The sequence below is a fragment of the Ambystoma mexicanum genome, chromosome 6p (genome assembly GCF_040938575.1).
Source record: "Ambystoma mexicanum isolate Mex_15411 chromosome 6p, UKY_AmexF1_1, whole genome shotgun sequence".
NCBI lineage: Eukaryota > Metazoa > Chordata > Amphibia > Caudata > Ambystomatidae > Ambystoma > Ambystoma mexicanum.
The window spans coordinates 1,146,264,216-1,146,336,304 of record NC_090935.1 but is presented as its reverse complement, the minus strand read 5'-3'; positions in this window follow the sequence as shown (position 1 = coordinate 1,146,336,304).

Below are 72,089 nucleotides of genomic sequence, written 5' to 3'. Positions count from 1 at the left end.
GGGACCGGCAAAGGGACCTTGGTGCTAATTACGGTGCCGCAATTTGCGGCACCGTACCTAGCGCCTTCCCCATTCCCATTGAGCCCTATGGGGCAAAAATGGGAATGTTGAAGGGCCATGGAGGAAGGGGGAATTACTGCCCCGCCAATCTTGTAATGGGGTGGTAATTCCCCCTTTCTCCATGGCAGAGTCGGTAACTTACCGGCATGGACCATGGTGCTAATAGCACCATGGTCTTCCGCCAGGGTCGTAATGAGGCCCATTGTATACATTACAATTGGTGTTGCATAGAAATCATGACTGGACATTGCTTTTTTCAGTGTAAGTGAGTGATTTATTTACTGTGCAGTGCCCAGTGTGTTAGCTGGCCTATGGCACGTGTGTGTGTGAAGTGATCAGAAATAGTGGTAAATCAGTTCCTTGCATGCAACACGGCCATCCATGTCATCACGAAGATGTGCAAATGGCAATTCATCATCGCTCTCATCCTCCTGCGCCTCCGCTGGGTGCATGTTCATGTCGAGGGGCAGTGGGTTGTTGCGCTTGATACACATGTTGTGCAACATGGCAGAGTTCAGGACTATCTTTCCCACCTTCACAGGGCTGTACATAAGTGCGCCCGCCGATCTGCTCAGGCAGCGGAATCTTGCCTTTAACAGGCCAAATGTACGAGTATGGATATGGGCACAGTTGCTCACGGGGGGGTCATCAGCCATGGCATTAGGGGATATACAGCATCACCTGCACGGGAGCGACAGAAAGGGTAGAGTGTCATAGTTGTGCCCGTATCATGTTGGTACAGTCTGTATAGTGTATACTAAACAATGCAAAATTACACATGCTAATTGCTGGTGACGTGGTATCTGTCATATTTTGGCATGTTCAAACGCGCATTGTTAGTGTGAATAGATGTCGATGCATTGTGTGGATAATTTTGAGAAGGATCAGTGTGATCTTAGGGATATATGTCTGCAGTCATCAATGTCAATGTAATAGTGCTAAATGCTACTGTGGCTTGTCCGGGTGTAAGTGTGCGGGTGCCATCACCAGGTGGCAATGTTTACCGGCTTGCAAAATAGTCTTTGGCCTGACACAGCCAGTGTGCACGACACAGCAGATCCTGCCGGGGGCCGCAGACCAGGTACGCATGGCTGACACAGGTAATGACGTTAATCTGCGTTGATGTGAGATTTGAAATATTTATAGGAATCAGTACATGCCTGAAGGCATACTTGCATTCCGGGGCACATGACGTGCTGAATAGGAGTGGTTGAACAGCATCAATGATTATGCAAAAATGATGGATGTGGACATATTCACAAAGAGTTGCCATACGAGGAATTGGATGGATGGGGAAGGCAATGACAGCCTAAGGATTGCCAACAAGCCAATACGCCTTGTCAATATGCGTGGTGTGTGTGTGGTGTGCTGTCGCTTTAACATGGCCCATTCACACCCCCCATGACCTCTGACCCTTTCACTACAACACACACAAATAAGACAGGTGTGTGTTCTTATTGTGTTCAAATTCAATATGCCTATGATGGGCATGTCATACAATCATAGATATGTGTGGCTAAAATGTTGCTCTTCAGGTCAAATGCATATGTGTATGTGTACTTCAAACAGGTAGGGGACCTGGCTATTTGGTGTGCGGGACACTACTGGTATGGAGGTGGGGTGTTCTGGTGCATAAGTATTATCAGTCTGCGCAGCAGGTGGTGGGGATTGTGCCGATTGTGTTTGTGCTGGGTTTCGGGACATTGGTGTGATGCATTCTGTACATGCAGTGCTTTTGATGTTGCTGTTCCGATTTGATGTTGTTATGCATGCGCATGATCAGTTTGGTCAATTGAGACACGCCAGACAAGGCCTTGTACTCAGGCATGCTATTACTGCGTTGCACATTGCATTGCACACATGCACTGCTGATAGGTGTTGTACATACCTCCATTGAACAGTGTGTATGCTTTGGTAGATAAACTCACACAACAGCCAGGTAGGCTATGATGTTTTCTGCCCCCCTCCCGCTGAACAGTGGACATGTTTTGGTAGATACACTCACCCAACAGCCACGTATGCTCTCAGCTGTGACGTGCCATGTACCCTGGCTGCGTGGAGTTCCACAGCACCATGCAGTCGTGAGTTGAACCGGGGAATATGGCACAGCAGTGGGTGATGAGGTGGCGGGCATCACACACGATTTGCACATTGAGTGAGTGGTACAGTTTTCGGTCTCCGTACACTGCCTCAATGGCATACCTGGCCACCAGCTCCACATGTGTGCAGTCCAATGCACCTATCACATTGGGCATGCCGGCAAGAGCATGAAAAGCGATTTTTGTGGCACTGACCTGGTCAGCTGTTCTAGGTAGGCCTATGGGATCTGCAACATGACACAAGAGTGCATCAATGGCTTCAAACAGAACATGCGAGAAACAGGGTTGAGATAGCCCATGCAGTTCACCCACAGTGTGTTGGTAGGTTCCTGTGGCTAGGAAGTGTAGCACCGACACTACCTTGAGCAAGGGGGTATGGCTGTACGGATCTGTATGGGGCTGACCAGGTCATAATGTATCAGGTCCACTATGGATGTGATGGTCTCCCTGTCTAGCTGGTACAGGGTGTGTATCTGGCTTTGTTTCAGGTTGAAGGGTGTGGCCCTTATGCGGGGTATAGGTGGCTGCCTGCAGGCTGCAACCTGCTGGCCAATGTAGTTTTGCTGCACCATGATGCTCTCCTTCTCCTCCTGCGCCTCTGCCGCATCCTCTAACTCTTCAAGTAGTAGGCCTGCATATAGGGTCTCCAGCTCCAGGACTGCTACTGCTAGCATAGAAGTGTTGGAAGGGGTGTGAGGTGTGGGAGTGGTCCTTTTGTACTTTTGCAGCAGTGCTCATTGGGGCCACCTGGGCTGATTTTGGTCACTTGTGGCCTGTTTCTGCACATCTGACTCTAGTTAACGCATGGTCCGTGATGCCAGTTTTTCCAGCGCGGGATTCACGGTGCTACCAGCATGTTCAAGCTAGTGTTTCCATGTACGTAGTACTCGGAATGTGCATGTACTAACGCCATGCCAGTGTCTCCGGCACGGCTGACGTGTTTTGCCGCAGATTCCGGTCCGGTTGTTTACGGGTACAGTAGGTCACTTGCAGTACCTGTGCTAGCGGCATCACTACTCAGGGCATGCTGGACCGCAAAAAGGTGCCCATACGGAGATACTGACACCGCTATTTCCGAACCGGCATACTTGTAATGAGGCCCCGTGACTTTTGCTGAAGACTCAAACTATTGAAACCAAAACCAAAAATAATTAGAATATATTTCTTCTATCTATTCATGGTGCTTTACAATGCCAGACATGGAGGTTTGACCATGTTTGTTGCAGTCCGGATTCTATATAGTCTGTGCCAACCTCTACCCCATGAATGCTCATGCTTCTGGCCACCTCAGCAGCTTTCAACAACACTTACGGAGGGTTGAGGGTGTTTCTTCATTGCAAAGCTGTTAAAATCATATCTGCTACCACAAACAAGGTGCTATTAAAATGCTCTCCCTGCATCACAGTGAGGCCAGATTTTATGTTGAAGGGCACTAATGGGACCCCCGGTATCTGTGTGCTGCTTGCTATTGACCTACTGCAGCATCCACCCACCTCATTGGTACATCTTCAAAGGGGCCTACACCCAAACCTTTCCGCTGGCTATTTGGCCTGAATCCACATGGATTGGAGGACGCCAAAATCTTCCTCTTACCACCGATCATGTAGGACACCAGGGATCAAGAGAGATGCTACGAGCAAGCACTCATGGTTTATTTGGAGATTATTTACAAGTTAGGGGCCAATAAAAAATGAAACTGGCATATAATAAAAATTACCAGGAAGGTTTGCTCCAAATAAGTGTCTCTCCAGCTGGGTTCAAGTAGTCTGGCTCAAGGCCTCTGTAGCCTATGTTCAAAGCTTTAGAGTTCACTGTAGGCTGCCTCAAGTCCCCTTCTTCTGGCATTTCAGCCCCACACACTTTTCTTTTGGCCAATCTAAATGTGGGCTTTTGTTGCAAAATAGAGATTGGGCCGCCACTTTTCCTTGCAAATCTTTAAGGGTCAAGTAAAACCATATCCAATAGGAAAAGACAAGTCTAATACAGGCCACAAAAGGTGTGAAGGATCAAATAGCCCCTTTACAATCCCCTGGGAGCTTCAAAAGAAACATTGGGCCTCATTACGACCCTGGCGTCAAGGGTTTAACGGCGCCATAAAAGGTGTCGGCGCCATTAAACCCTTAATGCCTGATTACGAGGTCCCTTTGCGGGACCCGACCTTAACGGCTGGTTTTTCCAGCAGTTAAAGTAGGGTGCCGCAAAGGGACCTTGGTGCTAAGCACGGTGCCGCAATTTGCGGCACCGTACCTAGCGCCTTCCCCATTCCCATTGAGCCCTATGGGGCAAAAATGGGAATGGGGAAGGGCCCATGGTGAATGGGGAATTACCGCCCCGCCAACCTTGGAATGGGGCGGTAATTCCGCCATTCACCATGGCGGACTCCGGCATGGACCATGGTGCTAGTAGCACCATGGTTTAGCGCCGGGGTCGTAATGAGGCCCATTCAATTAGAAATTGCATAAGGTATCCAATACATACATAGGCTTGTAACTATACCTTTGTGTCTGGACACAACATATAGAAGACACCAGCAGATGCAGGGAGTCATAAGTATCCAGAGATCTCAAAGGAAAAAGATACCTTGTATCTTGCAGGTCCTTGCTTTCTGAAGGTCACAACACCATCCAGATTGCAGAGACCTTTCCTGTGGAAACAATCCTTTGGGAAAGAAGGCTGGAGGTCCATTGAAAACACAGGAGTTCATCCAAATAGGGAAGTCCATATCACAAAACAAAACAAAGACCATAATTCCCAAAACACGAAGAATGTAGAAAAGCAATTGGCGTAGCTGCTGCAGGCGATTTGAACCTCACGTGGTCAGAGACAGGGTTGGCACCCGGTCGAGGAACGTGGCTCTGAGTTCCTCTCCCCGGATATGCAGCGCCTACATAATGTGATGACCCCCAGTATGCTGCATGATGTGCCCGCCGAGAACCTTGGGAAATGTAGTTTTGGCTAGGGCCTAGATAGCTCACACTCTTCCTCAGCACTTTCTCCACTCAACATTCTTAGAACAGTCACATCGGATTCCATAAGGGGTAAGCCGTATCTGTGGACTCTTTCATGACTTTCTGAAAGCTTTCTGGGGTCTCATAGCCCTCAACTAACTCAGATATCAAGTCTTGGAGACAGATAGATTGTCTGTTGCAGCCAGCAGGGAGAGCAAGAGAAAGGTCCCTGTGGTGGGCTGGGTGAACCCTGGACATCGTCCCTTTCCCCTCTCTTAAGTGAATATCTGAATATAATCTTCTTGACCCCCTTGCATTCCCCAATCCACCATCTGGTCCTGCGTAGGGTGAACCTTGCCCACTGGATCCCTGCTACACTGGCTGCCTAAGCACTGGGCTTCCTCGTATTCTTTTTCACCACTTGACCATCTTCTTTTCTTCCCAGCTCCTGCATTCTGCTCTCTCCCACTGTTACGGCTGCTTCTGTGTCACTCCTGGACTCTGATATCTGTGCCTCTTCTTCAGTCTGGGGGATTCTACCTCCTCCTCCTACTCCTTCTGTTCAACCACCCTGGACAGTCCCCCTTCTGACCTCGCCACCTTCTCTGATCATGCCTTGGTTGTTTCAACCATCTTCTTCGACTTCCTTTTTCCCTTCCATCACCCTCTCCTGACAAATCTCTTGGACATATGATCCAAGTGGGATGGGGGTGCAGGGGCAAAGTATAATGAGCAAACAAGCTGTGTTTGTGTGCCAGCCTCGCGAAAGGAATCCTTAAATATGGTGGTTCTTCCTCCTTCAATCACCCAGGAAATCCAAACTCAGGTCAAGTACCAATGGGGAAAGCAGACACCCGTTTGGAAACCCTGTTTTACACAAACCTTTCTGAGCACTGAATGTTAACTAAAATCCTCACTGTTGGATTAACATAGCTAGCACGGTATCATACTAAAACATCGAAGCCCATTGGTGCGAATCCCATAACATCAGATTTCTGGTACCGCATTTCACCGAAAACATAGATGGGGGTTGGGATCTTAATTAAGGTGGGGCATTTGGGGCTGTGGGGTGAGGGGTCTCCCCCTGCAATCATTTATGGTGAAATGGACTAAAAGAAAAAAAACAATGTTATGGGATTCGCAGTAATTTTTTCATTGTTTTCACGTAGATCCGCTAGCACAGACCATTTTCGAGAATTCATCACTGATTTCTATTTGCCGCAACAAGACAAAGAGGAAAGATCAGTTGATCTGATTGAACACTTGCTCTGTGTCTAGGGATACCAATATGTCTGGGATAGATATCTTTGAGGCCTTTTCAATGAGGCAGCTGATCTTTCTATTGCAGTCAAAGGTTCGGCAGTCTTGTATGAAGCCGGACTGGTCAGAAGGTATTACTAATGACAGTAAAATTTCCAGCTGAGAGGCCAGGGTCTTTGCAAAAATAGTTGCATCTCAATTGATTAGAACCCCCGTAGGATCTTTCCCTTTTGTAGGTAGAATCATGATCTTGAGCTCAGCTATGGTGTTCGTGAATGTGCCCATAATTTTGAAGGAATTGTGCAACCTAGTTAAAATGGAGGTCAGCTTATATACAAACTCCTTGTAGAAATGGCCATTGTAGCCATGTGGTCCTGGGTCCCCTTTCCCTTTTAAGGACAAGATTGCACTCTTGACCTCTTCATCCTTCAGCAATGCACTTTCTTCCAGAGACAAGCATTGGCACTTCAGTTCCTGGAAGAAAAGGGCCTGTTGCAGCTCAAAGTATTGTCAGTTGCATATTGGTTCTTGTAAAATGCTCTAAAGAAACAGGCCTTTTATCTGCAATAAATCTACTTTCTCAATCTCAAATTGCATTTATATGTTTATTGGTAGCAAACACTCAGAATTTGGATGCTTATAATTTATCTTTCATATTTGATTTTTTACAGTACTTTTGCTTTGTTCTGAGCGAGCCATCTCTGTTTTGTTTTGTGCAATAATCTGGATGTAGCCAATGGTTACCTTGACTCAGGAAAGAGATGCCTGAAAGCTGGCCTTCTTATGGCTAGTTCAAGGTCCCTTAGCTCCTCTTGCAGTTAAGTTGCTGAAGGAAAAGCAACAAAACATATAATTTCTTGCCATTGCCAAAGAGACAACTAGTCCATTATGGGCGTTTGCAAATGTGTCCCAGTTATAGGCTTCGGATATCGCCTCCACCTGATTAGGTTGACAGACGGAAGCACTATTGGGCCAATTCCTAGATAAACACTGGGTCTCTCAGAATGTCCTCTCGCAAAGACCAAGAGCCCCTTTGTGTGTGATGAGGTAAAGGGTCAAATGGATTGTCTCCTGAGTGTGATGGACTGTGACAAAGGCCACTGCCCGACCCTCAGACTGGATGGCAAGTGTCAAGGGGGCCGATTGACACCACCTGCTGTGCGATACTGGGCCCATGGTGGTATGTGAAGTATCCCCAATACGCCATGAGTGGGAGGAAGTGTCATGACACCCGCTGCACGTTTACCATCACACTATCGGTTACCATCAACTGCCTGCCTGTGTCTTAGTTCATCTAGATCTGGGCACTGGAGACATCCAGTGTTTGATCATGGAAAACAACCTGAAGGTTGCCATGGTCACGTTGGGCTTCTGATTCTATCACAATTCAGGTAAAACATGAGTAAATGGAATGGATCTGGGTACTCACCCAGAAGGACCCTCTGGGACACTGCGACAAGGATACGTCTTGCACCAGAATCTGTTCCGACCCCCTTTACCTCACCAAGAGGAAGACCTCCCCTATGATACACCGTACTGCCCTATAGTACATATGGGACAGATGAGTAAATCACATGAAACGGCGAGAATGAATAAACCCCAGACAAGGACACCAGGCTGGAACATGAAAAGGGTGAAAATCAGGAGCGTGTTCCACCAACAGACAAAAACATATGCACTGAGCTGAACGTACAACAGCTCACAAACCTGATCAAAAGCCCCCGCAAGCCTTGAAGAGGAATGGAGGAAGGTCCCTGTCTTGAAAACTGGGTCTCTCAGAATGTCCTCTCGCAAAGACGCAAAGACACCTTTGTGTGTGATGAGGTAAAGGGTCAAATGGATTGTCTCCTGAGTGTGATGGACTGTGACAAAGGCCACTGCCCGACCCTCAGACTGGATGGCAAGTGTCAAGGGGGCCGATTGACACCACCTGCTGTGCGATACTGGGCCCATGGTGGTATGTGAAGTATCCCCAATACGCCATGAGTGGGAGGAAGTGTCATGACACCCGCTGCACGTTTACCATCACACTATCGGTTACCATCAACTGCCTGCCTGTGTCTTAGTTCATCTAGATCTGGGCACTGGAGACGTCCACTGTTTGATCATGGAAATCAACCTCACGTTGGGCTTCTGATTCTATCACAATTCAGGTAAAACATGAGTAAATGGAATGGATCTGGGTACTCACCCAGAAGGACCCTCTGGGACACTGCGACAAGGATACGTCTTGCACCAGAATCTGTTCCGACCCCCTTTACCTCACCAAGAGGAAGACCTCCCCTATGATACACCGTACTGCCCTATAGTACATATGGGACAGATGAGTAAATCACATGAAACGGCGAGAATGAATAAACCCCAGACAAGGACACCAGGCTGGAACATGAAAAGGGTGAAAATCAGGAGCGTGTTCCACCAACAGACAAAAACATATGCACTGAGCTGAACGTACAACAGCTCACAAACCTGATCAAAAGCCCCCGCAAGCCTTGAAGAGGAATGGAGGAAGGTCCCTGTCTTGAAAACTGCCACTGAAAGGTAAAGAGATGCCCACTCCTAAGTAAGACTGGACAAAGAGCGTATAGGAACCTTATCTAGTACAAAAAGAGTTGGAATGGGTTTTACCATTGATGTGATGAGGATGGCATCTAAGAAGTCTGTGGTCCAAGGGAAGTGGCTGGAGAAGGAGATAAGGAAAACGAGGGAAGGAAGGTTAGTAAAGGTAAATAGCACGGGCGGCACGAGGTTGCGCTAGTGTCGGGTTTCAGCACTTGATAACTGCATAGCATCCAAAGTTATAGTGCCGAGGATCCCAGGAGGAGTACCAGTAGAGATCAAGGGAGGGAAAACCAAAAGGGGGGGGTGGGTTGGGAGGGAGGAGTACCAGGATGAAGGTGTCAGAGTCAGACCAGAACACAGACTGATGACCAAATCAGGCCGAGTTTGTCACGGAGCAGGAAGCGTGAAATGACAAAATCAGCAAGCAGGAGAATGGTCAGGGCAGGCCGAGGTCGTCACAGAGCAGGCAGCATAAGCATGTGATGTAAGCATGGCATGGCCCTGACCCCGGAAGCATCCCATGCGACTAAGGCAGGACCACAGGTGTCCTCACCGTTGCCCCCTGCCCCTGCAGACATTCCAGGGACCCCAGACGCTGATGCGCCCACCCGCACCACCGGGGATAGAGTCTCCAAGAACCAGCAGGTGCATGGTGCGGGCAGCGCAGTTGGCAGTAGCAGCTGCATGTAACACTCTGCCCCCTCCCAGGGGGCAATAGAACAGCAGGCTTCCAGGGGTACTGAAGATGAAACAGTCGAACCAGATGCAGGGCTCGACCCTGAGAGGCTGGTTACCAAGTGCGATCCGGAGGACCATAACCTTCCCAGTCAATCAGATAGTATAGGCGTCCCCTGCGGAAACGAGAGTTACAAATGAAGTGAACCACATACTCAGGGCAACCATCAACATCCACCGGGGCAGGCGGACAGGTAGACCCTCATAAGGATCAGGCATGAAAGGTTTCAACATTGAAACACAGAATGTTTCCGCCATGCAACTGGTAGCTAGAGTTTGTAGGCCACTGATGAAATCTTCGTCGAAACCAGAAAAGGACCCAGATACCTAGGAGCCAACTTGATGGGTAGATTGTGCAAGGGCAAATTCCTTGATGATAACCATACCCGGTCTCCTCTCTGGTATGGGGTTCCAGGCGACAGTGTTTATCCACTTGCTGTTTGGCGCAGGCCTTAGTGTCCTGCAGAATAGACTCTGTAAGCAGGTGGATCTGCTAGACGTGTCTGTCATGCCCTCAGGGAGGTGGCGTGTTTGGAACAGATGGAGAAGGTGCTTCCATTGAATCACCCATCACATTTTCACTAGCGTCTGTTCCTGGTCTAGTTGTTGTATTTTTTTTCTGCTACGCGACTGCCGCCGGAAGTATTTCTCCAGTTCCTTCCCGACGGTGGACGCGTTGCAACGTCCTGGATTTCCTCCTGTGTTGTGTACACTCCTTGGTAATTTCTCTTTGGCGGTGCTCCGCTCGCTTTCCCTCTCCGTTTTCCCTCTTTGTTTACTTGCTCCTGTTCTTCCTCTCACGCTAGCTTTTCCTTCGGTCTGCCCGCAGCTCTCAGTTATAGCTCCTCCCTCGTTTGCTCGCTCCTCCTGTCTGTTCTCTCCTGTCTGTTTCCAGCCTCCTACCCTTTTGCTGACATTTTCGGCCAGCTTACTTGGGTCTGAGACCTTCCCTCTCCCGGCTATACTCCAGTTGGTGCACTCTCCTCTGGAAGTGTTGCCGATCCATTAGATGACTCTTCCTGCTACTCATCCGTTTTTGGGGTTTTTTGTGCCTAAGGCTTTTTTCCCATTTCCTAGGCAGTCCCGGGAGAGGAGTCACAGATCCACTGCTTGCAAGTAGTCACTGTGGCTTCCTGCCGGGGCAGGCCATATCTTCATTAAAAAAAAGGAGCGACTGGTACAAAGAAGAAAGAAGAAGCCAGACCCCAAGTGGAAATCATCAGGTGAGGAGGAAGGGGAGGAAAAGGAGACAGAGTCCTCAGAGGAAGAGAAGGTCATATCTGACCCGATTGACAGTTTGCAACGTCAGAAGTCAGTATGGCAACACCTCAGAAGGTACAATAATTGGTGGCGGCAGTTCAGAACTTGAATTTAGGGGTACAAAACCTTAAAAACGCTAATGCTGCCCTCCAACAACGAATGACTGCGAGATATCAACCCACTACGGATCTTCCTCCTTTACAGTTAGTATCTGGCAAATGTGATGGTTCACCCAAGAGGGTCAAGGAATTTTTGGAGGTTTGTAATATTCACTTTGCATTTCGAGCAGGTACTTTCGCCTCAGACCATGCTAAAATGGGATTCATGATTACTCACATGACTGGCAATGCCCGGGGATGGGCCACTCCCTTGGTATCCCAGTCGGACCCTGTTCTTCAGGACTACGGTGCCTTCAAGACTCTTCTGCAACAGACCTTCCTGAGAACCGAAAGCACCTATCTAGCATCCGAAAATCTTTTGGATATCCACCAAGGGAACTCAGATTTACTATCATATATAACATCATTCAAGCAATTGGCTGCAGAAGCAGGTTGGCAGGAACAGGCTCAATACATAATCTTTTGCAGAGGATGAAGAGAAGATTTGAAGGATGAGCTAACCCGTATAGCCCGACCTCCATCTTTCGCAGATCTTTTAACTGCAGTACTCCGGATTGATTTCCAGATGGCGGAACGTAGAACAGAAAGAAGGAAGATACTGCTCAATATCTTCTGTCCTGTACAGGTCTTCGGGGCAAGTATCAGACGCAAAAACCTCTGGGATTACTGGAACCTAGTTCTGTACCATCTGGTCCATGGAACCATATCTCCACAGACTTTATCATTGACTTGCCAATGTCTCAAGGTTGTTTTTGTATAATAGTGACTAATAGATTCCTTTTCGAAGTTAGCCCACTTTTCCCCCTTACCCGGGATTCCCACCGCCGCCGAAATGGCAGAAGTTTTTCACAAAGATGTGTTTCGCCTCCACAGAATCTCTACCAAGATAGTATCAGACTGTGGGAGCCAATATACTTCTCGCTTTTGGAGGGAGTTCTGTGAAGGTCTGGGTATCGAGAGGGCCCTATCATCAGGTTTCCATCCCCAGGCAAATGGACAGACAGAGCGCCTCAATGGCACTCTAGAACAATACCTCTGTTGTTTTATAAACCAACAACAGGACAACTGAGTGGCATTATTACCAACTGCAGAGTTTTCTTATAATAATTCAGTTCATACTGCTTTGGGATCAGTCCGTTTTTCTGCACCTATGGTTATCACCAGCCTTCTATCTTACCGTCCTTTAGGGGCCGGTTCCAAGATCCCATCTGTTGAAGCCTCTTTGGCTCTCATTCAGGAAGCCCATGGTAGGGCCAGAATAGGCCTCCAGGATGCGTGTAACCGGAATAAATCCCAGGCCGACAAGCACCGCAGGCCGGTACCAGATTGGAGGGCTGGGTCTAAGGTTATGCTCTCCACCAAATAGTTACCCCGGTGGGTACACCCATCCAAGCTGTCACCCAGATATATAGGACCCTATGAAATAACACATAAGGTCAACCCTGTGTCTTTTCGGCTCAAGCTTCCAAAATGACTACAGCGTATTCATCCTGTATTTCACTCCTCTCAGCTACACACATTTCAACCTGATTTGTGGGGCCGCACCATTAAGAAGGTAAGGGTACCTCCTGGTCCTTCTGGTGATGAGTACGAGGTCGCCCGGATTTGCGATTCCAGGTATCATCAAGGGAGGTTGGAATACTTAGTCAACTGGAAAGGTTACCCCTGGTCAGAAAACACTTGGGAGCCAAAATCGAATGTGCACGCCTCTCTCTTGGTGCAGAGGTTTCACCGATGTCATCCAGGCAAGCCAGGGGGGTGAGCCTTAGGAGGGGGCATACTGTCATGCCCTCAGGGAGGTGGTGTGTTTGGAACAGATGGAGAAGGTGCTTCCATTGAATCACCCATCACGTTTTCACTAGCGTCTGTTCCCGGTCTAGTTGTTATATTTCTTTTCTGCTATGCGACCGCCGCCGGAAGTATTTTTCCATTTCCTACCCGACGGCAGACGTGTTGTAACGTCCTGGATTTCTTCCTGTGTTGTGTATGCTCCTTGGTAATTTCTCTTTGCCGGTGCTCTGCTCGCTTTCCCTCTCCGTTTTCCCTCTTTGTTTACTTGCTCCTGTTCGTCCTCTCATGCTACCTTTTCCTTTGGTCTACCAGCGGCTCTCAGTTACAGCTCCTCCCTCGTTTGCTCGCTCCTCCTGTCTGCTCTCTCCTGTCTGTTTCCAGCCTCCTACCCTTTCCCTGACATTTTCGGCCAGCTTACTTACCTCTGGACGCTCCGTATCATTTACCCCTTGCCTCAGTTTGTCCATTGCTGTTTCTGCCATTTTTTGAGTCAGAGTCCTTGGGTCCGAGTCCTTCCCTCTCCCGGCTATACTCCAGTTGGTGCACTCTCCTCCGGAAGTGTTGCCGATCCATTAGACGACTCTTCCTGCTACTCATCCGTTTTTGGGGGGTTTTGTGACTAAGGCTTTTTCCCCATTTCCCAGGCAGTCCCAGGAGAGGAGTCACAGATCCACTGCTTGCAAGTGGTCACTGTGGCTTCCTTCCGGGGAATAAATATCTTCATAATAAAAGGAGAGACCGGTACAAATAAGAAAGAAGAAGCCAGACCCCAAGTGGAAATCATCAGGTGAGGAGGAAGGGGAGGAAAGGGAGACGGAGTCCTCAGAGGAAGGGAAGGACCTATCCGACCCGATTTACAGTGTCGCACCAAGGCATCTGCCGAGGGTACAGGGCTGTCTGTGACATGCTCCATTGGGGACAGATGGGGTGCTGGCCGTAGGTGACAAAAAGGGTGGTTTCTAGAGGAATGCCATGAATTGTTATAGGTGAATCCTGCCATATCCAAATAAGAAGACCAGTTATCCTGTGTGGCGGTGGCACAGCAACTGAGATACTGCTCAAGTGTCTGGTTAGTTCTTTCAATCTCGCCGTTTGTTTGGGGATGGTAACCGGAACGAAGTCCCCTTTGTATTTTTAGATGTTTACACAGAGTCCAGAAACGAGCAATGAACTATGATCCACGGTCTGATATGATCTTGGAGGGGAAACCATGTAAGTGGTAGACCTCATGGAGAAAAACATTAGCCATGTGTGTTGTTGTAAGCAAACCTATCATGGGTACTAAGTGGGCCAATTTAGAAAAACAATCGACTAGCACCATTATGCAGGTATTATTATTGGACTATCCACGATGAAGTCCACGTCAATGGTATGCCATCGTCTGGGTGGTATCTTGATGGGTTGTAGCAAACCGACGGCTTTTTGATGGGGCACACACTGCAAAGATTTTACATGTGATGCAATCTGCTTGTTCAGTACGGGCCACCAAAATGTACAGGAGGCCAATTCAAAGGTGGTCTTTAAACCTCTGTGTCCAGCCTGGGGTGTGCTGTGATAACCAAAAAGGTACTGTTTCTGTAGTTCAGAAGTGGGTACATACAACCGCTTTGAGTAAAACACCAAACTGTCCTTAGTGTGGAGTCCCTGCCGGTCCAAAAGATCACATACAGTGGGATCCACTGAAGTGGCTGAACAGACAAGGTCGAAGAAGGATTGAATGATGCCCACAAAATGCTTATGATGCAGAATGGCTGCGTGGTACTGTTCCAGAATTGCATTCAGATCCAAGGACCTTGACAAAGCATCAGCGTGTACGTTGGAGGTGCCGGAGATGTGTGTAAGGACAAAGTCATATTGGGGAAAAAAGAAAGCCCACAGGGCTTGTCGGCTGTTATAGCATTTCAAGGAATGCAGATGTTGGAGATTCCGATGATCGGTGCAGACGGTTATGGTATGCTGTGCTCGCTGTATGCGATGTCTCCATTGTTCGAAGGCACCTTTGATAGCCAAGAGTTCCTACTCGATCATCGAATAATTTACTTCACTGGGGGTTAACTTGCGAGAGTAGTATGCTAAGACCGATCCTCATACCACCAAGGTATGAGGATCGGTCTGTAATAATACTGCCCCAATGGCTCTATCAGAAGCGTCGGCTTCAATTAAGAAGGGAGCAGAATCATCAGGATGACAGAAAATAGGCGCAGACATGAAGGTCCTCTTTAATTTCTGAAAGGCAAATTCGGCTGGTGGACCCCACTGAAAGTGTAGGTTGGCACTTAACACCTGGGTTATATCCAAAGATAACTGAGCGAAGTCAGCGAGGAAATTCTGGTAGTAGTTTGCAAAACCCAAGAAGCGTTGTGCTGCCTTTCGGTTGTTGGGACTCTGCCAATCCTTTATGGCTTGGACTTGCTATCTTCCATCTGTATACCCAGGTTACTGAAGGTATGTCCTAGGAAGTCAATTTTCTGATGATGGAACGTGCATTTGGTGGATTTGGTGTACAGATGATTGTACTCCAGGCGTCATACGACTTGCGATACGGGCACCTGATGTTCTTCGAGAGTGGGAGAAAAGATTAGAATGTTGTCAACATATGCCCCATTTAATCCGATGAGATCCAAGAAGACGGTATGCATAAATCTTTGGAAGACTGATGGTGCATTACAGAGCGAGAAGGGCATGTAGTGTGTGTGCGAAAATGAGCTAAACAACATGGCGCCAATACATTTTGGTGCTCTGAGCAGGGCCTTTGTGCTGATATTGATGCCAAAGAAGCCCTGACAATTCACTAAATTTGAAGTGTTGGACTCCGAAAGGCCATATTGGTGTTGTGTATATTTGAAAGAAAAGGTTGGTGGTATTGGTGGTAGGAACTTGACACATGTATTTGATCTCATAAGTTAACTATTTAGGAAAAAAGGAAGTTCCGCAGGTGGAGACTGTTCTGAGGTGACCATCCCAAGGTACACCAAAAGGCGGTATAATAAAAAGGCACAGACCTGGGCGTGTGGTACAGGTCTGAGTGAGACCTGGGATAATGGCATAGGAGAGGCGAGTCCGGCGGAAGTAATGGGCTGCTTGCAACAGGTGCCTGTGGAGAAGGGAAAAGAGTGCTAGGTTTTAGGCAGAAGAGGCTGGATTCTGTTGCATGCGTTCCAAAAGGTACATCAACAAAATGTGGAATTGCAAAAACGTGTGTTGAGACTGGAAAAGGAGCTGGCGGCTGAGAAACAGATTGCGTCCATGCAGCAGCTTCAAATGAAGTTATATCATGATAAGGCAGATAAACATCAAGCGGTAGCCGAGCGCGCTGCTGTAAGAGTTGCTCGATACAAATATCGAAAGCAGAGAGGGAGGGTGAACTCTATAAGATAGAGACTGTGATTGCCTCCGCAGGGGTTGATTGGGACCACGACCAATGGGATGGGGATGTATTTGATAGTACAAGTACCGAAAGTGGTTTGGAGCAGGAGGTATCGTCCAGGCCAGGGTCTTGTCGGAAGGAGGTAACAGCCAAACCAGTGATGCGCAGGCGAGCTGGTCCAAATCACAATAATCCCAGAGGGGGGTTGGTGGATTTGACGACGCTAGAGGATTATTCCCAGCAAGAGGTTGGGGAAATCATTAGCCGATTGAAACAAAGGGCTGGTGAGTCTTTGTTACTTGGATGGTTAGATTATTTGATGGAGGGGCGGCGGGTCTCCGGGTAGATGCCACGGACGCTGCCATGTTTTGGCCGTTGTTGCAGGAAACACATGTTCAGGAGATGTTCCGTGTAGGTCCTCCTTGTGAGGACGATGGGGGAGAGTTGCAAGTGTCTTTATTACAGTTAGCGGCCCAAGGGTGTAACCGCAAATACCCGATCACATCAGACTGCCCTAACGAGGAGAGAAAGTGGTACTCCTTGGGAGAGGCCATACAAAGAGTGAGGGAACATGCCATGAAAGAAGAGATTTATTTAGATACCCCCCAGCATATGGGGGTGGTAGCGTTATCGGTCTCAGCGAGAAATACCATCATTCGAACCACTCGTCCCGCATAGAAGAATGTCATTATGACCCTGTTGGTAGGAATGACTGGTAGAATGATGGATGCAATCAGGCAATTGGCCGACCTACGGGAATGGGAAAAGGCTGAGGAAAGACCCCGAGAACGGGAGAGAAAGGAAAGAAGTGAAAGACAGACCCCCGGGAAGAGGTTTGACAGCCGAGACTCTCGGGTATCCCAGAAGGATATGTTTTTGGCACTATTAAAAGATGGGGTGCAAAGATGGGACATTGACGGGATTGAGACACAGGGTGTGTATCAGGTATACAAGAAGCGAGGGCTGGAAGGCAAGAAGAGGTACAAGCAAGTGAAACGGCAGGAGGTACATAAATAAAGTAGGGCTTTGGTACCTTCCGCGCCACCCGCAGAAGAAGTGAACGAAGAGTCCCCGGGTACATCGCCACAATACCAGCCGACTTATGCGGATTTGAGGAAAATTATGAGTGCAATGGTGGAAATTGAGTCCAAATATGCACATTCCAAGTACGAATAGGATTGTGGTAAAACCCCGGTGACAACTGCACAAATTAAGGTAGACAGACGGCCTCATGTGAATGTGAAATTATTTTGCCAATCAGGAATCATCCAAGAGGTCCACGCCTTAATTGATCCCGGGGCGCAGGCCTCATTGATACATGGGAATCCTTCAAGGTTTAATGGATGGCATTTTACGATCACAGGGTTGGGGGGGAGAGACCCTTGCTGTACAGACCCAAATCAATATGAAAATCGACAATTTAAAAAAGGGATACTTATCAAGTGTTAGTTGTTCCGATACCTGAATATATTATTGGATTTGACATTTTGGAGGACTCTCGGATTGGGACGTAAACTCTATCAGTTTGGGGTGAGTGCTTTAAACTGTACCCCTGTTGTTGCAGGGAAATTGAAGATACCCCCAGTGCAGGTTCTGCTAGCCACAAAAAGATTGTCTATGAAACAATATTGAATTCCAGGGGACAGAAATAGATTGCAGACATGATCCCGTAACCACGGCTTGGACAGTCTGGCCTGTTAAAAAACCGTATGGAAGTTACTGTATCATTGGAGATTACCGCAAGTTAAATAAATACACTCCTCCATTAATACCTGCAGTCCCGGATGCGGTTACTTTGATTGAAAATGTGCAGAGGTTTGAGGAAACTTGGTATGTGGTGTTAGATTTGGCTAATGCCTTCTTCACCGTACCGACTGCCGAAGAATGTCAGGAATGGTTTGCATTTTCCTGGAATGGGAGGCAGTATACGTTCCAACGTCTGCAAATGGGATGCATGCATAGACCGACCATCTGTCACCGGCTGCTGACAGAACATTTAGACAAAATTCTGTGCAAGCCTGATGTGCAAATTGTTCATTACATTGATGACATATTGATACAGGGAAGAGAGGAGCATAGCGTGTGAACGCACCTAGAAGCAAAGACCCAGGGTCCAGCAGAGACCGTGATTTTTCTGGGAATTCAGTGGCATAACGGGCATAACGGGCATCGCAAAATGGTGCCAAAAGCTAAGCAAAAGATCCTTGAGTTTTCCACTCTGATGAAAAGAAACAAGCCCAGCAGTTCATCGGGTCTTTTGGGTTTTGGAGACTGCATATAACACATTTGGGGCAGATTTTAGCACCCTTTTACAGAGTGACCGCAAGAAATTCAATTTTGAATGGGGTGAAGAGCAAGAGAAAGCGTTCCAGTTAGCGAAGGATACCGTACAGAGAGTGCTTGATTTATGGCCCTTAAGAGAAGGTGACGTGGAGCTGAATGTGTCAGTACAGGATAGTTATGTCAACTGGAGTTTGTGGCAAAAACAGGACAGGGAGTCATAAGTTGCCAGAGGACGGCGACAGATACACTCCCTTTGAAAAATGGCTACTAGCCTCCTATTGGGCACTCGTGGACACTGAACAAATGACAGTGGAACATGATGTATTGATCCGACCGGAAATTCCGATTATGCAGTGGGTACTGATCTCCCCTAAGACATGTCGGATAGGGCATACACAAGAGGCCAGTATCATCAAATGAAAATGGTACATTCAGGATCGTACCAAAACAAGAAAGGCGGGATTTGAAAGATTGCATGAGCAAGTGGCAGTGTTTTCATTAGTAGATCTGGAATCCAGGGAGAAGATGGAAATCAGTGAGTCTCCGGTAAAAAGGGCAATCATTTATATGGAATTAACAAATGAGCAGGTTGAACATGCCTGGTTTACTGATGGTTCAGCCAAATATGTGGGGACTAAGCAACACTGGAAAGTAGTGGCGCATAACCCCAAATCAAAGAAAGTGTTAACCACCTCCGGAAAAGGTAAAAGTAGCCAATTTGCAGAATGATATGCTGTGTATCAGGCTTTGAAGCAAGAGGCGCCTGGTTGTTGCTATATCTATACAGACTCTTGGTCAGTTGCAAATGGGCTGGCTGTTTGACTGCCTCCATGGCAGAAGAATGGATTTAAGATTCATGCCAAAGAAGTGTGGGGAAAGGAACTGTGGCAAGATATTGCTGAGATGCTGATGCATACCGCAGTACCTGTGTATCATGTAGACACTCATTGCGCGACAGATTAATTGGAACAATGGTTCAATTCTGTTGCAGATGAACATTCCCAGATTTCGGTCATGGACACGAGGTCTGAGGAAGATGATCTGGAGGGGATTGCTAAGTGGGCCCACCAGAAAAGTGGGCATCTCAGAGAAAAGCCTACTATCAGGTGGGCACAAGGCAGGGGCATTAGCATTTCATTAGAAGTCGTGAAAACAGTGATTTTACAATGCCCCGTGTGTCAGCAACAGAAGCAGAGATCTATTCTGCATGTAATTTGAGGCACATTGAAGCGGGTTACATTGCCCAGACAGATTTGGCAGATCGATTATATCGGTCCCCTACCCATTAGTCGAGGATGCGTGCACCATTGTGGATACGTATTCTGGCTACCTGATGGTGTTGCCATGCAAAAGAGCCAGGCAATTTAACACAATTAAATTGTTGGATCAAGTGGCTATGTACTATGGAGTACCCTTGCAGATTCAGAGTGACAATGGGTCACACTTCAAGGGAAAACTGGTTCTAGATTATTGTCAGGAGAAAGGCATTGAATGGATCTTTCATGTCCCATATCACCCTAAGGTTTCGAGGTTACTTGAGAGAATGAATGGATAATTGAAACCGCCCCATTGCGAATGGTGAGACTCCTTTAATGCACATGATAACGCCAGCCTTGCAAATGAAATGAAACAGAGCGATGGAAACTATATTGTACTGGGTAATGTCTCTTGGAGTGGCAGCTCCTTATCAAGTCAACCCTGAGTCTGCTGGTGTGGACTTGTATGTGCAGGAAGAAATTTGTCTTGAGCCCAGAGGTATTGTTGTGATTGATACGGGAATCGGGGTACAAATTCCATCTGACCATATGGGATTAATTGCCCCAGATATGGATTAGCCTTAAAGGGTATTCAGGTATTGGGCGGGATTGTAGATGCGGGCTATTAAGGAGCGATAAACGTAATTCTTATGAACAGTGGAGAGAATATGTTGCCAATCCATAAGGGCGAATACAGTGGCAAAGTTAATTCTTGTACCTGTGAGATGGTCCATGGTGAAGAAAGCAGAGCCCCCTACTGTAGTAACAACTCGTGGGGATAAGACGTTTGGCTCATCAGGTACAATGGTCCCTGGAGCTAAGGTGTGGGTGGAATAGCCTAATGGTCAGCCTGTCCCGGCGGATGTAATTGCGGCAGGAGAGGATCAGGTGGTTCTTGTGATGGAACCCAGGAAGAGGAATTGGACTCATGTTCCCTCTGACAAATGTTATTTGCGTGAGTAATGTACTCCACTGATATCTTGCTTTTCAATTCTGAATTTTTAGATCCTGAGTGTGCTGATTTTCTTTGCAGAGAGGTGTGGAGTCCTTTAGGGAAGGTCCGGGGACATGCCAGAGGAAGTGGCAAATGTCTCTATCCTGCAGATGGAATCGGGGATCTGGATGATGACCAATAAGTTTGCAATGACCACTGCACCAAGTGATGCATCAATCGCGGCGTATCGTGGTGTTTCAAGAAAACAATGCTGGTATAAGCATGATACCTTACCCCCTTCTGCATTGTCTATGTCTTTTGTGCAGCATGGCTATTCGGCCCTTGTGGAGCAACCCGAGAATATACCTTATATAAGGACTTAATGTGACTTCTCAAGCTTTGACAGAGTTATTGTTAGATAGTAAGAATTTTAGAAAAGCTATTTTACATAATAGAGCTGCTATTGATTATTTGTTTTTGAAGCATAATTAAGTCTGTAATGCCTTGGAAGTGATGTGTTGTTTTAGTTTGGATGATCGGTCCAGTTCCATTGAAAAACATATTGGTGGGTTGAAGGATCTAATTTCTCAAGTCACTCACGACCCGGGTGCGGGCTTGAGGTATCAGGTGTTTGCGTGGATTCCAGAGGCCTTGCGTTCTATTTTTACTTGGGTTGTTGTTGTTATTTTGATTTGTTGTTATTGTTGTATTTCGTGTGTTCCGAATTTATGGGGGATGTTGCATAAATTCAGGGAACCTTCTTTTCGCCCATTGGGTTATGGTAGTTGATTGTCCAAGAGGTGTAGTGTAGTGCGTGTGCCAAAATGAGCTAAACAACATGCCGCCGATGCGCGGCCATTTTGGACATTCACTTCCATTACCGCAAAGAAAGCCTACATTTTCATGGGTTCAGTAAGCTAATGAGAATTCTCCAACGGTTGCAAGGTCATTTAATGATGTCAGATGAACTAATTGCAGAGAATAGTTGTATTGTCCGCTGAAGGACAAGCTAGAAAGGGAGTCGGAGCGCTCTGCAGGTGCAGTGATAAGGGATGCTGGGAATGAAGGCAAGGGAGAGAAGCTGGGTTTTTCCACTTCTAACTGGACTTTTCCACTGTTTGCTCCTCATGCTTATTGCCTGCTCTTCGGCCGAGGGCAGTCTGGTAACCACTGAGTGGCGAGGAATCCCCCCATAAAGAGAAGAGGTAATCCTCTTGGGAAGACAGAGAGAATTGAACCCCGGGTGATGGAGTCTCGCTGAGAGGGAGGACGCTCCTCTCCAGATCCCGTTAGAACGAGTGATCTCTCTGCCTACCTGCTCTGGGACCAAGCAGTGTTGTGGTGGCCGAGATGAAGGTGTCTTCTGCAGCTATACTAACGGTGATGCTCTTTTTCTATGTTTATGTATAATTGATTATATGTTGTGTCTAATTATGTATATGTATATTGGGTGTGAATAAAGGGCCTATAACGAGCCTTTTGTGTTCTTCTAAACCAGTACTCTAAATGCAAATCATTGCCTCCCTGAGTCCAAGTACTTGCTTTTGGCCTGTGTAAGAGGGTGCAGGATTCTAAGGCCCCGGTGTGTGACCAGAAAAGCAAAACAGGGCATCACCCTATATTCGAAGTGGCCCTGAGGAGTCTTGAATTTCGTCTTCCATTCGTCTCCTCTCTTTATCCGGAACAGGTGGTAGGCACCACACAAATCCAATTTTGTGAAGTAGTGGGCACATTTCAGTGATTTCAGAATGTCATGGATAAGAGGCAGGGAATACCGGTCCTTCACTGTACTACTGTTCAGCTCTCGATAATCAACACAAGGCCTCAGGGTGCCCTCCTTTTGGGCACAAAGAACAAGGGTGCACTTGCAGTTGACTGAGATGGCACAATATACCCTTTCGGAAGACATTCCTTCAGGAATTGCTGGAGTTCATGCCATTCACGTGGTGACAAGAAGCAGGTAAAAGGGTTATGGCACAGTCAAAGGGATGGTGTGATGGAAGAAGTATGTCTTCTGTTTCAGCAAAGACTCTTCTGTACTCTGAGTACTCAGGAGGATCTCACTGAATGGTACAAACGCTGGGAGTGGCACTGTTAGAAATAAGTAATGTAGATGCCATTTGTGTTCCTTCAGACATCCTGAAACAACACTGGGTGGTGCAAATATCAGAAGCGAATATTATGGTTTGTGTGGCGCAGTTGATAAACGGATTGTGGTATGTTTACCATAGGAGACCAAGCACCAGTGGGTATGATGGAGTTTGCAGGACATCAAAAGCAATCCATTCTTGAAGTTGGTTGATCCTTATGCCAACGGGCACAGAGTGATGGTTAACGGGACCCAAAGAGATCAATGAGCCTTCAATTATGGCCACCACTACTTGACATTTCGTCTCCACCAACAGTATGTTATGTAGGGTCGCGAATGCACAGTCGATGTAATTACCAAAAGCTCCTGAATCCAACCATGCCATGGTGGGTATCGTTTGGTGCGTCTTTGAGTGAAACAGATGGATCTCCAGGACTAAAAGACGAGATGTTGGCAGGAGCACCTGTCTGGAATTTGGAAGAGACAAGGTATTGAATATAGAATAAACCAAGTGTGAGTGCACACCTTACATTAAAAAAGTTAATAGAACAACAATTAGCATATGTGAGGTGCAAGGGGTAGCGCAACCTTCATACGAGGTTGGAAAAACAAGGAAACAAAAATGAATATCCATGGAAATTGGATACTCTCGCCCCCTGCACACATTTGAGCTGAAGATCAGCCAATATGGCTTGAAATACTGTAAATCAAAGTAAACTTCCAATTTCGAATATCACAATAATGGATTTCATAGAAAAAACATAGAATGATTCAGTCCACAATGGTCCAGTATGCAGTAAAAAAAATCATATTCTACGCGTTTTGGAATTCAATGTCTCTTCGGCAGAGTTCGTGCGCAGAGTTCAGTCTGCAGCAGTGGTGTCCCAGAGAGGAGCTGCAGCTACTGGTCTATTAAACACTGGATTTGTGGCTTTGCTTTTCTGTGCCTTTAAGAAAAAAAAGCTCCATTTTCTTTAAATACTTCAGGCAAGCGTGAAGCGCACGCAGAGTTTGTGCGCAGAGTACAGTCTGCAGCAGTCCGCAGCTGAAAGCAGAGGTAAGCAGCAAACCATGGCCGAAAATGGGCCGTTGACTCGTTCAAAGTTAAAGCAATCTTTGCAACCACGGGCTAGTCCCTTGAACGAAAATATGTTGTGCTCACAAGGTGAAGAGTCTGTATTAGCATGTGATCTCGGGGGCTATGACTGGTCACAGGAGCAGCGTGAGGATTCATTGCCTAGCAGTCAAAATATCAGACCATTGAAAGCAACCTTCCCATCCCTTGCGCAAATGGCAGCGGACAGACTCCTAGCTCTAAAACAGCTTACAACGCTAAAGAGTCCCTCGGAGAGGAATGAGGCAGTTGTTGATGCTGAGGATGTTATTGTCAGTGCAGCGGTGGGCGTCCCGTGTGCAGAGGCGGAGGTTGCTGAACACGAGGGGGCTGATGCCGGCGGCGAAACAAACATAAATTCAAATGCAGATACTAACTCCAAAGACTGCTCGAAAGTGATTGAAATCAACACTGCAGCCTTCCAATCTCCGTTTGATGTAACTGACATTGAGCTCTTGGCGATGGAGGTTCCACCAACATTTACGGATGTACATCTCCTCAAATTCACCTTTCCAGTGAAGGCTGGCAGATCAAACAACGCCGCTGTAGAGCAACATTTTTCAGGAAATCTGTCCATAATAACAACCCAAAATAATAGCGAAAAAAACAAAAACCATGAAAACTCATAAGTGTGTGAAATCACCATTGAAGAAAGGACATGTAGACACGATAAGTGATATTACCATTTGTGCTTCACAGATCACCGGAAAAACGGGTTCAGTTGCGCCAAGAGAAGTAATCACACAAACCAATGGGTTTGATCTGGCAGGACGTGAAGCGAGACTAACAGAGCGACTGAAAGCAGACATTGAGAAAATGAAAGATAAATTGAACCAATAAAAAAAATGATAGACGCTTAAGAGTAAATATGGAGTCAGACCAACATCAGTCATACGGAGCAGGAAAATCCCTGCAAACATTACAAACAAGTACTCCAGCACAAGTGCTATACGGAGACCCTATACCAATTTTGGAGCCAGTGCCTGTCCGACAATTCGCACAAGGAGTAAAAGAAAAAGTGCAAAATAATCGTAATAGCATGCCTACACAATGCAATGTGGAAAACCGCTTACCGGCAAAGTGTACGTCACACTGTTCTACGCCAAAGATGCGCAGCATAATGAATGAGTCGGATAAGCTGTCGCCTGGCATTGTGGGACTTTCAGTCCAAGGCGGCTCTGATCAGAAAAGCATGAACACAGAAAAGCAACGAATTCCTGTCGATCAAGAGACTTCTACAAAATCCAATTTGTCGGTGGCGGCGGCGGCGGCAATACAGATTCCCAATAATGTGTTGGCTGCATCTTCACTGGCACTAATCCGGTTTACAAAGCTTTATGAAACCTTAAATGAAGCAATTCATAACAATGGCGCAATATTAGGCCAAATAAACGAAAAAATAACAAAAATGGAAATGCTAACTACAGTGTTGCAAGCGCGACTGGACAATGAGGCTGAAAAGTCTGCATCTTGGCAAAATAGGCTGAATGATGTAGCCTTGAAAGATAGTATTGAGAAAAAAAACGTTAATGGAGGCGGTTCAAATGACCTCTAGTGCAAATAATACTCCCACTATGGATTCGAGGCAGGGGTGCCGTGGAATAAATGTCGGAACACAGTCTTACATTCAAGACGAGGTGCCCCATGGGACTCAAAAACAATGTGAAAGAAACTGTTGTCCAACTTGCACGTGATTTACAGGGAACTAAGAGTTTAACTCCTGCAGTGATTATCGTAAGGCATCCCGACACACAGTGCAGTGAGCAATCTGATCAGAGTGCGAATATCAAATATACTGGCACTAGTGCGGCCTCTGCAAACGAGTGTGCCACTATAGCTCACACAATTTCTGATGAGCCCTTTGAAAATTCAAACATGGAGAGCTTAGAACTTATGCAAAAGCCTCCTGTAGTTCCCCACTGTTCGACTTCAAAAATGTTGTTTGGGATATTTAGTGGCGCAGCAAAAACTCTTAAAACTGCCCAGACTATGCTAAAAATTCAAGATGTGGGACCTGGTCCCACTAAAACAAAAGGGAAAAACAAATTGTGCACCGAACAAAGAGACTAGTAGCTCAAGAAAGTTCATAAGAAATGTATCAACACCCTCCAAACCACGTCTATTTGTAAGAGATAAAATTGCTCTGCCCACCAAACCTGCACAAACGGGCGGGCTGTTAAAAGCTATTGAGGTAACTACAAAAGTCATTCCGTTGAATCCAAAAAAACGACTGAGAATAGACTCGGAGGCAAATTCAATTCAGCCAGTGGCTTCATCTGAAGATTTATGTAATCTATCGACTTATTCTGAAGATTTCGAGGAGGGCAGCAGTGCTGAGTGCCAAGAGGCGAGCTCCTCTTGTCATACAGGAAGGGATAGTCGGAATATATTGGCCGTAAGGTCAACCGCTAATCCCATGATTCCAAAAATTCAAAAAGGAGCATTAAATGAGGGCTCAGTAGTACCTGCAGCTACACAAGGAAGTTCTGCAGAAAGACAAGTAAACGCAGAACCGGAGACGAAAAAGAAGATTCAGGTGACCCTGAATCCGAAAGTAACAGCAGCACAAAGACAGAAAAAAAAAATCCAATTCGAGGAACAAAAACCGGTGGACTTAAATCCACTGGCATGGAAAATCCGTATTGAGAATGTATTTGAAGATGACAATGATGTCAATCTAAACAGATGAAAAGTTATCCGGCTTTTGCACACAGTACCTCCTCCGAGGACCGTGTCTACTCAAGACATTTGCATAGTCGAATATATAGCAGAAGAACGAGCTGACAGAGTCGTTTTGCACATAAAATCGCGGGCAGTACGAAAGGCCATAATGGCTGAAAGAATTAATGTTTCTGGGCTTCGAGATCTCTGAAGATAGGCTTCAAATGCTAGCAAATCAGCCTAGCACTAACTACAAACTTTTTAATGAGGTCACCAATGAGCAGCGCAGAGATGAGCTAAGGAAACCTCTGAACACTGTGCCAAATTCACAGCAAACATCTGGCAAAAGCCACATTGGGGTGAGAAAGCATTAGCTAGAACACAGCGGCCTTGAAGCACTTTCTACACTGATATCCTGGAACACACGAGGATTTTGACACTTATATAATGATTTCCCAGTGGATTTGATCGACAATTTTGCTATATGCCTTCAGGAAACGTGGCTGCGAAGTCCTCCGTTAAAGACGGAACTTTGCTAAATCCAGCCGAGAACATTTCCCAAGGCCGTCCCTTTTCAGGCCTAATAACAATGATAAAAATTGGGACAAACTGGGAAGTGATGGAAATAGTAAATCCGAACAGTTTTGTTCAAAGTACTCTGATTCAATATTCCACAAGTAAAACCCCGAAACTACAGCAGTTGCTGCTAATTAATGTGTACTGGAATCCAGTTAAGATTACCTCAGAAAACTTTATATCATCAGTAACGGTGACATTGATAAAAATCAAATGAGCCATCATGATCTATCGATTATCGTATGTGGGGACATGAAGATTGCATGGTTCGATGCTAAAAAAGATCTTATCCATGACAGTAACAAGGAAGCGCAAAGAATCCAAACGAGAAGATCAAGATGGGACGCTGAAATGGATGCACAAGATTGCGACGTGGTCAACAGACATGTCAATGATGACATACCACCTAATTACACCTGGCATACCACCTAATTACACCTGGCATAACATGGGTTATGACAAGACCGTGGATTATATCTGGAACTCAAATAAATCAATGGAACAAAAATGAGAGATTGAAAATAAAACTGACTGCAAACAGCGACCATGATGCGCTGGTAATGTCCATGCAGTTACCTCGAAAACTGGAAACATCGATTTTGAGTCAAGCAATGGAGGTAAATAATGGACGAAACAGGCTTAGAGTAAATGAACAAAAAATAAGTCAACTGACTAAAGACTTCCAAATGCTAGACAAAACTGCCCAACTATGTAGCGCTACTACCCTGTCAAAGTGTGAGGTTTCTACTAAAGATACAAACTACAAAACTACACACTCATGAATGGAGCACGAGTGTAAACAACGAAAAGAAACAAGCATACAAGGACATACGAGAATTAAAAGTTAAATGGGGCGCAGGCGCTCTACATCAGATTAAACAACGGAAGCAAAAATACCAAAATTGGGTAAAAGCTTTCATATATCTGCGTGACCAAGAACGGGGTGAGGCGATGCTGTCCCTAACAAAATCGAATAATTCGAGAGAGATCTGGCGCATCTTGAACAGAGGTTCTGGAAATCAAACTGACACGATGGTGAATGGGGTGGCTGAATGTGACTGGAAAAAACACTAGAATTAGGTGTTTTCTATGAAAAAAGACACAATCTCAACTGAACCTGTGGAAGCTGCTGTAAGCTGGGACATATCCGAGACCACTGAAGATATAGGTTTTGTGACTGCCAAGCTAAAAAACTCGAGAGCCGCTGCCGGACAGCATAACGAACGTGATGCTTAAAGCACACAAACAAGAGTGGTCCACATTTATTGCAGAGCTATTCTCCAGAATTGCTGACCTAAGGTCAATATCATCATCTTGGACAACAGCGATAATTGTACCGGTCTTCAAGAAGGGCAATCGGGCTGATCCAGCCAACTATCGCCCGATTGCCCTCCTCAACACAATTAGCAAGATATTTGCCACCTTCTTGCAGCAGAAATTAACAGCATGGGCAATCAAGAAAGGAATCTCCGACTGTCGTCAGACAGGCTTTACAAAGGGTGTTGGGACGGAAATCAACTCGACGTTGGTAAATCTATTGAAACTGGAAGCTCTGGAAAAAAGGTCAAATCTTTTCCTGGCATTTATCGATATGCATCAAGCCTTCGACACAATAAACCGTGAGAGGCTGTGGCAGAAATTAGAAAACTGGGACTGCCCGGAAAATCTTCTACACCCGATAAAAGCACTTCACACAAAGACATCAATCCGAATTACGATAAATGAAAAAGGAGAACGATCAGAGTCAATTGATACTCATAAAGGGGTAAAACAGGGCTGCCCCATCGCTGCCTGTCTATTTAAGCTGTTTATTGCAGATGTACCTGTTGTCCTAAATTATGTAACGTGCTTTCCTCCAAAAATTCCACCCAGATAGGGCTGCAACGACTGCTCTAAAAAACTGCAGACATACATGAATGATAATGAACCAAGAATAAATGTCAAAAAAACAAAAATTATGAAAATTGGTCCATCAAAAGGAAGCAAAAACAAAACCTTCCGCTGGAGGATTGACAACGAAGTGATCGAAGAAATTGTTGAAATCCGATTTCTAGGGGTAATGATTAATAAATCAATACAAGAATGGAGCTGGGTTCAAGACATTTTTCTGCGCATGAGAACACTGGCATTACAAGGCGCCAGAATCCACAGCTTATATGGAAAATTTACCCTAAATCCGTTACACATCTTTTACTTACAAAAAGTAATACCTGCTATCACTTTTGACACAGAAGCGGGATGGAACTTAGACCATAGAATCTGGTCTCAACTGGAAGGGACCTTTTGAAAACGAGTACTGAGGTTGCCAAAATATATATCAATGACCATCATTAGACATGAGCTGGCACTAGATGAGCTATATGTAACTGTTATATGGAAATCTATGGCACTATTAAGGAAGATGACTATGCCAAACCCTGAACCAGCATATGAAATACTCGCCCCAAATGAAATCCGTCCGTATGCTGGCATACTTTTGTTATGGACCCAAAGTCTGAAGGAGATCTTGCAAGCAGCCGACATACCGATATACATTCTGTTGGCGCAGCCACAAATTGCGAAAAGAAAGTTAAAACAGTGGTCGTGGATTCAAAATCTGTCCAAGTTTGAAAGACTAGTAACAGCTCCAGATCTTGGTCCAACAATTAAAAAACTGGCCAAAATGCCACCTTACTTACAACAATTTCCATCGCGACATCATCGCGACGGTTTTCTTCGATTGCGCTTGAACGCACTTAAATCAAAAGAAATGTTGATGATGAGACACGACCAGGACACAAAGGACGACGGCTGTAGATACTGTTTGGTTGAAACAGAATCTGTAAAACATTTAATAACAGAAGGTCTGTTGCTTAAAGATCAAAGATCACTTCATCTTGGTAAATGTGCACCAGTTGATAGAAATATGGACGAATGGTGGCTTTGCATTTTAAGCGGGAGCTCGGTGCATCTAACCTGTTCAGTCATAAACTTTCTGGATAAAATTTTGAACTAAAATCGAAAAGAATTGGCTGAATTCAAGTAGTATATCTGACGGGAAATGTTTTGAATCTAGATTATATGGGATGAATGAGAGTAATGAGAGCGGAAAGTTGTAATAAAAGTTTGTAATAAACTATATGGTACAATAAAAAATAATAATAAAAAGAAATTCAATGTCCCTTCATCAGGTACAATTCAGTATATCTATAATGCAATATAATATATATATATATTACACGGTAATATCGTAACTACGGTGGTTATGGTTAAGTTGCTGTTTCCATAGGAAGAGCACTTTTTGGGCGGCTTATAACTCCGCTCCTTCTGGACGAATCCTCACCAAACTTGGCAAAAAAAGTATATGGGCCACTCTGATTTATTTTGCAAAGTCTGGTGATGTTTGGTCCAGGGGGGGAAGTTATAGGGGGGTCCCAAAACGTCTTTTTTTCCAATAGACTGAATGGGGGAAAACTTTGTGCACGCCTACAGCTCAAACCGCTGGACGGATTTTCACCAAATTTGTGGCAGGAGGAGGACCTTGGTGCCGAAAGCCGTAGGCCATAGGCCATACACCCAAGACTCTAGGCCCTGGCCACAACCACCGCAGTATATCACACGCATACATCACCCCCATAGAATCGAATATCTATGAGGTGGTTGTGGGCAGGGCGTAGTCTCTTGGGTGCAAATTGAGCATGTGCCGCAGTTAAAATGTTTGAATGTATGGATGTGACAATGAGTTATAAGCCGCAATGGTTGTGATATGCTGCAATGGTTGTGGCCAGGGCCTAGAGTCTTGGGTGCATGGCCGCAGGCCGTAGGCCATATACCCAAGACTCTAGGCCCTGGCCACAACCAACGCAGCAAATCACACACATAGATACATCCATAGAATTGAATATCTATCAGGTGGTTGTGGCTAGGGCCTAGAGTCTTGGGTATATGGCCTGCGGCCATGCACCTGAAGGCCATGCACCCAAGACCGGAGTTATAAGCACTGACGTTATAAGCCACCATGGGTTTCATATATTGCGGTGGTTGTGTCGAGGGCCTACAGTCTTTGGTGCATGGTCGAAGGCCATGCACACAAGACCAAACTTCTAGGTACTAAAGTTATAAGCCACAATGGGTGTGATATGTTGTGGTGGCTTTGGCCAGGACCTACAGTGTTCGATGCATAGCCGAAGGCCATGGACACAAGACCAAAGTTATAAGCAGTGCAGTTATAAGCAGTGAAGTTGGGTGCATGGCCAAAGGCCATGCACCCAGGCCCAAAGTTATAAGCCCTGAAGTTATAAGCTAACATATATTTCATATACTGCACTGGTTGTTTCCAGGATCCAGACTCTTCGGTGCATGGCCAAAGGCCATACATCCAAGAACAAAGTTCTAAGTACTGAAGTTATAAGGCACAATGGGTATGATATGCTGTAGTGGTTGTGGCCAGGACCTAGAGTGTTGGGTGCATGGCCGAAGGCCATGCTCCCAAGACTGAAGTTATAAATCAGCATGGGTGTGCTGTGGTGCGGTGGTTGTGTGCACTACCTAGAGTCTGCACCTAAAACCAAAGTTATAAGCAGTGAAGTTATAAGCCACCATGGTTTTGATATGCTGTGGTGGTTGTGGGTAGGACCTAGAGTCTTGGTTGCATTGTCGCAGGGTGTAGGCCATAGGTTATACATCAAAGTCTCTAGGCCCTGCCCACAGCCACTGCACCATATTACAACCATAGATCACACATACAGATTTGAATATGTAAGAAATGTGTGAAATTATACTTACTGTTTAATTTGTTGAGATTCCATATATTTCTTACATGACTTTAGTACTTGGAGAAAATATTCTTTTTCAATGTTTGTGATAAAAGAAAAGAGCATGTTAATGTTTGTATTTTATAAAGACTTATTACATTGTATAATAGACATTTTTAGCTTTTTGTACCCTCATATTTAGTGTACAAACCAGTGTACTGTGCATTTTGCTCAGTTTCTGTGTTTTTACATCATTGGGTCTGGGGGAAAGTAATCCTTGTCGCATTAAAAAGATAACTTTCTTTGCTATGCTATAAACAATTCCTTTGTTTCCTTTGAGTGTTCACTTGTTATTTCTGATTAATGTTCTATATGTTGGCTTCTTGCATATTTTTTAAACAGTTAGATACCTGTTGGCGTATTCTAACTGTGTATTTTTTGTTGCAGATCAGTGGTATTGATTCATCTGTGTGGTTGTTGTACAATCTTAGCCAGTTAGATACCTGTTGGAGTATTCTAACTGTTTACAGTTTTTTAATTGAATTTTTGTTAATGTTCACGTACACATTAGTTATTCAATTTTGGCTTTAAGAAGATTAAATAAGCGTTTGTAAGATTTGCTGGTAATCTCTGCTTTAGAGTAATGCTACTATCATTACATTCGAACCATCCACTTTTCTTTTTAATATATGCAGTGTAGTGACCTGCATTGGTTGTGGTTCCTGCGTGGTAGATTATACCTATTGTTGTGAAGGTTTTCTTACTAAGTGACACTTGACCGTGTGTGAATCCAGTCAGCTTGAAGTTGTTTTTGGTACTATCTGCATTGTAACGTAGAAGCATTAGTATTATGTAGTTACTATGTGTTTGTATCAGTAAGGTGGAGCGATTATCTGAATTGCAGATAGTACATAATCTGCCATGGTTTGCATTTTTTAGAAGTTGCTGAAATGGAATGGATTCACAATTAGGTATGGATACATTCACAAATCGCTCATTAGGGATTTGTTCCTGTGTCACATTGTTACTGAGAGTGCATGGATGTTTCCACATGTATGAAATCTGGAAGATTTCATTTATAGGTATGTTTTTGTTTTCAAGTACTTGTAGTAAGTACATTAGAAATTCTTGTGCATCTTCTTGTGAGTTTATAGTGAACCTCACCATTCCAGCACAGTAGTCCAATTCTTGTCTTATTCCGTGAACACTATACGCGTTGTCAGGATTGTTTGTTGCATTTCAATGAAGGACTAACGTTTGCAAACACAATTGGTCTGTACTGTGTAAGTAAATGTTGTTAACAATTGGTGGTAATTGAAATAGAATATTCATTCCTACATTTGCGTTTCATTTGAAAATTTGAATGGACCTGATAGTTCTGTGTCTGAGTGATTTTTTCAGAGTTTGTGTTCCCTTTTTGAAGAAGTACCTGATTTACTTTCACTAATAGGTTCTTCTTTGCTTCTTTTGATTTCTTTGCAGTATTTGCAGTCAGATCCTGTTGCATTTCTGTTTGAATTAGTTTTCGTTTACAACATTTTCCTTTTTCTGGAAGAGGATAGGATTTCAGATGGGGGTGTAAAGTGAACGCAGTCTATTGTATTCTAAAATGCAAGGAATATCAGCGTTCACTTTACTTGCATAAAAGTTAATTAGAAATAGACCGTCAAGTGTACGTAAGCGTGATAGTGCTATGTAGCTCATGCCTTCTTTAAAGACTGTGTTTCCAATATCTATCAATGCTTTGTCTAGGGTAAGACCTTGGGATTTATGAATGGTGACTGCATATGCAAGAGTTAAAGAAAATTGTTCTCTACGTACATACATGTCTTTGAAGAGAAGGAATCGAGCTGTTGAGCGCCCTATCCTTTTTACTTCTGAAAGTTTGTCAAAGAGAATATTGACAAACTGAATGCTGTTGTCACGTGGATATGTTTGAAAGCCAACAACTGTACCCAGTGCCCCATCAACTATTCCTTGCTCCACGTCAAGGTTACGTTTAAGCATTACTCTACAATTTAAGGACAATTTTAATATTTTTTCCAACCCAGCTGTGTTCGAGATTGAATTTTCTAAGGTATTTAGTCTTGTTCTGGCTTGCTGACAAATGGGTAGTGTCATACCATGTATGTCCAGTTTGTCTGTGGAGCTAATTTCAATTATTGGTTGCATTTCTTTTTTTAACATTGTTTCATTGAATTTGGAACAGCTTGCAAGAGTTGGCATTAAGGCCATACAATTGACATTTTTGTGTGCTAATTGTTCCATAACATCAGTAGCACTTGCGTTATCGCCATAAAGTGCATGGATGTGCCGGTTTTTCAATATTGCTTGTGCTCCTTGAAATAGTACATCAATTCTAATACTTTTTAAAATGTTGGTGTAAGTGAGGACTGCAGATTGACGCATGTTTTCTGTTAATTCTCGGTATTGGAAATGTTGCCAAAGGTTGACATTCCTATGCTGCAAACAGTTTTACGGCAGAGTTTGTGTTCTAAGGTTTTAAAAATAGGTTCACCTTTCACTGGTGTCAATTGTAGAAGATCTCCGAAAACAATAATGTGTTTTCCTGCAAAGAGTTCTTTGTACTTTGTTTTAAGTACTTCTTGCAGTCTGAGGTGAATCAAAGCCAACATTAGGTTGGAGACCATGCTCACTTCATCTATTAGTAGCATTTTCATTTGTTTTAATACTCTGCATAGTTCCATTGCAGCTTCTGTAGAATGTTTATAATAGTCTAATTTGTTTTGGTGTTCTACTGGAATGAGTAGTAATCGGTGTAAAGTCACACCGCCTATGTTGTAGGCAGCTAAACCTGTGGGGGCAGTTACAACAGCTGACAGTTTGTTGTTTGTCAATTGTTTAAGGAACTTGCTGATTATTTTGATTAAGAATGCTTTGCCTGAACGAGCTTCCCCACTGACGTACAGCAGTATAGGTTTGTAATTTTGGCAGGTACATTCTTTATTTTCGTGCTGTACACCATGTGCAATTTGTTTTGTTACTTCTTCAAAAATGGTGCGCTGGTCTTTGTTAAGTTTTGATTGTAGTACATTTAAGTCTTCTGTATGTTCTTCATAGTGACACATGGTGTTTTCCACTTCTGTCATAGCTAATTCTGCCTCATTTGCTATTAGTAGCTGTCCTAGTTGTTCTTGACTTCCTGTTATAGAAGGTTGACTACTGTCGGAGGTGTCCTTATCTAGTTGGGCCTGGAGCTCTTCTTCGTGTTGCTGTTCATTGTGCAACATAGTTTTGTACTGCGTAAAATTCACATCGTGATAGCGCTTTCATTTGCTTTGAAAGCCTCTTCATAGCAGTCATAGTTATCTAGTATAGTATCTCTTCCTCTTTTCTCCATGGTTTAAAAAGTTGTAGCAGGGACATGTAGCATAGTTCTTTCTGTTGAGGAGTTTTTAATGACAATTTGACATGATTAATTAAGCTTCGTTTGGTAAGTTTCACTAAGCTGCCGTCAAAATCTGTCACTCTATATCTACCTTTGCTTTCATCGGGTTTTATATTATTTTTGTATGCAATGTTTTGGGCTATGTGGTATAGACACATGGTTTCCAAAGTTGTACTCCTGTTCGGGTAGCATGTGTCTAGTAAATTGTTCTTTAAAATGTCTTGGCTGTTGGGGTCATTATTGGCTATTGTTTCTATGTCCTCGTATGATTTGAGAACTCTTTTCCTAGATTTAGCAGGACCAAGACTTAGCCATACTATATTTTCAGATTTTCCATACAAAGCAATACCAGTTAAACGATCTGCAGCTTCATAGGCGCCACATTCTCTATGAGAGAGCATTTTTATGCCTGGACTGTACAATTTCTGAGATAGTGTTTTGTCTGATGATAGGTCATTCCAGGGGTCTTGCAACTCTGCTTTTTCTGCTTTTGTTAAGTAGGCTGTAACATATTGTGCAACTGCAGTGGAATTGTCTGCAATGTATTGCACATCTATGTTTGCATTCCATAAGAGGGCAGTGATTGCATTGTAATCATTGATATATTTTGTATCTTCTGTTCTTTTTATGTAATACGTGTTCTTATGTGATTTACCTTTAACACTATGTCGAACTGAAGACATGAAGTTGTTCACTTCACCTGTTTCTGTAACTGGTCTAGGGAAACCAAAGTGGCATTTGGTGTAGTATTTGCCTTTGCTTTTGTATTTGTGACGAAAATATTTGCCACATTTGTGTTTTTCAAATTGTACAATTTGACCATGAAGGTCACTATGTGTCCTTTGTGAAGGGATTTCACAAGTGACATATTTTTGGATGAACTGCAAAACAGTGGCATCACTGTCCTGATCAAATTTAGGTGCACCTTTAATCCATAAAAGCATGTGGATGTGTGGTGCTCCTCTGGCTTGGTATTCTTTTCTCCAAAAGAAGTGTTGCACTTTTCCGAGGGGAGGAACAGTTTTATTACAAATAAATTGTAGCATAGCAATGAAACAATGGTGGAAATATCTTGAAACATTAACAGGATCTAGAGAGCAAAGTTATCCGAATGTTAGTATATCTATGTTGGTTTTGTTGTTGTTTGATATGCGTTGGAAATAATGTAAATCTTCCCATGCATATTCTGCACAACTTAATGTAACAAACCAAGTGGGTGGTACAAGTTTTCTCATCATACAACGTACATCTCTGTGACGTCGGAGCCAGTGTTCTTTCGTACCATGCATTTTTGCAAACAGATTTGTTTTGCTTGTTTGTAAAACCTCATCTTTTTCTTGCACTTTTTGTATTAATTGCATAGCTGACATATTTTGGAAGCGGGTTCCAGATTTCAATATGTGTGCAACTCCGTAACATAGGGTTGCTAGTTCACTTTCAAAGAGTAGGTGGAATACGTATTCCACATTTTGTCTAAATCTGGGATCTTCAGAATACATTCGTAATGAGCGGTATTCTGATGCTGTTATCCGAGTGGGTCTATCATCGTATCTTCCTCCTTTGCCAGTAGGAAATAGTAGTGGAAAAGCATGTGCGTCTATACTTTTTTCCCATATGCCGATTGGTGGCCCTTTGGTTTGTCGCATTTGGTAAGTTTCTAGTGCTTCATCTATGCTCTCATTAGAGTGCAATGGATGAATTGCATAATGGTCTAAAAGAGTGGATACTGCAGCAGGATCCAGAAGTTCAAATTGACCAGTTTCTGATGCGTCTTGAATTATTTCAGTTGTTTCCCTTAAGCTTTCTTCAATATTTATGTCTTTGTATTATTCATTATTGTGTTTCAGATATTGCAAGGCTTGTCTACCTTTATGTAAGTCCACGAGTTTTTTGTCTTTTGTTGGTATACCATTTAGTAAGACAATTAAAGAATGCTCTATTGGACGTTGCACTCCTAGAGTGTGCACATTTTCTGTCAGATCTAATGGTAAATAAACTACTTTGCCACAAATGCCTTTCACCAATTCAGAGCAAGATAATTTTGCTGTTTTTGGTTGAAGGGGTATTATTGCTTGAAATGGGTGTACTGTTTGAATTATGATGCTCTCATGCAAATGGAGTTGTTGCAAGGGTTTTGGTAGTTGGAATAATTCCACATTATTTGTGATAGCATGTGAAGGAGTTTGATTGTTGTCAAGTTTTGTAGTGCAGTAACTGCAACAAATTAGGGGTTCACTTATTTGGTATTTGTTTTCTGCTAAAAGGTACAGAGCTAATTCAAACCATTTCGAATGTTCATTGTCTTCTATTTTGTATTTTACATCTATAGTTTTTGTTTTACTTTTGTAAAAAGTTCTGCGGCAACACACACACATACATGGTTTGGCACTTCATCGGATGTACGTTTAAATTTTAGTATTTCTATTTTGTATGTGTGTAATAGAAGGTTGCCATGTGCAGAATTGTTGCTAGTCTGTTCTAAAACTATTGCATTTTGTACGTGGCTTTCACTTCCAAAATATTTTCTCTGGATACGGTCGATTTCTTCTTGTAGGTATTTAGGTGTACCATGCAGAAGAGTGTTATTTAAATTGGCTACTTCTAATGCCGGACTTTTAGCATAGTACAGTTTATACACTAGATGTCTTACATTTGAATGATGTGTTGAGATCATTTTGATATCATGGAAGGTGCTTTTGCAAATAAGTCCTGAAATGCAGGCTAATGAATGCCCTTGTAGTCCTGTGTATTTGCACACTGGACAGGTATCCATATTTTGCAGCACTTTCATTTTGATTTTGTCTTTACCTTTCACATACTGATTGAGGAACTGGCGTAAAGATTTGAATGATTTGTTAGGAATGTTACACATTGACGTGCATGGCCATTTGTATACTGGATGGTCTGGTTCAGTCGAATGGAGAGGTAATTCGGAGTTTTCTGGGGGAACTTTGCTAAGCAGTGTTTCTTGTTCCATGATGTTATTATTGATTTTTTCATATCCTCGTCCACTGCTATGGATGGCAATTGTGTTTGTTTGATTTTGTTTGTATGCTTCTTCATTAAAATATTGTTCTGTGGTGTGACTCCATTCACCTCCACAAATATGTAAGAAGTTATTTTTGTTGACATTCCGTTTATTAAGAAGTTTCTTTTGTAGTTTAGTACTTAATTTTGTTAGTGGTTTCATCCTGTTTATAACTAAAATAAATAACTTCCTTTTGAGAAGGATTGCACTGTCTACCACAGCTTCTAGGATTAATTATCTACGATACATTTTAAGGGTTGTGGATGATTTCATTCCTCTTCTTATTAGATTCTGAAGGACTCTGTGGCAGAACATTTTTTCTAAAATACTTTTTTTACTATGGTTTCTTCCTACTATATCAGGATTTATAGGAGCGGTGTTAGCAGTAGTGGTAGCCGAATTCTTGTTAAGCATTTTCTGTTTCGTGCCACATTTTGATAGAAGAGGCAAAGTTTCTGTAGTTGAAGATTCATTTGTTTCGCTAAATGACTGCATTAGCTGTTTTGTTTTAACGTTTTGTACAAACTCTGGTCGAGATGGATGCTTACTTTGGACACTTTTATTTTCATTTGCTCTATTTCTGTGTTCCTTTCTCCGGACCTGCTTTTTGGTAGGCATTCTTTGGGGTCTTTTGAAAAAAAAGAAGTTATGGGTTGGTCTGTTTTACAATGTATGTGTGCTGTGTGCATGTGTGTATGAGTTTGATGGGGAGGATGTATGTGGTGGTGTGTGAATGTGCATTGGGCAGTTACAATGAGCTGGGAAGGCTATTCTTCTGTTTGTATGTTACTACACTGCGGTTCAGATGAGAGTAGAAAGTGAGCTAGTGGTGAGGAGAAGCATTAATAGTAAATGTAATGGTATAAAATGAAAACAGTTCTTTGTTTTCTAGTACTAACATTCTAAGGGATTCTGCCTGCTAATCTCTGTTTAATAAATGGGGATTTGTGGGCAGAATGGTTCAGAAATCGATGTTTTTTTTGGTGCGCAAATTACATACATAACCCACATAATCTCTTTAAGGAACAGTAAGAATATAAAGGTAGTTTTGTACTTACTTTTGTTGTGCAATGACTAGGTTTCTTTGGATATGTTTTTTGTAGTGTAGATGCTGTTGATTTTCAGGAGAGTGGTCTTCACTGCAATTGTAAAAGGAAGATGTTAGTAATTTTGTGTGTTTATAGCAATGATGTTAATGTACACATTCATTTTTCAGCTTTTGTGGAAGTATTCTCGTTTGATATCTCGACACAGTGTATGCGTGCATTTCATTTGACTATGTGCAGCCTCTATATGTTATTTGACATATGTGGGTTCAATCTGCTTCGCATAGGAGTTCAATTTTAAGTTCATGAAATTCTCTTGTTTTTTTGCAGCTGTGTTGCAGATAGCAGAGAGGTTTGGAAGTGATAGGTTATTATAGTAGATGGGAAAAAATTTGAATACTTTCATATTATATGTAGGAATGCGAAAAATCGGGAGCATGAGAGGGAGATGTCATCACAGCAATCGGGAACGTTTATTTTTCTCGTACGATCGCATTGGAAGCAGCATTAATTTAGGCGGAAGACAGTAAAAAATGTTGACATTTTTTAATGAAAAATCGAGTTTTGCGCGTAAATCTGGAGGGTTGGCACGTATGTATAGGTTATGTGGGAGATAGTAAGAAGTAGTGCGATTTTTCAATGACAACTCGGAAGTCTTGCGCTTAAAGTGGGAGCTTTGGTATGTATGTATTGGCTATGCAGATTTAGTGGCATTCATTTGTTTAAAAGGATTTATAACAGTTGCAAATGTACTCTGAATAATACATGCATACCTGTACTTTGTAATCATGCATGTGGGTATGCATGGAGCTGTAAGTAGAAATCCTCGAAACTTGCACAGTACTTTTTGTAGTAGGTGCTTTGCAATGATATGAGACTTGTATTCAGAGTGATCAACAGTACATTTGAAGTGCGGAACTCTGATGACGGAGTTAGATGTAGAGGTTTTGGATGTGATTGGTGGATGGTTGTGTGACTGCTTAGCTGTGTCCAATGAGGGAATGGATTTGCAAGTGATGTGGAAATGGTAGAAGGGCTGGCTAAGAGTTAAGTGCCGCACGGACACTGCACTTGTACGCAGGTAGGGCGTGCCGCATACAAAGTTTTCCAGCAAATCCAGCATGGAAAGGGGACTGTAGGGATCAGCCAATCAGATGTTGACATTGTTGATTTGTGTAGAGAGTGTGTGTAGTGAAGATGGCAGAGGTGGAGACAGTCAGGGTGTTGGTGCTCGGAGATATTTTTGTCCATGGTTTACAGAACTACTCTGAATGTAGGCATGTGGCAAACAATTTCGATGTACGAGGAGTGGAGGTGGTGTGGAGCGCTGCAACGGATTGCAATTTAGAGGTAATTCTCCAAGTTTGCAGAGATATGCGTAGGATGAACAGTCCCCATGTTGTAGTTTTGCACTATGGTGCTGTCCATTTGGGCTACGTGAGTTCACCTACTTTGTTGGGAGATTTGGAACAGTTGGTTCAAGCAGTCATCAACATCTTTCTTTGCTAAAGTATTTTTTTCTGGTTTACTCCCTCAAGCAAAATGGGACAACAGTTCTGTTTTTTGTCCTGATCAAAGTATTGCTAGGTATGGAATCAATCACGGCATGCGTGCTTTCATGTTAAGAGCTTGTATGTTTTTCTGACACCACGAGAACATTGTTTCCAGTAATGCAGCTTATTTTGAAGCAGAAGGTGTTTCTTTATCTTTTTTGGGAAATGCCATGTTCTTTTGGAATGTAAGGCTTGCTTTGGAGAAGGATATGTAATGATTGTATGAGTAAACTAAGAAGAAAAAAAATACAAAATAACAGGTGTCTGTCAGGCATCTGCAAAAATATTTCTCAAAAAACGGTCTCTTTTCAGAGCCCACCTTAAAGGGGAACACTATTTAAATGTACAGTCGTCACGCTCAGATCCACTACATGTCCGCGGACATCGTGGTAGTCTGCAGGCAGAGCGTACTACATACAGGGATTCTGGGGTGAAGAGGCATGCAAATGAGAATGAGCGGAGCTAGGGATTGGTCAGTAAAGTTTAGTAGGTGTGTTGTAAACGGAGAGATTTAGTGAGAACGTCTTTTCCCTGAGAGGAGAAGGGACAACTATGGCTGTGTGTGCTCGAAAACAGATTATCTGGATTTTGGGAGACTCATGGATACATTGGTTGAAGGTGCATGCAGAACGCTGCGGTATATCTGCAGATCTTCGATTCCCTCATGTGGAAGTGCACTGGCATGGAGTGAGTGGAATGAAGTGGCTGGACTTGGTTCCTCTCTGTGCTACTTTACAGACAGAGCGTCATCCTGATATAATTATCATTCATTGTGGAGGAAACAGTTTAGGGCATGTCTCTGGAATTTCTTTGCAATTTGCAATGAAGGAAGGACTTGAGAAGGTCATGGACATATTTCCAAATTGCCAAGTAATTTTTTCACGTATTGCACAAAGACAAATGTAGCTGCGTTCTTCTTTATATGGTCCACAAATGTAGAAAGCGAGGCGCAATGTCAATAAGGCTGTTTGTGCCTTTCTAAGAGATGTTGGCATGTCCTCTTTCCACAATGAAAATATTATGTTTCGTAACATTAATTTTTCGCAGAGATGGAGTCCATCTTACATATGCTGGCAATCAGATTTTTCTTCGAAATGTACTTTTTTGCCATTATGGCCACCTATTTTGCATTACATGTTGAGGAATCCAAGTTTTTCAAATACACACAGCGCCACCAAAAGGCTCTTTTCAGAGCCACCACTTACTGCCAGAGAAAAGTGCATTGGTTTTGCTACGGTTGTACCCTAAAATTTCGTCTGTCCTAGGACTGTCCGCTGACTTTTTGAAACATGCGCGGGGGCCTACACCATTTATTTGATAGTTCCTTTTTTAAACTGAGAAAGGCGGCTCTGAAAAGAGCCTTTTTTTAAATTTTAGTTTTATATTTTTTGTGATTTTTTACACACGACACACTAGGAGAGGAGGGGAAAGGAGGGTAAGGAAGGGACACCAACCACGGGGATAAGAAAAGGCAGGTGGAGAGAGAAAGATATAGGGTGGGCCTTATTTAGGTAGGTAGCAGGTCTTCTGGTGCTCCGTGACCCAAAGTCTCGAAAGCACTTCGAAGACTCTCCCCCATGCAGAGTACTGCGTCGCAGTACATACACAATATTGTGACCTTCGAAAGGTAAGGGTCAACAACATCGCGAATGGCCTGTGAGGCAGCTGGAGGGATGCGCTCTCCCACAGTAGTGTCTCTTGTGGAGAGAGGATCGGACACGGAGGATGCTGTGGAGGAACTCAACCTACTACGTTCTTTACATGGTACCACCTTGCGAATGTCCGCACAGTGGAACGAAGTTAGGTGTCGCATCATGGTTGTCGTACCAAATCTGTACGCACCAGGTCTCCCACGACTCAGCACCAAATTGCACTTTTTACAGGTGACCAGGTTCGCACATGCTTTTGGTACGTTACCAAAAACGGTAAACAACCGCCACACCCATGACTCCCGGCGAGTGGTGGTAGTAGGGAGTTCCCCCACCTCATTCTCTTCATCCTCTTGTTCCTCGCTCTCTACATCCTCACGCGTATTTCCCTCTGCAGGCCCTTGGGGAGGTGGTGGCGGTGGAGGGTTTGGGGGTGGTGCTGAGGCTGATGTAGCAACAGCAGACATGGATGCCATTAGGGTTGGTGAGATAATCTCCACTAGAGCACTAAAGGCAGCAAAACTCAATCTACAATCGCCAGAAGTACAATGAAGATGAGCTCGGGGGTGTGGCCTTTTATAGAGGTGGAGGGGGCGCCTTGTGACCATATCGATCACTCAAAAGCATTGAAAAAGTTCCAAACAATATGTGGAAAGCTAGGGCTATTGTATGGGACATGTGAAATGGTGATTTTGTATTGTAAAATAATTTGCCTTGTCTGCATAAATTCTTTTGAAATGTTGCGGAAGCAGACAAAGTGCTCAAATTAGGGCACACGCTCAGCGTGGGTGCGGTCACATGATGACGTCGTGAACACATCCGCGAAGGAAATGGGTGCCCGCAGGACACCAAATGCACAGGAACGGTCGTGCGCATGCGCGCGGGTGTTCTACGGACAGTGTTCGGGTCCTGAAAGACATTTTTCTTTTTTTGTGTTTTATCGAAATTGATTGATTTTACAAAATGCGTTCTCTTTGTTGTCCTTGCTACTCCTTGTTTGTTTCTTTACGGTGTGGAGTTTCCTTCCTTCAAGCAATCTGCCAGGGCCCCTTCCAGGATTTTTGCAGCTGCTATCGTCCAGCAGGTTTTTCTTCCACTTAGCAGCTGGGGCCACCAGGAGTCTTCCTCTCTCAATGTGAAAGGTTCGAGGAGAGGCATTAGGTATGCTTTTCTTAAGGTGGCTGTTTCCGGACACATCATCAGGAGGTGTCTTACTGATTCGGTTTTAGCAGCGTTCTTGCCTAGTCGGCAGCTGTTGGATGTGGATAGGTCTCTGAGAGCTCTGATTTCATTAGTGTGCAGAAGGTTTAGTCTGGCCCTTAGAAAGGTTTGTCTCCTGAATTTGTCAGGAAAGCATGTAAACACTTGATCAATTTCGTTGAGTTTTTTTTATTGAATTGGGAGGTGGCCCAGCAGTTTGTTTGAGGCGGCCTTGTCTTGCGTTTCTATCCAGTCGAGTTCACTTAGCTTTTTCTTTACTCGCATTGGATTTTGAATGAGGTCCTCCTCATTGCAGCCAGTTTGCTCCAGTTGTATTTTCTTCTTAAGTGCCAGGTTGAAAGCATTTTGCACTTTGTGGCGACTATTTCTTGTTTTATCAATTTGTATTGGGAAGCTGTGTCTGGCATGATCACTTTTCTGTATAAAGCCATTTCGTTCCAGTCGACTGATGCTTTTAACGAGAGTAGGCCCAGTTCCCTCCTGATTGCTGGTAGTGATGTTGACTTTGGCAGTCGTAGCACTTCTCGCCAAAAGTGGGCTTCGATTTTGGCCCAAAGAGATGGGGGGATTGTCAGCATACCTTCTCCTCCGTAGGTCAGGGACGGAATTACTTTCCCTTTGTAGTACTTTATCACTGGCATAAGAGAGAAGCGGCCGAATTACCTATCCATTGCCTTCGCCTGGGAAGTAAGTTTCCGAGTTTTTTCCCAGAGTTTGGTCTGCATGCTTGACTCGTTGCCAGAACTGTCGATCATGACCCCTAGGTACCTGAATTCTTTTACTTGGTCGATGTTGGTGGATTCGATCAACCATTGATTGGGTTTTCTGTTTGTTTTTGTAGATTTTTCAAGCACCAAGATTTTGGTTTTTTTCTTATTGATCTCCAGGTTATTTTTCATTATGCAGGTGGCCAGTTTATCGAGTTGGCCTTGGAGTCCTATCGGCGTCTGGTCGATCAAGATGATGTTGTCTGTGTATAGGAGCCTGGGGACTCCGGTCCCCCCTATTTTTGGTGGAAATGTTCTTAGGGCTTTGCAGGTCTCTTTGTAATCTCCAACAAAAGCTGTAAAGAGCGCGGGTGCCAGGGGGCAACCCTGCTTCACTCCTCTATTTGTCAGGATTTCTTTGGAGAGAGTGCCTTTTAAGTTGAGCTTTACTCTTATCGTTGTTTTTGAGTGTAGAGCGGTGATGGGGTCCATGATCTGGGCAGGGCAGTTCCATGCAACCAGCTTCGACCACAGGAGGTCCCGATCGATTTTGTCGAATGTGTGGGTTAAGTCGACAAAGGCCAGATATACCTTTTTTCCTTGTGCTCTTGAGATGCTTTTTATTATGCTCAGCAGCATGATGTTTGTTGTGGTCCCAACGTTCTTGGTGAAGCCCGCTTGGAAAGGGTTGTTGCACGAAGAGTGTTTTGCCCAGCGTTGGAAGCTTTCTAGGAGACAGGAGCAGTCAATTTTTCCTATTGTGTCTAGCAGGGCTATGGGGCAGTAATTTGATGGATCGGATCTGTCGCCCTTTTTGAAGATGAGGACCAAGAACTGGGAATGGTCTTTGAGAGGCTGATCTCTTTGAACACGATGCTGATGAATGATGCCCATGAGCCTTGATGGTTTTTCAGGTCAATGTTCGTTATCCCATCCGGGCCTGGAGCTGTCAATGGTTTTAACTTCTGAATTGCTTTTGCTATGTCCGCTTTATTGGAGAAATCTTCCCACAATGTTGTGCCCCGTGGATGGTATAACTGTGGCTCATTGGATGGCTTCTGGAACAGGCTGTTGAAGTGTTTTGTCCAGCTTTCCTCACTTACAGCGTTGGTTGTTGAGGGACTTGTGGTTCTTCCTGTCCCTTTTATGAGGTCCCAGAATTCTCGAGAGTTTTTGCCATTGACCTTTCCTAGCATCATCTCAGAGTCTTGTTGGTATAGAGTTGCTCGATAGAATTTGAAGTGTATCTCTTTGCCTCCACTTCATAGTGTTTCTTGGTTACTGGCGAGTTTGATTTATTTGCTTGTCGTTTGAGTTTCCTGAGAGCACGATGTTTCTCGACCAAAAGTTTATCGTAATGGTGCATGCCTTGTAGTGCTGTTCCAGCTTTTTTTGATGCACCGTATGCAATCAGTAGTGGTTGGTAATCAATTGACGGGGAGCATTTAGTGTTGTCCGAGGAGCTCAGTTTTTCTTTATAATTTCCAGATAGTTCCAGAATTCTTTCCTTTGTTAGCCGCAGACGGTTACGTTGGTTGGTAACTTCCATTGTTTCATTCATTGTTGGGTTTGGGGGTCTGTGCGACCACCATGAGATTTCCATGATGTTATGATCGCTTGCCTTGGCGCTTGTAACATTGAAGGATGTTAATTAGTTGAGCATTGCCTCTGAGGCAAAGATGTAATCTACGGTGGCGTTTTGGTTGCCTCTTTCCCATGTTGGTATTTGGGATGCCTTGGAGGAGATTTGGTCTGTGTTGCGGATGAGTCTGGAGTCCATCAGTTTTGCCCATTTTTGTCCTCTTGAATCGCCCTGCCGTTTTCCGTTGTTTGTGGTGAGAGGTTCTTTTAGGTTTGGGCAGGATGCATTTAGGTCTCCGCATATGACGATCAGCGTGATTTCCGTGTTGGCTTGGATGTCGTCTATTTCGGATTCCAGTGTCCGTAGGAATCTCTCATCTGTGGTTGCTTTGGGATTCCAGTAAACGGTTATTATAACCATTGAGGATTTCGGAGTCTTCTTGCTCGTTGGGTCGGTCCACGTCCACTCCACCTGTACCGAGAGATGGCTTTGGGATAAAGAGCGCTTTTTTACGATTTCCAGGCCGCAACCTGTTCGGACTGCAATCAGGAGTCCGGCTGATGGGCGGCCTATCAGGGCTTTTTAGCTGGTGCAATTTCCATTGCATATTCGTCCATTGCTGGAACATCTGTCATCCAGGTCTCCTGAAGTGCTAGAATGTCGTACACTCCCAGATTGATGTCTCCCAGGGTCGTTAGGTGTTTGAAACCCCTTGTGTTCCAAGATCCTAGTTTTAGTGAGGCTGGTGTGTAGGTCTTTCCTTTTTTGGACCTTGGGGTTTCTTGTCTTTTTTGCCTCACTGCTGGTTGCTATTTGCTGGCCCCGGAGTTTGAGGGTTTCGGTAGCCATGCCCAAAGCTGTTTTATCGGAGCAAAAGAGATTGTGGATCTTGTTGTTTCTGTGTTAGGGTTGGGATGGTTGTTTTTTCCCCGATTTCTTTGTTGGAGTGGGCTCCTTTTCTTGCGTGGGACCTTCGTTGTCCGTGAGGTTGATGATTCTTATTTGTTCTGCTCTTGATAATCATGGGTCTTCATTATAGGGCGTCGGTTTGGTGGAGTGCGTTATTTGTTTCTTGGCGGTGGTAGCGTGCTGTTTTCGTCCTGAAGTATGTCCTTTGACTGCCTGAAGTTTTCTTTTCTGTGTCTTTGGCAGAAGAGGGTTTATAGTCTTGGTTTTCGGTTAAGAGAAGCCCCTTTTTACGTAGAAATTCCGAATCTTCTCTGGTCAGAGTTGATCTTGAGGATTCTTTTAAATGTATGTAAGCCTTTGCTTTCCTGGCTTTGTGGTACGGTTCCACGAGAATGATGTCGTCAGGACCTAGCCCTTTGAGGTCTTTTGTGCTTCTCAGAATCTTCATGATAGTTCCTCTGTTCAGGGTTATCTGTTCTGTGTTTTATTCTATCTGTTCCAGTTTAAGGATGGTTCTTCTTTGTGCTGTTTTGGGGTGTTCTCTAGCAGATCGAACTTTGTTTTGACCACTCTCTGCTTCTTTGCGGTCTGAGCTTGTGTGTTCCCTGTGTCTCTTCATTGCAGCAGGCCTTTGTGGACCCAGTCTTTCATTTGCTCTTCTATGTCTGTGAGTGTTGAAATCTGATTGTTTTGAATTCAGTGGTCGAAGTGTAAGAAAAGAAGTAGTGGAGCTATGTTCCCTACAGGCCTGCCCAGCGCCTCACAAACCCCATCGCCCTGCCCCCTCCCACACACAATACAACCCCCCCAACCACATTTGCCTGCAGTTTAAGGGAATGTTCAGTTCAGTGCACTGAAAGTGCAAGTTACAACCTCTTCCTACACTGTTATTTTAAAACAAAACCATTCCGGAACGGTTTCTTTTTAAAATAAAAGTATAGGAGCTGTAAAACTTAATTAAAAAAAGTATAGGAGCACCGCTCCCGTCCACTCCCGCTCACTTCGACCACTGGTTTTGATTGAAAAAGTTCTTTTGAGAGTCGGGTTTCAGTGGGTGGTTTCGCGGAAGGAGTTGTCGAGCTGTTTCGTCTGCATTTTTTTGGCGTTTTATTTTTTTTTCAAAGGTGCTCTTAGAGGTTGGTTTGCATGTTCGCATTGTCTTGTTAGCCCCTGCCTCAGGGGAGAGGTGAAGGGTAATGTCCATTGCACTTTGGTCAGCCATGAAATCATTGAATGTCCTCAGTGATTTTTGGGTTAAGGGCGAGGGTGCTTTTTGGGGGTACGGAGTTGTGGCTTTCTGCTGATTGAATACAAAATAGCTTTGCTTTTGAGACTTTTCCTTTTTGGAAAAAGGTGTTGGACTGGTTAGGAGGGTCAATAATGAGGCAGGTCTCGTTACTTGTCAGTGTGTTGCGTGTGGGGCCTTTTTTCTTGTGTGATCAGTTTTGTTCTTTCCAGTGGGGGTGTCTCGTTGGGTGCCTGAAAATACAAATGACGCTACCCCTTGCAGTAGATCGGTTTGGGTTTGGGCACATGTGTTTCGAATTTGTTGTTTGCTGGAGCTTGTATGCCGCTTTGGGGAATTAGACAGGCGTGGAAGACTTTTGGGCTATTTTCTTTTGGAGTGATGAAGCCCTCGATGTAGATCATTTTGGTGTGCATCAGGGCGATGAGTGTTGAATGGTCTTTTAGCGTCTCATTAAGAGACTCGTATAGTTTCCCAAATTGCACCAGTGCGATCGTGATTGCCGACATTATCGTCATCATGTCTGGCTTTTTGTTGGCGTTTCTTTCGGTGTCGTGGTGGCCTGGGTTTTGTTTCTGATTGGTGTCCCAAATGGTAGGTCGTGTGATGGCCTGTTCTCCGGAAGGTTCTGGCCGAGCCGGGTGTCCCATGGGAAGTGTGGACGAGAGAATCTTCTCGCAGGTCTTTGAGTTCCTGGGGTCATCCAGTCTGAGTCGGCAGCTATTCTGGGGTGTTGATTCGGTAAGGCTTTAGTCTTTTCAGGTTCTTCGAGCTTGCCCAGCGTGGATGAGAGCAGGCCGCTAGGAAGGGGCTCTTCCAGTGCCGCGTCGTCCTTTTGGTGTCCTGCAGCAGGGAGGAAGGCCGCGTGGAGGGAGTCTGGCCTCTCTCCTATGGAGGCTAGAGGGGTTGAGTTTCTGGGTGGAGGTTTTGGAGATTTGTCCAGTATGGCAACCGCCTCAGGGGCCAAAAGAGAGTGTTTTCCCATTAGGAAAGCTTCGTCCCCTGCACACTATCTAAAAGGCCAAAGCATAATGGTGATTAGAGAATCGTTAAAGATGGAAAGTCTTTTAAAGGCATTTCAGATATATATTCAAAATTTCACTAAATAATTAAATTTTGACAACTTGAAGGATAAATTCATAAGCAAGACGATTTATATTCATACAAGATGGTAGGCCCAACGCGTTTCGAGTAGCAAACAACTATTCATCAGGGGCATTTTTTCTTTAAGAATAAGATTTCTATAAAGAAACAAAACATTTTAAATTTAAACAATATAATATTTTTAGTCAATAAGCAATTTCGAAAGCAACAATTTCAAAACAACCTTAATTCAAGGACATCTCTGAGATACATGTCAACACACAGATCCTGGACTTAAAGTGTACAGTGCATAATTCAAATGGACTTAATTGTTTTAGAGTGTCTAACAGCCTTTAGAGTGAAACCGTTATCAAAAATTGACAAAAACTTAAAACTCTTAATTTGAATCAAAACAGATACATTTTTCATCAAAACAGATACATTTTTTCGTACAACCAGGTTATTACTGGTGCTAAATGCCTGTATATGCTATTCACGGAGAGAATAATTCAATGCTCTAAGTGTTTTTGAACAAACATGGATAAACTGAAGTTGTCACATAAGGAACAATTATAGCTAGTTGTTCTTACCTATTTAAAATAGGCCAAAAAAGATGGAGTGTCTTGTATGGCCATAGATGAAAGTGTCCCTGAGATGATTTCGCAAAGTTTGTTCTTGACCTGTCGTGAGATCTGGTCTAAGAAGCAATATTCAGATAAGGAGAAAGACGCTGTCTTAATGACAAGAATATAGGTATCTGGTTGACATGTTTATGCATAAGTGAAAACACACTTACAAGTCTTTGGTTGAACAACTGGTCCAATGGTAGAGCTGACCAGTCAATGGTCACTGGGTATCTTAATCTGGTAATCGGTTAATCGATGAAAACTAATCCAAATCAACTGTTTCCAAGAAGAGTAACCTAAAAAACCAAGGTGGTAGAGGTAAGTAAAGGGGAAACGGGGTATTTTTAGAAAAGCTGTCACGGACCAAGTAAAGGCTATGTGGCCAGAATGGAAATGGTTAGTCTCTTATTATGATTCTACATAAAAGTGTTTGGCAGAATAAAAGCTTTATTCCCCAAAGTACCTGGCATAGAACAAGTTAAGGCTATGTGGCCAGATTGGAAATAGTAAGCATCTTATTTCGATTCTACATAACTAAGTGATACCAATAAAGTGATAAAGTCCAAGTCAACTTACTTCTCTTCCTTTTTTACAGGTCCCAAAATGGAGCAACATCCAGACCGGCGAAGGCTGTGGAGGATTCTGCCATTTTGTGATGGAACTCGTCTTTATGTACCTTTCGGACAAGCTGACGTCATTCGCGCATGCGCGAGTGACGTCACTGTTGTTTATATATTGAGTGAGTGACGTTGTTCGCGCGTGCAACGTGTAAATAAAGGTATCTATATAATCAACATGGAATATTAGGCGATCAGGTGCTCCAAGGGGCATGTCGTCTTGTTACAGCTAGAAAATAAGTGGGAAACGATTCCAATGAAGGTGGAAAAGGTGCATATCACATTATAGGTAATAACTCCAACTTAGTGACGTCAATCGCACATACGCGTTGTACGTCCACCAAGTTAAATCTCTATATGTGTGCTAAAACACTTAGAGGGGAGAATGAAGAAGATAGGCCAGTGATAGGTTTGGTGCAAATGGCTGTCTGTATTTTGACTAACGTCATGTTTACACGTTTGACTAAAAATACAAATGAAATTTTATCGGATGTAACTGTGAGGTCTTATTGACTGCTTTTCAAAGGTCCACAGGACATACTTGGGTAAATGAGGGTGTTAAACCTAATGATAAGTAGAAAAACCTACATGGGCACATGGTCATAGATGCAAAATAGTTATGGAGTACCTGCCTGATTATTAATGGTTAAAGAAATGGATATCTAAGTGTCGACCATTATCCACATTTAAACATGTGATTGGCCTATTTGACAAATCTAGGACCTTGTGTAAACCATTGTACACTTTTTATCATGTTGTGAACCTTTTTGACAAATATAGGCCATTGTGTTAGCACTACCCCAATTGTATGGGTGTACAATCTAAAGCAAAAGCATCACTAAAAGCTGTTTCTTGAAGATGAAAATCACAAGTGAATTAACAGCAGATAATGTAACTAAAACACTCATATGCGAAGAAAATAAAGGTCTTTGTTCTAATATTCGATACCCCAGTAATGCTAGGGTATGTTTGATGGGAGAATCTATTTAAAAACAAAGAAGCAATAGTAACCTATAAGGTTTAAACTGGTAGAAGCAATTGGTTTACTTTGATAGATGTTAAAACTTTAGAGGAATGGTCCAAGGTAATAGTCCTCATTCATGCCTAGTGGTGTCATTGCGTCAAGCCGTTGGATCCAAAAAAGTTCTCTTTGTAAAAGTTGTCTTTGTAAATCGCCACCCCTCAGGAGTGGGTGTATTACTTCCAATATGATCATTTTCATCTGTGAGATGTTGATGGTCTCGGAAATGTCTAAATACAGGAGATTTGATATTTTTTGTTCTTATGGAAGACTTGTGCTCTGTCCATCTTTCTTTGGCTTTTCTGTTGGTTTTTCCTATATAATAGACTCTGCAGGGGCAACGGATGGCATAGATGACGTTTTTGCTGTCACATGTAGCATAGTGTCTCAGACTGATTTTTTAACCTGTATTGGGATGTCGTACATATTCTCCTTTAATGATGTTGTTGCAATGGTGGCAGTGGAGACATGGAAATGTGCCTGCTTTTTGTTTAGAAAACGTTGTTTGTAGTGGTGTTTTTGGCCTTTCCGCTTTAATGAGTTGGTCCCGTAGATTTCTTCCTCGTTTGTATGCCATCATAGGGGGATCTGGAAACAATTCTTGTAAGGTTTTATCTGACTTAATCAGGTCCCAGTTTTTGTGTATTATTCTTTTGACTTGAAAGCTTTGTCTAGAGTATTTCAATGAGTGAATCAAATTTTTGGGAACTGGTTTACTGTTGCTTGCTAGGAGTTCTTTTCTTTCATGTGATTCGGTTCTTGTTATGGCTTTCTGTATTGTTTCTCCTGGGTAACCTCTTTCAATTAATCGATTCCGCATGGTTTCATATTCCATCTGTAATGTGGTAATATCAGATGTAATACGTTTCACCCTTAAAAGTTGGCTGTAGGGGAGGTTCTCCTTTAAATGTTTCGGATGAAAACTGCTATGATGTAAGCAGCTGTTAACATCTGTTGGTTTCCTGTATATTTTTGTCTTAAGACCTGGTCCATGTATTTCCACTGTAACATCCAGAAAATTAACTGAAGGTTTCCCAATTTCAATTGTGAACCTGATTCTTTCATTGCAGGTATTTAAGTATTTCCAGAATTGGAGAAGTTCATTTTCTGTGCCTAGCCATATACCAAAAATGTCATCAATGTATCTTTGCCAGCATTTAATTTTTTCTTTCCGCTGTTGGTTTTGTAGTACAAATTTCGTTTCAAATTGGTACATGAAAATGTTGGCATATGAAGGTGCCACTGATGAGCCCATTGAGGTTCTTGTAATTTGTAAATAAAATGTTCCATTATGTCTAAAGTAGTTGTTATATAGAATGATGTTGATTAATTCTATAGCTAGTACTTTGTGAATGTTGACGTTTTTGTTTTCTAGTAGAAACCATTCCAATGCTTCTATCCCTTCTCTGTGTGGTATTGAGGTATATAGACTGTTCACATCCATTGTGAAAAGAATTGGGCTCTCCTCTGTGGGATTAACAGAGTTGGTGATGTTCAGGAAGTGGGTGGTGTCCTTTAGATAGGTTTGAGTGCTTTGTACAGCTGGTTGTAGTGCCGTGTCCAAATATATGGCTAACGGCTGAAAGATACTTTCTGTCCCCGCAACTATGGGTCTGAAGGGAGGGTCAGTGGCATTTTTGTGTATTTTAGGTAATCCATAGAAAACCGGAGTCACTGGAAATTTTTGTATCAAAAATTCAGCTGTCTTGTCTGTGATCCAATCCATGTCTGATGCTTTGTCAACCACCTTCTTGATAATTTCTTTGATTTCATTTACCGGGTCTCCATCTAGTTGTATGTATGTCCTAGTATTGTCTAAGAGTTTTTGACATCCTATGTTATACATAGTAGTGTCCATTAGGACTAGAGCTCCTCCTTTGTCTGCTTGTTTTAATGTTAGACTACTGTCCTGGGCCAATTGCTTAATGGCTTCCATCTGAGGTTTACGAATATTCATTTTATTTAGCTGGCCATATTTTAGTCATTTGAGATCTCTTGTAGTCTTTTGTTTAAACAAGTTAATCAAAGGATGGTTCACTTGAGGATGAAAACTGCTTTTGTTTTTGTTAAATTTATTGTTTAAATTTAAAATGTTTCTTTTCTTTATAGAAATGTTATTCTTAAAGAAAAAATGCCCCTGATGAAGAGTTGTTTGCTACTCGAAACGCGTTGGGCCTACCATCTTGTATGAATAATAAATCGTCTTGCTTATGAATTTATCCTTCAAGTTGTCAAAATGTAACTATTTAGTGAAATTTTGAATATATATCTGAAATGCCTTTAAAAGACTTTCCATCTTTAACGATTCCCTAATCACCATTAGGCTTTGGCCTTTTAGATAGTGTGCAGGGGACAAAGCTTTCCTAATAGGAAAACACTCTCTTTTGTCCTCTATCTCCAGCCTATGTACCAAGGCTGAGCACCTCTCCGCCGCACCTTTACTTTGTTTAATATCTCTAGATATTAAACCTATATGTAATAAGATCGTCCAAATCAAGATGTGCACAGTGTGTTGTTCACGTTTCGAGTTTACCCTCACGGGTTGGTACCATAGCCACACACGAGCACCCACAAACACTAGAATGTCATTCTCCACTATCAGCGCTTTAACAGACAAAGCAGCTACAACTTTGGCCTTCTCAGATGAAGAGGCGACAAGAATTCTGGGTTTAATATCAGATACTAGTAAAGATACACCAACGGGAGAGAACCCTGAACGGCTAATCCATAAATTAGAACGACTCATCAGACGAGAGATTTCTCAAAAATTACATGCAACAACCCTCGCCCAGTACTATAAGTGTAAACGGATTCCAAGAGGACTTAGAGTTTATCTTAGACCTACCCTTTGCAAAGAGAATAAAGATTTCGTCATCAGATGGGAGCAAATCCTGAACAAATGCTCACTAGACCTAATATTGCTAACCATTGAAGAATTGGCAAAATCCGTTTCCAACCTTAAACAAGAGATTGATGACATCACATCCCAACTGGCTAAATTCAAAACTGCAACGGAATTGAAACAAATTTTGGAAGACACTAATACAAAGCTTGACAGTTATAAAAAAGACATCGAACAACGAAAAATAAGAAAGTTTAGAAGGGATACACTAGAGTACGCGAGGGACATCGTCTACTCGTGGCAGGAATTCTACGCGAATAACCGACCACCACAACATAGGCCACCAAGACAACCGCAGCCCACTAACAACACAGAGAGCAGTGAAGTCACCAGCGGAGAGCTGGAAGAGATTCCATCCACTAGCGAAAGCGGGCCTACCGCAGCATCTCAAGTGATACCACCTACGTTATCTTCCCAAAACCAACCGTCTACACCTTTTTTAGAGGGAGGAAGACAAGAAGAGGAAAGAAAAAAACCAAGACAGAAGAAGAAATAAAACAGAATCTGGTCATTAATATTTCCTCTAAATCACTGACAAACAACACAGATTCAGACATTGAATCTAGGGGTCTCATTTATTCCTACAAACAACACCTCTTTCTTTGAAGAAGAACTTAATCTTTTCAAACTCATCCGCAAAATGGAACTGAAAGTCTTTTTCCACAATATTGAAGATACACTGCAACCACAATCAAAATCTAAATTTTTGGAATTCAAAAACAAAAGCAGGTTTCATCCTCAAGTGAACCATCCTTTGATTAACTTGTTTAAACAAAAGACTACAAGAGATCTCAAATGACTAAAATATGGCCAGCCAAATAAAATGAATATTCGTAAACATCAGATGGCAGCCATTAAGCAATTGGCCCAGGACAGTAGTCTAACATTAAAACAAGCAGACAAAGGAGGAGCTCTAGTCCTAATGGACACTACTATGTATAACATAGGATGTCAAAAACTCTTAGACGATACTAGGACATACAAACAACTAGATGGAGACCCGGTAAATGAAATCAAAGAAATTATCAAGAAGGTGGTTGACAAAGCATCAGACATGGATTGGATCACAGACAAGACAGCTGAATTTTTGATACAAAAATTTCCAGTGACTCCGGTTTTCTATGGATTACCTAAAATACACAAAAATGCCACTGACCCTCCCTTCAGACCTGTAGTTGCGGGGACAGAAAGTATCTTTCAGACGTTAGCCATATATTTGGACACGGCACTACAACCAGCTGTACAAAGCACTCAAACCTATCTAAAGGACACCACCCACTTCCTGAACATCATCAACTCTGTTACTCTCACAGAGGAGAGCCCAATTCTTTTCACAATGGACGTGAACAGTCTATATACCTCAATACCACACAGAGAAGGGATAGAAGCATTGGAATGGTTTCTACTAGAAATCAAAAACGTCAACATTCACAAAGTACTAGCTATAGAATTAATCAACATCATTCTATATAACAACTACTTTAGACATAATGGAACATTTTATTTACAAATTTCAGGAACGTCAATGGGTTCATCAGTGGCACCTTCATATGCCAACATTTTCATGTACCAATTTGAAACGAAATTTGTACTACAAAACCAACAGTGGAAAGAAAAAATTAAATGCTGGCAACGATACATTGACGACATTTTTGGTATATGGCTAGGCACAGAAAGTGAACTTCTCCAATTCTGGAAATAATTAAATACCTGCAATGAAAGAATCAGGTTCACAATTGAAATTGGGAAACCTTCAGTTAATTTTCTGGATGTTACAGTGGAAATACATGGACCAGGTCTTAAGACAAAAATATACAGGAAACCAACAGATGTTAACAGCTGCTTACATCATAGCAGTTTTCATCCGAAACATTTAAAGGAGAACCTCCCCTACAGCCAACTTTTAAGGGTGAAACGTATTACATCTGATATTACCACATTACAGATGGAATATGAAACCATGCAGAATCGATTCATTGAAAGAGGTTACCCAGGAGAAACAATACAGAAAGCCATAACAAGAACCGAATCACAGGAAAGAAAAGAACTCCTAGCAAGCAAGAGTAAACCAGTTCCCAAAAATTTGATTCACTCATTGAAATACTCTAGACAAGTCTTTCAAGTCAAAATAATAATACACAAAAACTGGGACCTGATTAAGTCAGATAAAACCTTACAAGAATTGTTTCCAGAACCCCCTATGATGGCATACAAACGAGGAAGAAATCTACGGGACCAACTCATTAAAGCGGAAAGGTCAAAAAAACCACTACAAACAACATTTTCTAAACAAAAAGCAGGCACATTTCCATGTCTCCACTGCCAACATTGCAACAACATCATTAAAGGAGAATATGTACGACATCCCAATACAGGTAAAAAAAATCAGTCTGAGACACTATGCTACATGTGACAGCAAAAACGTCATCTATGCCATCCGTTGCCCCTGCGGAGTCTATTATATAGGAAAAACCAACAGAAAAGCCAAAGAAAGATGGACAGAGCACAAGTCTTCCATAAGAACAAAAAATATCAAATCTCCTGTATTTAGACATTTCCGAGACCATAACCACAACATCTCACAGATGAAAATTATCATATTGGAAGTAATACACCCACTCCCGAGGGGTGGCGATTTACAAAGACAACTTTTACAAAGAGAACTTTTTTTGGATCCAACGGCTTGACGCAATGACACCACTAGGCATGAATGAGGACTATTACCTTGGACCATTCCTCTAAAGTTTTAACATCTATGAAAGTAAACCAATTGCTGCTACCAGTTTAAACCTTATAGGTTACTATTGCTTCTTTGTTTTTAAATAGATTCTTACATCAAACATACCCTAGCATTACTGGGGTATCGAATATTAGAACAAAGACCTTTATTTTCTTCGCATATGAGTGTTTTAGTTACATTATCTGCTGTCAATTCACTTGTGATTTTCATCTTCAAGAAACTGCTTTTAGTGATGCTTTTGCTTTAGATTGTACACCCATACAATTGGGGTAGTGCTAACACAATGGCCTATATTTGTCAAAAAGGTTCACAACATGATAAAAAGTGTATAATGGTTTACACAAGGTCCTAGATTTGTCAAATAGGCCAATCACATGTTTAAATGTGGATAATGGTCAACACTAAGATATCCATTTCTTTAACCATTAATAATCAGGCAGGTACTCCATGACTATTTTGCATCTATGACCATGTGCCCATGTAGGTTTTTCTACTTATCATTAGGTTTAACACCCTCATTTACCCAAGTATGTCCTGTGGACCTTTGAAAAGCAGTCAATAAGACCTCACAGTTACATCCGATAAAATGTAATTTGTATTTTTAGTCAAACGTGTAAACATGACGTTAGTCAAAATACAGACAACCATTTGCACCAAACCTATCACTGGCTTATCTTCTTCATTCTCCCCTCTAAGTGTTTTAACACACATATAGAGATTTAACTTGGTGGACGTACAACGTGTATGTGCGATTGACGTCACTAAGTTGGAGTCATTACCTATAATGTGATAAGCACCTTTTCCACCTTCATTGGAATCGTTTCCCACTTATTTTCTAGCTGTAACAAGACGACATGCCCCTTGGAGCACCTGATCGCCTAATATTCCATGTTGATTACATAGATAGCTTTATTTACACGTTGCACGCGCACGCGCGAACAACGTCACTCACTCAATATATAAACAACAGTGACGTCACTCGCGCATGCGCGAATGACGTCAGCTTGTCCGAAAGGTACATAAAGACGAGTTCCATCACAAAATGGCAGACGCCTCCACAGCCTTCGCCGGTCTGGATGTTGCTCCATTTTGGGACCTGTAAAAAAGGAAGAGAAGTAAGTTGACTTGGACTTTATCACTTTATTGGTATCACTTAGTTATGTAGAATCGAAATTAGATACTTACTATTTCCAATCTGGCCACATAGCCTTAACTTGTTCTATGCCAGGTACTTTGGGGAATAAAGCTTTTCTTCTGCCAAACACTTTTATGTAGAATCATAATAAGAGACTAACCATTTCCATTCTGGCCACATAGCCTTTACTTGGTCCATGACAGCTTTTCTAAAAAATACCCCGTTTCCCCTTTACTTACCTCTACCACCTTGGTTTTTTAGGTTACTCTTCTTGGAAACAGTTGATTTGGATTAGTTTTCATCGATTAACTGTTTACCAGATTAAGATACCCAGTGAACATTGACTGGTCAGCTCTACCATTGGACCAGTTGTTCAACCAAAGACTTGTAAGTGTGTTTTCACTTATGCATAAACATGACAACCAGATACCTATATTCTTGTCATTAAGACAGCGTCTCTCTCCTTATCTGAATATTGCTTCTTAGACCAGATCTCACAACAGGTCAAGAACAAACTTTGCGAAATCATCTCAGGAACACTTTCATCTATGGCCATACAAGACACTCCATCTTTTTTGGCCTATTTTAAATGGGTAAGAACAACTAGCTATAATTGTTCCTTATGTGACAACTTCAGTTTATCCATTTTTGTTCAAAAACACTTAGAGCATTGAATTATTCTCTCCGTGAATAGCATATACAGGCATTTAGCACCAGTAATAACCTGGTTGTACGAAAAAATGTATCTGTTTTGATGAAAAATGTATCTGTTTTGATTCAAATTAAGAGTTTTAAGTTTTTGTCAATTTTTGATAACGGTTTCACTCTAAAGGCTGTTAGACACTCTAAAACAATTAAGTCCATTTGAATTATGCACTGTACACTTTAAGTCCAGGATCTGTGTGTTGACATGTATCTCAGAGATGTCCTTGAATTGAGGTTGTTTTGAAATTGTTGTTTGACTAAAAATATTATAATGTTTAAATTTAAAATGTTTCTTTTCTTTATAGAAATGTTATTCTTAAAGAAAAAATACCCCTGATGAAGAGTTGTTTGCTACTCGAAACGCGTTGGGCCTACCATCTTGTATGAATAATAAATCGTCTTGCTTATGAATTTATCCTTCAAGTTGTCAAAATTTAATTATTTAGTGAAATTTTGAATATATATCTGAAATGCCTTTAAAAGACTTTCCATCTTTATCGATTCTCTAATCGCCATTAGGCTTTGGCCTTTTAGATAGTGTGCAGGGGACGAAGCTTTCCTAAAAGGAAAACACTCTCTTTTGTCCTCTATCTCCAGCCTAGGTACCAAGGCTGAGAACCTCTCCCCCGCACCTTTACTTTGTTTAATATCTCTAGATATATATAAAAATATACAACCTATATGTAATAAGATCGTCCAAATCAAGGTGTGCACAGTGTGTTGTTCACGTTTCTAACCGCCTCAGGGGCACCAGGATTGCTTGATGTGTGCTCCAGAGGAGAGTTCACCGGTGGGTTTTCCTGTGGCGCAGAATCTGGTGCCTTTTTGCTGATGAGGGGTGCGCTACTGTCGCTTTAGGTGCAGATTATTTTTCGTGTTTTTATGACTGGCTGTAGTTCCGTTAGGGCTTCCAGGATTTTGTCTGGGAGTTCAGAGAGCACCTTGTGCTTTCTTTTGCCTTGTCTCGCAAATAGTTCTTTTAGTGAATTGCAGAGGGTAGTTTTTGGGGTTGTTCCATTTGTTGGCATTTGGGGCCCCTTTTTAGATTGCCCAGGTCTTTTGCCTTTCTTGTTGCAGGTTTTTTTGTTGCTCCTTTGGTGGTGTTTATTTTTCCATTGGAGGCTAGATTCATCACTCTGCAGTGGTCGAGTTTAGGGTTTCCCCCTTTTTTCTTTTTCTGAGCTGAAGGCTGGAAATTGTAAACGTTTTCCCACTCCTCTACAGTAGTATCAGGCCTGGTGGAAGCACCCTGATCTTCTGCCCTCTTGGAGGGCGTCAGCTGGTGAATGGAGCTGGCCACAGGGGGAGCTCGAGAGTCCTGTAAGCGACTCTGCTCAGCGGCAGAGCCAGAGCTACCCGACTCCAGGTCCTGCGGGCGGAGCTCCTGGAGGTCTGTTCTGCCGTCGCTCCATCCGGCGTGGACCTGCGCCAGAATCGCGAGAGGCACTGCAAGACCTGCCGAAGCCTTTGAGGCTCCCGGGCGCAGAGAAGGATCCTGCGGGGAGGTTTGAACTGTCGTCTCTGCAGCCAGGGGCTCACCCTCGACCCGGGGGCCACCCGGGTCGCAGGGGTTCTGTCGGATGATTTCATCTTCTGAGGTAAGTCCAATTTCCAGGGTAGCCTGAAAGTTTGTTTTGTCTGCCGTAGATAATGGCGGTGCTTCGGCCGCTTCACACTCACGGCCTCTCTCCGGTTGGGGCAAATCCCTCGCAGTCTGTCCTCCGACTGGCTGCACTGGGTTGCCTCCAAAACAGAGGTCGAGCCGGGTGTTCGGATCGGCCCCGGCTTCATTTTCCTTGGCTCCTGTTGGATTTGCCTTTTGTGAGGCTGCAGGGCAGGGAGCGTGGTCTGAGGCGGCGTCCTCCCATGCGTTTGTGATTTCATGTTGGATGGAAGGATTTTCTGCCGACAGTTGTGCCCCTTTTTTGGAGGTTTTCTGATGGTTCAGTGCCAGTTTTGTGGGGCGAAAATGTGCACCTGCCATATTGCTTGAACTGATTCCTGGCAGGGTAGAGGTAGTAGCTAGGAGAGCTTGTGGTCTTTATTTGATAGAATACTTTATGGGTATCGAGAGGCAAGATGGCAGTTGTGTTTGGCGTGAGCTTCTTAGACGTCTTTTCTCGTCCTTGGTTCCCTCATTTGGTTTTTTGTCTGGAAGTGTTGTTGATGATGGTCTTGTTCTCAAGCCATGTCCCTGACAGGGACTGCAGAGACTGCACTCGGCTCTGCCACGACTCCACGGCCGCTCCGCGTTTCTAGTGAGTATTAGTATCCACCCACTAATGAAAAGCAAAGGAAGACTCAGCACCTTGAGAACGCTGAAAGGAGTATTTCCTGCAGAGACTGCACTCAACTCTGCCACGACACTGCGGCCGCTCCGCGGTTCTAGTGGGTATTAGTATCCACCCTTAGGACACCTCCATTTTGTTTGTCTACGGACATGCCGGACACCGCACCTGTTCTACGAACAGTTCCATCTTCGCTGCGGACAGTACGGACAGGTATAGTGTCGTTAGGACACTCCTCTTTTGTTCATTTACGGACATCCCAGCCACCTGGTGTATTCTAAGAACAGTTCCATCTTGGTTGCAAATGGTACTGGTAGGTGTATTGCCCTTAGGACATCCATATTTTATTAATTACGGACAGGCAGAAGAGGCGCTCTGTCCGCAGACATTTGAACTCTTTTTTTTTAAAAAGAAATTGACGCACACAATTCCATTAAAAGTAACTTAACATTTTCTTTATTAAACACATATACAGCAATTAAGAGAGAGAGGGGGAAGCAGACATTGAAACAAATATAGTGGAATTAGGGGTTTCCACAGGCTCGCTGTGAGGGGCTGAAGGGATGGAAGTTTCGTCGAAACGTTTATGTCGTTCTCCAGGGTTTGGGGATAGTTCACTGGGAAATGGAGAAGGGGGACAGGTAGGACAGTGGTATCTTCTTTTTCCTTTGACGTCGTCCTCCACAAATTGCCTTAACCCGTTAAAATGATCTTTTAGCATGTCCACTTTGCCTTCTATGCATTTCAAGGTGTCTTGCACTGTGTATTTTGGTGGACTTTGTTCATTTTTTAGCTGGTCTGTTAAAAAAATATATATATATGTTACGTATCCATAAAGTACTGATTATTAATTTACTTATGCAGAGAAGTGTGTACCATTATTATCGCTATCTTCCGACATTTCGCCATGCGGTAAATTCTCCTCCAGCCACTCCAAAGTACTGCACATTTCTGTGTGAAAACAACAGAAATACATTATTTGTTCTGCACCTCATACAAAAAGTGTACCAACATACACCAAAAATGAAGTTACTTTCTTGTAATTTCTATTTGTTGCATAGTGTTCGTCTATTGTCGCTAACAGCTGTACAGTTTGTGTGAGGTAATTACGTTGGAGGCATATCTTTTTTTGTTATGGTATAATCCATTTCATTACACATGGTATTTAAATGGATGGGTTATGTGTGAGACGTGTAGGTTCCAATGGTTATTTATTACTACTTATAATGTGTTTATGTGCTGCTTTTTAACCTTGTCCCGTTTTTATATGGCATGATAGAACAATTTCAAATACCCCCTGACTGTTTGGATAGTGTTGCTCTCGTCCGCGCCCGTCCGCTGACAGACGCTCAGTCTGTGGCCTTCAAATATCATTACCGAAGGAGGTTCAGTATGTTCTATGTTACATGTACACAAAGTAAGGGAATCCTAGTAATTATCTCCCAATTTCACATGATGAATGTGTATATTCAGCAATAAAAACTTTGTTAAAGGGACGTTATGGTTAAGTTGCCCTACTAAAAACCTGTGAAATTCAGTAAAAAAAACGTTAACGAGACGTTATGGTTCCAAGTAAAACCAAAAAAAACCTGAAATTCGCCAGTTATGGTAAACTAAGCAACCATGGCTCGCACCACCACTGTGCACTGCTAACACTAACACCCAGGACATCAAAGATGACATCAGAAATATCACTGATGACATCACATGTACATTTACTTTGAATGAAAACTATGTAGAAGGTATTATTATAATGTTGACGAAAAAGTGTCAAGGATCATTGGAATACATATCAAGTCCTAATTAGTGCAGTAAGCAATAGTTGATATACGTAGCATTCTATTATGAAGTTCTATGCAGTATACTAAGGTACTCATGTAGAAACATAGGCATTGTGTGCAGCATACATGATGGAGGTGCAATATTCATAAGGTTGCCATGTTGAACAGTGAAATGATAACTGTTTTCTTATTAGAGTTTTGGCTACTGTGAAACATGTGATAAGTAGGTAATGAAAACCACATACTACATAATGGCATTATTATAGACAGAACACAAAGAGACATCATCACATACATGCGTATATACATGAAAATTGAAGTAAGGCAAAAAAAACAGCGGTAGTAGCAGTAACTGTTCATAACCTAACTGATTATCTTTATGCAGAGAAATGATTGCTCTGTTTCAAAGGTGCTACTTACCCTATGCATTTGTATCACATGATTTGACTGGACCCTAAGGGAATTACTGTAAGAACATACTTGAAGGATAAGTCTACAAATATATAATTTTTGACTGTTACTGAAGAAAACCACGTGGCCTAGATATGTTAGAGGAAAGAAGGGGGAGCCAGACATGTGATGTCATCAGTGATGTCATCAATGACATTTCTGATGTCATCTTTGATGTCCAGGGTGTTAGTGTTAGCAGTTCACAGTGGTGGTGCGAGTTATGGTTGCTTAGCTTACCATAACTGGCGAATTTCAGGGGCTTTTCGGTTTTACTTGGAACCATAACGTCCCGTTAACAACGTTTTTTTTACTGAATTTCACAGGTTTTTAGTAGGGCAACTTAACCATAACGTCCCGTTAAAAAAGTTTTTTTACTGATACATGAAAATATATATATATATATATATATATATAATGTTTCAATGCATGAAACCAAATTAAACAGTGAATGCAAAAGATTTACGTTTCTTGTTCAACTGATTTGTATACAGTAACCTACAATGAAAAACAATGTGTTATTTGCTGTGTATATAATTAAATTTATATACTAGATTGGTAATTAGGTGCAATCTAATATGCATGATGCGGTGGACAGATATCAACCAAACATTTAACAAATGAACAATGTCAAAGATGAACTTAGCGATTCGGACCTGCAGCAGGGCTTCACCGGGCAAACCAACGGTCCAGGAGTTGCAGCAGACGTCCTCTTCAAGCTCGTCTTTGGGTCTTTCATTCCAGTGGTCGACTCTGCCTTCCAAGCCAAGAGACTCGCCTTTTATTCAGTTTCCTCCCATTCATTCCAGCCTAGCTGCCACTCACACAGCAGGGTGGCTGTCCTTGCTGGACAGTCAGTCAGCCAATCACGCCAGAGTGCATTTGGGTCTCCTATGAGACTAAGCAAAGGGAGTTTCGGGCACCTCCCTCACTTCCTGCCCACCCCAGACACTCGGGCACCAGAGGTGGTCTTCAGTCCTGAAGCCTGCCAAAGGCGATGGAACACAGGGACCAAACCTGGTTTGGCGCGCAGAGCAAACCTCTAGAAGGACCTTGCCACAAAGAACCGGTGAAAAAAGAAGACCGGGACCTATTTTTACAGAGAGGGCTCAGAAGCCATCTTGAAAAACATGGCTCCTGCGATTTAACGCTACCAGTGTTCGTGGTCGGAAAAATCATGGTAGGTCATTGTAAAACCAATGCCACCAGCCAATTCGAGAAGAAAGGGTAGCATTTGACCGCTACATGAGTATTTAGACTCATGAGATACTAGGTAACCTCTCCAGCACTCTATTGTAAGATAGAGTGTGCTGGGGCTAGGAATTTAAAAAGACTAGTAAAGTCAATTTCACTTTACTTACTCTTGGAAACAGTAGTATACCAGAGAAGGTATATAAAAACTTGGGAAAGCCCGAAAAGGTTTCCCTGTACCACCGCAATGGGGGTGCTGTGTGACACAAATGAAAAGATGATGCCTATGGAGTTGTCTAAAACTCTATAACCAAATAAAACACAAGAGTAAAACACACAGAATTAAAATGTTAAAAGTCCCAAAGTTTACCAAAAGAGCTGGAGGTCTCTAAGGTGGCGAGGAAATGGCACATTTATGAGAATTCTCCCTAACACTTATCAGTCTCTAAGAGATGCAAGAGAAGATACAACAGCATAAAGCTGAATCACAAGATAATACAATGAAGCCTTCCTCTAGGAACCGCATGTAACTGCATAGTGGAACAAACAGGTGGACGCCATGGTCACCCTCATGTAGATTGGTGTAATATGGAAGTCTATATTATAGACTCTATAAGAACAAAAACTCTGCTGCTAAAGGAATTCATATAGCAGTCGAAGGTAGATCTACTGTGTATAAGCAAAGAAAATGTATGCCGCAAGGGTAAAGTACAGTGAACTTACCCAACGTGGTAATACATCTCCAAAGATGTGTAACCCAGTCTGTAAAAGACAGACAGCATCTCGTTAATGGTGTTTATACTATCACCATGGGGACGGAGCAAAAATAGAAAGAGGACACTCCTGTCCGTGTGCGTGTAGTTTAAATGGTAACAAAAAACGGACTGACAAAACGAACAGTAAGCGCAAACTGTACTGTGTGTTGTAATTCACAGATGTAAATGCTTGATGTTCTGAATGCTATCAGAATATAATGGCTATAAAGTCGGTAAGGAAAATGGAAAACTAACTATCCTGTTCATATACATTTAGACCAGACGAGCTATTGGACAGGCTTGCTGTTTCCTTCCCTTCAGACAGCAAGCCTACTAGTTTTCCGATTCCCTAGGAGGTTGGACCGGACAGGAACCCAAAAAATGGCCAAAACAACTACAATTCAAACATAGGCATTTCTTTCTTCTTTTATTTTCCTCCTTGTTCAAGGGACCCTGCACTGTGCTCAACTGCATTGGTTCCAGTTGAGCATTTGAGGTTCTGCCGGAACAATTGGAGGCTGAGGCGGGACAGGTCTTGTCGGAGGAAAATATTGCTGATTTTGCCTTCTTTCTCCCCTTCTTTCGGCTATGCGATGATCGATGCGGAGGACCAGTTCAATCAAGGCATTAAGTATTGGGGTTCCCCGTAGTGCACAAGTTCATCTTTCAGTGCGTCCCATAATCTGCGTGTAAACATGGTTTGTTGTGTTTCAACGGACCATTGTGCATCAGCAGCAACTGGCGAAAGCGTCCCATATACATAAGCAAGTCCTGAGAGCCCTATTTGATCTCCATAAGCTGATTCTGGGATTTCGAAATCAGGTTGGGGTTTGAAATCTCTACAGAAAAACAATTTCAAATTCTTGCAAGTTGTTTAGAGTAGGGCTGTTTGTGGACACATAAGGCGCAGCCCAAGCCAAAGCGTTAGCCACCAGGTTGCTCAGAACATATCCTATCCTGGCTTTGTAATGCGCAAAATGAGCCGGCTTGAAAACAAACAGGATCTTGCAGTGGTTTACAAATTCGGTTAGTCTCCTCGGGTTACCATCAAACTTAATGGTCGTGGAACGGGCTACTGTGTTTTCGGAGGCTGCTGCTGCAACATCATGTGCTATTGCTGCTCGGAGGCTGCTGTTTTCTTGTTTTAGAGATGCGACTTCCAAGCGCAGTGCCTGCAGTTTGTCCCGCAAGTCTGGCAACGCCTCCATGTCTTGGTGTTTTAATCTGTCAAGGGCTTGAGAACTAGGACATTGCTTACTGAGTCCTTGCAGTGGTGGGCCTTTTCCTTTCTGAACCAAGGTCAGTGCAGGCAGGAAACACAGCCCCTTCTGTCCAAAGCGGATGTATGGACTTGGGCAGGGTCGGGGACTAGTTCCCCTACACCACGGGCTGAACTCACCTCCCGGTATTTAACGTGGTCCAACGCAGTGGAACCATTGAGGGTACCACTGAGCCTGGAGGTGAATGTGAGATGTCAAGAAGGTTGTCAAAGGAGCAACTCTCTGACAGCGGGATTACAAACAAGAAAAGCACTGAACAAGAAGTGGTACAATGAAATTAGAATCAGGAAAGCAGGGAAAAAGCAGTAGGCAAGAAAGCTAAGAAGAATGCCAGAAGGCGAGTAGTAAGGGCCTGGGAGAACCCAGTAGGACCATGGAGAAGCAGGGCAACAAGCTAGAACCATGGGAGTGTTAAGACTCACTACAGTAATGACACGCCAGCCCTTTATAGTGAGCGTAGCAAACTTCCGGCGTCAGCGGTCTCCTGGGAAACTGAACGCTGTTGCCGGGAACAAGGTCAAGTGACCTCAGCCTTGAAGGCTGCGCCGTGATGTAAGCACGGCACAGCCCTGACCCCGGAAGCATTGCGTACAAACTCTGCAGGAGTCCTCACCGGTGCCCCCTGCAGACTTTCCAGGAACCCCAGATGCTGACGCACCCACATGCATCACCCGGGATAAAGTCTCCAAGAACCTGCAGGCACGTGGTGCAGGGGGCGCGGTTGGCAGTAGCGGTTGCACGTAACAGATATTAGAATCTGCATTGATCTGCACAGTCTCTATTTAGAGATCATAACAGATAGCTACACATTGCCTAACAACAACAAAATGATCTTGATGAAAGAAGTCAGGTACTTCTCAAAGTTGGACATGCAGGATGCAGATCACCAAATAAGTCTGTACAAGGAATCAAGGCTGTTGACTGCGTTCATCATACTGTTTGGCACTTATCAATTCACCAGAATGCCATTTGAGTTGCCTTCTGCTGTCTCGGTGTTTCATAGAATCATGAACTTGCTGTTGCAAAACATTGGCAATGTATCATACTTCCAGGATGACATCCTCATGTATGCTGAAGATGAGGAGACTCATGATATTGTGCTGGGAAATGTGCTTACTAAACTGCAAGAGGCAGGAGTGAAGTTGCGATTTGAGAAGTGCATGATTAAGGAGGTGGAATATTTGGGATACAAGATTTCACGAGACAGTATCAGTCCCAAGAAAAACCTGCTGCAAGCTGAAGCAATCGTAAAAGCCCCAGCACTGGCCAATAAGGAACAACTAAGATCATTCTTATGACTAGCAGAGTATTATGTAAAGTTACGCAGAAAAGATGAGACGTAGATAGAACACATTGTGGTGTTTGTGTCCAAGGCACTGTCAGATGCAGTGAAAACCTACTCCACAGTAGAGAAAGATGTTGCTGTGTGCCTGGGCAGTGGAGTACTTTAGGACTTATGTGTGGGGCACAAAGTTTTATATAGTCACAGTTCACAAACCGTTGGGGCACATTGTTGAGCCTAAGGGGGACAAAAACATCTACTCCAAGATCAGCGTGCATAGTGGCAAAACTTCAGGAGTGCAAATATGAGATAGTGCATATCCCAGGATGGAGGAATCCACAGGCTGACTGTATGTCACGCCTACTGGAGCAAGGCGGTAAGGTAACCACGTTCCTGCAAGATGAGCACCTGGTGGAATCAGTTGGAGACTTGAGGAATAAAGAATTCATGGAAATGAGTGACAGCCACTCGCTAGAAGAATCAACCAACAATGAAATTGTGATGCAAGTGACCAAATGGATCAGAAATGGCCGAGCAAAAGAGCCATTCTGGAAGGCTTATGACCGTACTGGAAGGTGTCAGATGATATTTATGATGTGGAGGGTCTGCTGCTAAGGGGTGATCAAGTGATACCTCTCATGGCTATGAGGAAAAGCATACTGTGTAGAGCCCATTCAGGGTGTTTAGGGAGCAACATGATGAGGAACAGCATAAGAGAGTCATACTGGTGGCCTTGTGCGGACCAGGACATCTGAACTATGATGGACATGGACAGATGTCATGAGTGCCTCAACAGAGACAATAGGCTGAAAGTAAGGCAAGCACCTTTGGGTCCCACAGAGATCTTGCAAGGGGTATGCAGAAGTTAGGACTGGACTTTATAGGCCTGTTACAGGCCATGACATCCGAGCACAGATACAGCATAGTGATTCTCGCCTACCTGTTAAAATGGGTGGAGGCAGAATGTGTGCCTGGCATCACCATGGCAACAGTAATAAATGTCCTCATGCCAGTCTTTCAAAGGGAAGGGCTGCCAATAGAGATACTGACAGACAATGGATTACAGCTGACATCAAACGAAATGGAGAGGTTTATGAGAACATTAGGCAGATAAAAGCAGCCCTGTATCATCCACAAGCCAATGGGCTAGTAGAAAGGACAAATAGATTCATAAAAGGGGCCTTTCAACTGGCCAAGGTATCAGGCATGGATCCACACAACACATTGAAAGAAGCAGTGGCTGCTCCCCGATTGACACCCAAAGGAACCACTAGTGTGTCTTTTTTTCACATGCCGAGAGGCAGAAGGGCTGCATCCACTCTAGTGCCTCAATGGCTATCCAAAGGGAGGGAGGATGACTCCATAAACATGGAAGATGTAGTGTGGAGAATCAAGAACCACATGAAAATGTGGAGTGACAATCATAGGGCAGTGCACAGAACAGAGGTAGAAGAAGGCGACATGGTAAAGATTTGTCTGTCTCAGAAGGATCGCGTGACAGGGTTCTGGTACAGCCAACCCATCAAGGTAGTGCAAAAAGGTACAAATCATGCAAGTAAGCAAGGTGGGAAACGGTGGAACCTTGAGAGAGTGGCTGTTTTCGGAAAAGGACTCGCTGGTGAAAAGGGGTCATCACCCCACACACAAGCACCACAAGTTAAAGGTCCTGATTAAGGATATTAAGTCATCATAGAAGAGCGCGAACAAGGAATGGCAGGCGAGTCAAGAGAAATGGAGGATGAGATGAATAGAGAGAGGGACCGGCAGGGTGAACGGGATGCCTTGACACCAAAAGAATCAGATAAGAATATGAAGAACCATCACCCAACATAAGGAGTTACTATGGCCGGCTGCAGTGTGAGAGAAGGAAGCCTACTAGGTACCAAGAATGTGTAATGGAGTAGGACCATGCTGCTCAAGAAAAGAAGGTATGTGGAGAGATCGTCTTTCAAGAGCAGCCCCGGCTGTAATTTTGCGAGACTTTGCTCGGTGGAAAAACAACTTAGAGTGCCTGCTAGGAGGGAATGTGTAGAGGAACTGCAGCGAGAGGTTGCGCCGCAGAACTCTTCCTGAAGAGGCCCAGCAGGCTGAGCTTGCAGCACAGGGTACTGCACAGACAGTAAAGAATGTATGTCAGACATCAAGGACAATTAAGATAACTCGTTTTTATATATATATATATATATATATATATATGATTGCTAGAGAAGCTCAATAAAGCAGTGATCATCAAGTAAGTGTTGGACTTCTACTTTAAAGCCACAACCACCACTACGAAAATTGAAAAATCCAACTTTAAAAGAATTAAATAAATATAAAGATGTGGCAAAAGGACACTTGTGGGCGAGGCCTCATAGTAAAAAGTGTTATAGAAGAATTGTATCAAGTTCAAATAGGGATACTGTCAGTGGCGTACTGAGCGGTGGGCATGGGGGCAAGATGCCCCCTTACAGGTTCTTTTGACAGTCTGACCGGGACTTTTGTCAGTGGGACACCTCACCCGTTCAGCACCTCAAAAGAGGGTGCCCAACAGGAAAGGTGTCCCGCTGGGAGGACAATGAGTGGTGAGAAATTCCTGCTCAGCACGGTCATTGTCCTGGCAGCAGGACACCTTACCCTTTCAAAACAGGAGAGGTGTCCCGCTGCCAGGACCATGTCCCAAGGAGCTCTATGAGCTAATGTGAGCCATTAGGCACTGATAGGATGGAGGGGGGCTACTAGCAGGGACTTTTGCCCCTTTAGAAATGTGCATGGGAAGGAGTGATCAGCAGTGAGAAGGGTGCATAATGCTGCAAGCTTTATGAAATATTGGCTATGGCTTTACCCAAGGGGGATTTGTTAGGCTAACATTAATCTGCATGATACTGTTGTGACTTTGCATGCAGAATGGGGAGAATAACACCAAAGCCATCCTCTTATTGCTCAATATATTTCTATAATATGATATGGCATTTATAACGTGCCTATACACAAATGTTTCGAGGCGCGACGAGGCAAGGGAGGGGGAACAGAGGGAAGACAGAGACAATGATCTTACTAGGCCAGGTGACATTGAGATCGCACAAGTGCAGGGGGTATATAGTGTAAAGTTAATTATGAAAGGGTTGTTTCTTATGTAATGTGCTTTGCTGCCAAGGCATTGCTATAAAGTATTATTTAAGCACATGAAATTCAAAGGGAAACGTTAATAAGTATCTATATCAACTAAACCTGTGAAGATACTCAGCTGCTTAAATTGTCCACATCCTGGTTACACCATTTAACCAAAGAGTGTGATCCTGGACAGATCATTTAATCACACTGTGCCTTATTATATCATGCTGTTATTTAAATTTAAAAAAAAAGCCTAGCTATAGTTCCATATATAACAATAGTGCAATTTAGGTATTTTCCACCACAAAGTTATTTGCCACTTGGCTTACTTTTGGCAACTTATTCTAAAGTCACTTCCATGATGATGTTCCTTGCGATGTTCTTTTCTGTAAAGTATTTTCTGTTGCTGCAATCCATGTGCAAATTAGGAGGCTTGTATGTATTTTGCAACAGAGAACCTGCACAGAGCACTAATAGACGAGTTTCCCATGATTCGGCTGTTTTTTTATGTTTTAAAATTGCCAGCTACCACTAACTAAATTTAACAAAAAAGTAGATTGGGACAGGGGTGGGCGGCTTGGGGGCGTGGATGAGACCATATGGAATTGTGCGCACTGCATTTGGGGGGAAAGTAGCAGGACTGTTTTCGTGGCTCCTCTCTCCCGCTTGCAATGCTGGATACTCCCCTGCATACTGTGGACCACTGCATTTTCAACCAAATAGCTTAAAGGAAGTCGTAGCAGTTTTTTTTTTAAAAAAAAAGGTGAACATGGTATTCTTTGCTAAACCGCTATAAAACGGAATAGGTTTTGTTTCAAGAGGCAACGTGCGCTAAAATGTCATTTTAGTTACAGGTTGCCGTGGCAAGCACCACAATTTTGACTGTTAAAAAGTAGCTTTCAAGTCTCCCCTTGTTCTCCGCAGATGTTCCGGGTCTCTCACCTCA